Raw genomic sequence first — 72,089 nt, forward strand, 5'->3', positions numbered from 1 at the left:
GCATTTCAAAGAGTCTATTAATGCTATGCAATATCGAGTCAATATTCAAAACTAAAAATTTAAATGATAACTTGGAATTAGATAAAGAACTTATGGGTTCGATTAATAACGTGAGTTATCCATCTAAATGGCTTTGAACATTGACCTCACTATATATACACATATAAACAGTTTGGATTATGTTGTAGGTGCAGGGTTAATTAAGTTCCCTGAGTAATCCGCTTCCATTACAAAAACAGCTTATATGGGTAATGAAATCAGATTTATTGCAGACTGTCACAGAGACATGGGCTCTTCAGAAGATCTTGACTATCCCAAGAAACTACTTGAGTACAAGGATGGTTTTCTAGTTTCTAAGGTAAGAATAGCAAAAATGTGAAGCATACATCTCTGATTATGAAGATTGGTCATAGTAATTCTTCTCTATTGTTTGTTACTCTTTAAGGTTCTTAGAGGATGAACTGTTGTGGTTAAATGAGGAGAAGCACTGGAAAGGGAAGTAACTGTCTGGTTGCAGTTAGAATACAGTGATGGAGAGTAACTCAACAATTATTTAAATAACCAAACATTACATAAGACTGAAGATAAGACTAAAACTAGGAGTTGCCTATTTATCTTTTCTACAATGTCTTAGAAGTCTAGCACAATGTTAATAAATCAAGATTGGAAATCTTGGTGGGCTAAATATCATAATAGTAGAGCACAGAGCTACAAATTTACACAGATATTTGGCTATTATATGTCTCAGGAATTGTGAAGGCTTGAAGAGTGGGTGTTAGAGGCTCTGTTATACCTTACTTGTATATACTATATAAAAGAGAAGTAGGATAGATCTGTACAATCAAGAGCTAAAGAATGTTAATCTGGCAAGGGCTACATGATTTTGGGCAAATTTTTGGGGTTAAGTTTTTGCCCCATGCTGAAAAGAAAAAATTATAAAAAAATACATGAGCAAGTGAGCATGACAAAGAAAATACTTAGACTGCGGGCCCAATTAAAACAATCGCAGTGAGAAAACATTTCCTGGATACTGTAGAAAGTGTTCATATGCTATCATTGCCCTGCATGGTTTCCTCTTCTAGACTATGTTTACCGCCTGTGAGCTGGGAGTGTTTGATCTGTTACTGGAGTCGGAGGTGCCTCTTTCTTCAGCTGTCATTGCTCAGCATTTGGGCAGCAGCATTGATGGAATGAAAAGATTACTTAGTGCCTGTGAGAGCCTGAAATTACTGGAGGCCGAACTGAAAAATGAAGAAGGTAATGCATAAGGATCTAGGTTACTCTTTACGAAGATTCCTAGTGTATTAATTTGTTTTCTCTGAATGTGGGTTTAATGGCCTCACTGCCTCTCCTTATATTCTCAAACCATATTTTCATGTTAAAAATAATAATAATAAAGCGGCATGGTGAAAGCTCAGTTCACCAATTGAAACCTACTGTTGCATGATGTGAAGAAATCATCAGCTGTTAGCATGCCAGAAAAAATAATAGCAAAAGAAAAAAAAATTAACTATGACCTTGTGAGCTGTAGTATTAGAATTTAGCTCACAAAAACAAATTTAAACTAATATCAGGCCGATACAGTACAGTGCACTCCAGCGGAGCGCACTGTTAACCCGCAATTGGACGTGTGTTTTCAACGCACTAGCGTTACCCCTTATTCAGTAAGGGGTCGAAAACGTGCGTCCAACCCCCTCGAACCTAATAGCACTCGCAACATGCAAATGCATGTTGATGGCCCTATTAGGTATTCCCGCGCGATTCAGAAAGGAAAATGTGCAGCCAAAGGTAGGCGCTAATTTCTCCGGGCACCGGGAAAGTGCACAGAAAAGCAGTAAAAACTGCTTTTATATCATGGCGATATTAAGTAGTAGGTCCCGAAAGTTATAAAAAGTTTAAAAAAAAAAAATTTGAAGTCAGCCCGCGGTTCGTGGGTTGAAAACCGGACGCTCAATTTTGCTGGCGTCCTGTTTCCGAACCTGTGGCTTTCAGCGGGTTTGAAAACCGACGCCGGCAAAATTGAGCGTCGGCTGTCAAACCCGCTGACAGCCGCCGCTCCTGTCCAAATTTGAATAAATCGCGCGCACAGGAGAATGGCCTGTGCACACACTGGGAGAGTGGGCGTTCGCCCGCTCTCCCACGGACTTTACTGTATCGGCCCGTATGTGAGGTAATTATTGATTTATAGATACACTAAAAATAATAACCAGGCAACTATTGTTGGAGACTACAAGCTACATGTTTAAGGCTGTTAGGAATTGTGGACCTTTGACCCAAGGTGGGATTGGCACTACATGTAGGGGTTGAGCCCCGCAGGTTCCCACCATCGGGAGGCGAGGCCAGGCGGGAAGCTGAGGCCAACAGGGACTTCACCAGTACTAGCCCACGTTCCCCGCAGGTTGACCCTTGGGTGCTGGGGCCATCTGGTCTTAGGTGGGCCTCTGCGCGGCTGGTCCCGGAGAGGCGGCCATATGACACAGGGAAAATCAGGGAGGTCCGGTCCGGTCCGAAGTTAAGGGCAGGGGCAAGAAGCGAGGGTCAAGTCCAGTCCGAGCTTGGGGTGCCTTCACGGAGAGAGTAGAGTGGGCATCGTGGAGCAGGAGCACTGTAGCAGGATCTCGTGATGTAGAAGCACTGAGGCAGGCCCCGTGGAGCGAGAGTGCAGTAGCAGGATCCCATAGAGTAGGAGCGCTGAGACAGGCTCCGTGGAGCAGGAGGGCTGAAGCAGGGTCCCACAGAGTAAGAGCGCAGAAGCAGGATTCCGTGGAGCAGGACGCTGAAGCAGGAATCCGTTGAGCAGGAACAGCAGGTCAGGAGCGCTAAGGAAGAACCACCAAAGCAGAAACCAGGGAACTCATTGCCAAATCAACTAGTGGGGGAGAGATGCCGTCCTTAAATATCCCAGGGGTCTGATGTAATCTACTGGGGATAGTCCTGAGGTTCCCGCCGTTGGCCCTTTAAAAGGGCCCTAGGCACGCATGCCTAGGGCCCTCCTTAGGCATGCGTGCCTAGGGAGGGCCCAAGTCAGAGCACTGGTCACCGGCATCCCGGCTGTCATGTGAAGTCCTGGAGCCGCCATGGGGCATGGCAGCAGTGGCTGGCTGCAGCCGCGAGAGCACTAGGAGCAAGGAACAAAATGAGACACAGGGTGAGTTGTGCTGGCCGCAGGTTGTCGAGGCCAGTAGGTATAACAGTACCCACCCTTCTAGGCCCCCGCCCAGGGGGTTTTGGTTTTTGAGGATGGATGGCGTGGAACTGTGCAATGAGGTTCTTATCTAAAATGTTGGACATTGGCTCTCAACTATTTTCCTCCATGCCGAAGCCTTATCAGGCGAGCAAGTACTCCCATCTTCATCCACGCTTTCGCACATCCAAAATGTCGTGTACTTGATATACAACATCCGCCTCTGATGAGAGTGGCTGTGGCTCAGGTGATTTCTTTGAAGGACAGGACAGTATCAGGGGTTTCATCAAGGAAACGTGGAAGGAGTTATAGATCCTTAGTGAGGGCGGAAAGCGGAGCTTGTAAGTGACTGGGCCCAGGCGGCGGAGCACCAGGAAGGACCCGATGTACTGAGGTGCGAAGTGCACTGAGGGGAGCTTGAGACAGATACACCGGGTGCTGAGTCAAACCTTATCGCCCGGTTCGAACTGAGGGCTTGCTCGGCAATGGGTGTCAGGGAATTTTCTGGCTCTTTGTGCTGCCTTAAGCAGTAACTGCTGCGTGAGGACCCAGAGCCGATGTAGCTCCTGGGCGGTCAATTGGGCCACTGGTGATGGTACCAACAGAGGTAGTGGTAGCAGAGGAAGTGGCTGTCAACCATAGACCACCTGGAAGGGTGAGGAACCACTGGCCGATGACGGATGCGAGTTAAGGGTGAATTCTGCCCAAGAGAGAAGCTCTACCCAGTCATTTTGCCTGATGTTCACATAGGCATGGAGGAATTGCTTGAGGGTCCTGTTGGTCCTCTCTGCCTGTTCATTGGCCTGGGATAGTAAGCAAAGGTAAAGTCTAGGGTAACATAGAATTCTTTGCAGAGAGACCTCCAATAACGGGCAGTGAACTGGACTCCGCGTTCAGACAGAATGTGCTTAGGCAGTCCATGGAGCCTGAAAACATGGCGGACAAAGAGCTGGGCCAGTTGAGGGGCCGATGGAAGGCCAGGTAGAGTGACAAAGTGGGCCATTTTAGAGAACTGATCCACTATGACCCAGATGGTAATATTGCCGCCGGAGGGCAGGAGGTCGACAATGAAGTCGGTTGCAATGTGGGTCCAAGGCTCGCTAGGGATAGGTAAAGGTAGGGCAGGACTCCACATAGGCCTGCACATTCTTCTTCATATTTGGCCACCAGTAAAAATGCTGGAGGTGGCAAGGGTCCTGGATTGTCCAGGGTGACCTGTGACAAGGGAGTCGTGGGCCCAAAGTAATACCTTCTTGCGTAGCCTGCGCGGGACCACAGTCTTCCCTGGCGGGACCAGGAAAGTGGCAGCCAGCAAGACCCTGGCGGGGTCGATGATGTGTCGCGGTGGTTCCGATGCATCCTACGGATTGAAGGATCTAGAAAGGGCATCAGCTCGGAGATTGTTGTTGGCGGGCTGGTAATGCAGCAGGAAGTCAAACTGTGTGAAGTAAAGGGTCCAATGAGCCTGGCGATGGTTCAGGCATTCTGCTTGATGCAGATAGTCAAGATTCTTGTGGTCTGTGTACACAGTGATTTGATGCTGGGCCCCTTCTAGCCAAGGATGACACTCCTCAAAGGCTAGTTTGATGGCCAGAAGCTCTTTATCCTCTATAGCATGGTTCCATTCTGCCAGGAAAAAATGCTTGGAAAAGAAAAAGCAGGGATGCAACGTGTCATTAGCGGAGTACTGGTTCAAGACTGCTCCAACTCCTATAAGTGGACGCCGAGGGTCGGGATGCCAGAGACAGGGCTCGTGGAGAAAGGCGGCCTTGAGAATCTGGAACTTGGTGATGGCCTCAGCTGGCCACTGTGAAGGGTTTGCCCCTTTGCAGGTTAGAGCCATAAGGAGTGCTGCCAGGGTAGAATAGTGGTGGATAAAGGACCGATAATAATTAGCAAAGCTGAGAAACCTCTGCAGGGAACAAAGACCAGTAGGTTGAGGCCAGTCTCGAATGCTTTTGAGCTTCTCCGGGTCTATCCTGAAGTCCTGGCTGGACATGATGTAGCCCAGGAAAGGGACAGTCTCCTTCTTAAAGGAACATTTTTCTAATTTTGCAAACAGCTGGGTTTCTCGGCGACGCTGGAGGACGTGGGAGACGTCACAGCAATGGCTTTGTAAATCCTTCGAGAACACCAAGATGTCATCGAGAAACACCACAACACATCGATATAGCATGTCCCTGAAAACTTTGTTCATTAAGTTCTGGAAGACAGCTGAGGCGATACACAGGCCGAACAGCATAACGAAGTATTCATAGTGGCCATCCCTGGTATTAAAAGCCATTACTTTGTAAACCATTGAAACATTTTATGCTTATGTTTCGGTATATTATTAAGGACCTGTAGACAAGCGGGGGGGGGGGGGGGGGGGGGGGGGGGATCACCAGGTGTATGGCCTTGTCAAGGACATGGAAAGTAATGGACTCCACATGCAGGGACCCCAAGCGGAGGTGGTGTGGGTGACCCTTGCTGGCATGGGTTTTCCATGGATAGACGAAAGGAGCAAAGGCACCTGGGAGCAGATGGTGGGAATCCGAAGGTGTTCTGCCAATTGCCTTAAGATGAAGTTGCCCTCGGCTCCCAAATCTACGAGGACCAGGGTATGGAGTTCCCGATCTTCCATAATGATTGTCACTGGAAGAGTTAGTGGAGGAGATGGAGAATTCAGGCCTAGGAGCAGTCCTCCCACTGAACCTAGCCCCGGGAGTTTACCGGACGCACTGGACAGACTGCCAGGATGTAACCCAACTTGCCACAGTATAGACAGAGGCTGGATTGCTGGCATCAGAGACGTTCTTCAGGGGTAAGCTTGCCCCGGCCCAATTGCATGGGTTCTTCTCCAGTCATGGCTGGTGGAGCTAGGTCCGATCTGGGTGAGGGAGAGCGCCGGACACGTCGGGAGGCCATGGCTGTTTTTTTTTGAAGATTGTAATTCATAGGAACGCTCCTGGAGCTGCTGGTCGATGCGCCCGGCGAGATCAATGAGGGAGTCCAGCGAGGTAGGTAGTTCGTGGGCCGCAAGCTCATCCTTGAATTGGGGACTCAGTCCCTCGAGGAAGATGGATCGAAGACAGTCTGGTCCCCAGTGCAGCTCAGAGGCCAGGGTTCAGAATTCAATGATGTAATCCACGAGGGATCGGGAGCCCTGACAAAGGGCTCCCAATGCTGACTGCCAACCCGGGTCATCAAAGACAGAGCAGAAGAGGGCAAGGAAGCCGGGCAGATCATGAAGAATGGGTCCGTGCACTCCCACAGAGGTGAGGCCCAGGCCAAGGCCTTCCCATCCAGGAGGGAAAGGATGTAAGTAGTCTTCGTCATTATGTCTGGCAAGAAGGCCGGCTGGAGGCAGAAGTGCATATTGCATAGGTTTAAAAAGCCTCGTAACATTAGCGGATCTCTAGAAAAGCTCGGGGGCGCTGGAAGCGGGACAGTTGGCCGTAACATCGGCATGGGAGCAGAGGAGCTAGGGGCTGAGGGCGGCTGACTTACCACAACGGCGGCATCAAGGAGAGTGTCAGAATCTGCTATGATCTTCATGAGGAGATAACAATCTGATGTGTTCTCCGTGCAGAGTTAGCAATCTGTTGTCAAAGCTCTGAAGAGAAACCTAGGAGTTAGCAATCTGTCAGAAAGCTCTGTTATTAAAGCTGGTATTTAGAATAGTTGTGAGTGGATCCTTGGACCAGTGGCAGGTGACTATGCCCTCGGGGGAAATCTCGAGAGGGACCACTGGTCAGGCTTAGTGTAGGAGACAGACACACACTAGTTCTTTTATTAGACAATATGGTAAACCATCAAAGGTGGCAGTAGTGAGCTGGAAACGCCCGGCTGGGCTGTAGTCCCTCAGGTATTGGAACAGCGATCCCAGGGTGGCTGAGCTGTAGAAAAACTAAGACAGTGAGTAGGCAGGGTATGCAGAGTTCTGGAACAAGTCCTTGATGGTAACACTCACACATTAGTCTCTTAAGGCAGCCCAGGAGATGGTATACATTAGGCCCTCAAGGAATGAGTACCTGGACCCAGGGAAAGCTCTGAGAGATAGATGGAAACTCACAATGTAAGCAACGATGACTTCTTAGCAGAAGTGGTATTCAGGAGCAAGTCTGGGACGTGGGCCCTCGAGGAGCAAGTACCGGTTCCAGACTGCGACCTGCAAAGAAAAAGAGAAAGTGAGGCCCCCGAGGAGCAGGTACTCTAGTGAAGTTCGAGGAGGCAGAGTAGCTAGGGTTGCGGAGAGTGAATCCCATCCGCAGCGAGTCTTGTTAGCGAAAACTGAGACCTTAAATATCTGGAGCTGGTGACATCATCTCAGGGGACGCCCCTGAGGTTCGCTCCAACACTGGTGCATCAGTTGGACCACGTGGGCACATGCACGCCCTTAGGCATCTGGTCAATATGGTGGCTTGCAGTGTTGAGCCGGTCCGGGAACACTGGAGGAAGACAGCCTGGAGACACCGCAGCAGCTAGCTTTCCATCAACCCCGAAGGGAGTCGCCAACGAGGTAAGGTGGGCGGAGCAGAGACATTGGACAGCGATGGACACAACAGCTAGTGCTGAGGTTTTCCTCTGCTGCTGCGAGGGTCTCCAGGATCTTTTGTTGTTTGATGATTTTTTGAGCCAGGCCTGAAATGGCCTGTAATGCGGAGACCTCCGCCATGTCCATGGACTTGGCAATCTCTTAGGAATTGTGGACCCTTGGCCCGAGGTGGGATTGATGCTACCTGTAGGAGTTTAGCCCTGCAGGTCCCCACCGTTGGGAGGCGAGGCAGGCCGGGAATCAGAGGCAAACAGGGACTTCGCCAGTACCAGCCCACATTCCCTGCAGGTTGAGCCCTTGGGTGCCGGGGCCGGCTGGTCTTAGGTGGGCCTCTGCATAGCTGGTTCCAGAGAGACGGCCAGATGAGACAGGGAGAATCAGGGAGGTCAGATCCAGTCCGAGGTCGAGGGCAGGTGGCAAGAAGCGAGGGTCAAGTCCAGTCTGAGGTCAGGATGCCTTCGAGGAGACAGTGGAGCAGGGCCCATGGAGCAGGAGCACTTTAGCAGGATCTCGTGATGTAAGCACTGAGGCAGGCTCTGTGGAGCAGGAGCGCAGTAGCAGGATCCTGTAGAGTAGAAGCTCTAAGACAGGCTCCGTGGAGCAGGAGCGCTGAAGCAGGGTCCCGTGGAGTAAGAGTGCAGAAGCAGGATTCTGTGGAGCAGGAAGCTGAAACAGGAATCTGTAGAACAGGAACAGCAGGTCAGGAACGCTAAGGCAGAACCACTGAAGCAGGAACCAGGGAACCCGTTGCCAAGTCAGCTAGTGGGGGGAGAGGCCGCCCTTAAATATCCCGGGGGTCTGATGTCATCAACTGGGGATGGCCCCGAGATTCCCGCCGTTGGCCCTTTAAAAGGAGGGCTGGCGGCGCCCGCGCGCATACTTGCCTAGGGAGAATCCAAGTCGGAGCACTGGTCGGCAGCGTCCTGGCCATCACATGGAGTCCCGGAGCTGCGGCGGGGCATGGCGGCAGTGGTTGGCTGCAGCTGCGAGAGCACCAGGAGCAAGGAACAAAGTGAGGCACCGTGTGAGTTGTGCCAGCCAAGGGTTGCCGTGGCCAGTGGGTTTAACAAAGGCAGTCAGCTCAAGTCCTTTTTAGTATGATGATGACTGAGAAGTGGTGCCTACTGGATATTCCTGAATGCCAATTAGCTAGTAGTCTGGCAATTACTATTAGGCACTTTAAATGTGATGTGTGTTTGCAAGAGATTAGTACTGTTTCAAAAAATATAGATCTGGCCAGTGTGTTTTATAGGTTACTTTGTAGCTTTGTGTGCTTTTATGAAGACAGAGATTGAAAATTGAGTGGAAGAAATGGAAGCAATTAATTTTTCTTGGTTGTGGTCAATTTTCAAAATACTTTACATAATTACATGTTATCATACATCAAATAACCTATTCTGGATGCCAGGAAGCTCAGGTGTATGCATATTTCCTCAATGCCCCAGAAGTGTGCATGTATGAGAATGTAACTGAGTGGTTAGTCTACATGTCATCACCTCTTATTATATTGTGAGCCATTATCACTAATGTAGCTGTTAGTGTAATGCTGACTAAATACTCACGGTCAATTTTCACAGTGTGATCAACATGCCAATTATCTCTTTTCAGCTTTTTACAGAAATACAGAGCTTTCCAGTTTGTATCTCACAAAATCTAGTCCCAAATCCTTGTATCATACAATGATGTACTACTCTCAGACCATGTATTTGTGCTGGCATTACCTAACAGATGCTGTGAGGTAAGAACCATTAACGTGGCAACCTAGAACTGTTGTATCTAATTAAAATAGGGTTAATCCTTTCTGTTTTTTGTTGCATTAAAGAAAAGCAAACTGTAATTAGGAAAAAACAAAGAGAGAGAGAGATTGATTTACAGGTTAGTAGGAAATAAAAGATATGTAAGTAGAATTACATTTCCTAGAACAGTGAATAAGCCTGGCACATATTGGATCAAACATCCATCTAGTTCACCAAACTTTTCAGATCCCAATGCAAATAATTGTAATCCATACTTGGGTGTTTAGTCCCAAGGACACACAATTGTATTTACAACCTTCGGGACTGCTCCAGCTAGCTGTCTCCTTCCCAAGCTTGACTCTTGATCCCTGGGAGGATATTCTTTCTATGGGGAGATTCTCGTCTATGGCCCAGACAATGGTGTGTGCTTCTGAATAGGGGTGTGAATCGTGTGATCGATCGTCTTAACGATCGATTTTGGCTGGGGGGGGGAGGGAAATCTGATCGTCATGTTTTGTTTTTTGTTTTTTAAATCGTTAAAAATCGTAAATCGGGGGAGGGCGGGAAAACCAGCACACCAAAACAACCCTAAAACCCCACCCCGACCCTTTAAAACAAATCCCCCACCCTCCCGAACCCCCCCCCCAAAATGTTTTAAATTACCTGGGGTCCAGTGGGGGGGGGGTCCCGGCGCGATCTCCCGCGATCTCCCGCTCTCGGGCCACGGCTGCGTTAATAGAAATGGTGCCGGTGGCCCTTTGCCCTTACCATATGACAGGGCAAAGGTAACGCCAGCGCCATTTTGGTTCCTGACACCCGACGTCACGAGTTCAGGAGATCGCTCCCGGACCCCCGCTGGACCCCCAGGGACTTTTGGCCAGCTTGGGGGGGCCTCCTGATCCCCACAAGACTTGCCAAAAGTCCAGCAGGGGTCCGGGAGCGACCTCCTGCACTCACACCGTATTGCCAATATTCAAAATGGCGCCGGCGCTACCTTTGCCCTCACTATGTCATACGACCCGCTGAAAGAGCTTCGAGTGCACAGTTTACATCGCCACAGGAAGCTCAACCAGTTTGCTGAAATAAAAAGACACCTTCCAACAGTGAAACTACATAACTGTAACAAACTCAGCTGTAACTGCACAAGTATTTAAAGGTGGACTTTATGTTGACTTTAAACCAATCAGTAGATTATTGTTTAACTCCCAGTTCCTGGTCCCTGCCTGTTCTTTCACACCATCTCCCTCCCGGGGATGCCACAGCTACCAATACATTCAGAAGTAGGGATGTGAATCGTTTTTTGACGATTTAAAACAATCATCAGATATATTTTAAATCATCAAAAATCGTTAGAGCCGCGATACAACGCCGCATACGACCCGTATGACATAGTGAGCCATACCTTATCCCCAGGTTGGAACTAGGGTGCTTCGCGATGGTGTGCGTCAAAGGCCTTCTTCGATCTCTGAGCAGCCTGCTTGAGCAGCTGTTGGGTGTTACACCACAACTGGTGCAATTCTTGAGTAGTTGCTTGAGCTGCTGGTGATGCCACGGACAGCGGAAGCTGAAGTGGTGGCAAAGGCTGGTGTCCATAGACCACCTGCAACGGAGACGAACTGGTGGAGGCAGACTGAAGGGGGTTTAGTGTGAACTCCACCCATGGAAAGAGGTCAGCCCAATCGTCCTGCCGCAGGCTCACATAGGCTCGCAAGAATTGCTTTAGGGTTCTGTTAGTCCTCTCCATTTGGCCATTGGCTTGAGGATGGTAAGCCGAGGTGAAATCTAAAGAAATATAGAATATTTTGCAGAGAGATTTCCAAAAGTGCGCAGTGAACTGAACTACATGGTCCGAAGGGATGTGCTTGGGGAGGCCATGGAGCTGGACCACATGCCGAAAGAACAGTTTGGCAAGCTGAGGCACTGAAGGAAAGCCGAGTAGAGCCATGAAGTGAGCCATTTTGGAGAAAGGGTCGACCGTGGCCCATATGGTATTATTACCATTGGAAACAAGCAAATTCCCAATAAAGTCCGTGGCGATATGGGTCCAAGGCTCGCTCGGAATGGGGAGCAGTTGCAAGATTCCCCAGGGCCTTCCTGCTGGAGGTTTATGTCGGGCGCACGTAGAGTAGGACTTCATGTAAGCTTGTGTATCTTTTCGTATAGTAGACCACCAATAGTATCGCTGAAGAGTGGCGAGTGTTCTGGACTGGCCCGGATGTCCTGAGGTCAAGGAGTCGTGACCCCATTGCAAAACCCTCCGTCGTAACTGGCGAGGAACCACCGTCTTCCCCAGTGGTACTGGAAAGTGGTGGACAGAATGACCTTGGCAGGGTCTATTATATGCCGTGAGGTATCGGGTACATCCTCTGAGACAAACGATCTGGAGAGCGCATCAGCGCAACCATTTTTATTGTCTGGGTGGTAGCGCAGTATGAAATTGAATCAGGTAAAGAAGAGGGACCACCGGATCTGGCGATAGTTTAGACGTTGAGCATAATGTAGATACTCAAGGTTTTTATGATGCGTGTATACGGTGATCTGGTGTCGGACTCCTTGAGCCAAGGTCGCCATTCTTCAAAGGCTAGCTTGATGGCCAGCAATCCTTTATCCCCAATGGCGTAATTACGTTCCACTGGCAAGAAGTGCCAGGAAGAAAATAACAAGGGTGTAGTGTATGAGTAGTTGAGTATTGACTCAGTACGGCTCCTACTCCACAATCGGAGGCATCGACTTCACCGACAAACAGCCGCGTCAGGTTCGGGTGGAAGAGACATGGTTCCTCGAGGAAGGCAGACTTGAGAACCTGAAAGGCGGTCATGGCTTTGGCCGTGAGTGGTGCAGTCAGGGTTGAATATTGGTGAATAAAGGAGCGATAGTAATTGGCGAAGCCAAGGAATCTCCAAAGTGCCTTGAGGCCCGTAGGTTGTGGCCAATCACGGATGCTCTTTAATTTCTGAGGATCCATTCGAAACCCCTGGCTGGACACTACATAGCCAAAGAAAGGAATGGTCTCTTGCTCGAAGGAGCACTTCTCAAGCTTGGCAAAAATTTGGTTATCTCGCAGACGCTGGAGGACACGGAAGACATTCTGGCGATGACTTTGGAGGTCTTGCGAGAAGACTAGAATGTCGTCGAGGTACACAACTATGCTCTGGTAAAGCATATTTCTAAAAACCTCGATCAGGTTTTGAAATACTGTGGGCATGTTGCAAAGCCCGAATGGCATTACAAGGTATTCAAAGTGGTCATCACGAGTGTTAAAGGTGGTTTTCCACTCGTCGCCCTCGCGGATCCGTATCACATTATAGGCTCTGCGGAGATCCAATTTTGAGAAAATGTTTGCTCCTAGAAGCCTGTCAAAAAGCTCTGAGATAAAAGGCAGCAGGTAGCGGTCCTTGAGAGTGATTTCAATTAAGCCTCAGTAATCAATGCAGAGCCGGAGAGAGCCATCCTTTTTCCCTACAAAGAAAAATACTGCACCATCAGGAGATTTAGAGGGCCGAATGAACCCTTTGTTCAGGTTCTCCTGGATGTACTCAGATATGGCTTGGGTCTCTGTCTGCGAGAGGGGATAGATCCTACCCTGAAGAGGCTCTGTGTTAGGCAGAAAATTTATTGCGCGGTCGTAGGAGCGGTAAGGAGGTAGAGTATCCGTGGCCTTCTTAGAGAACACATCAGCAAAAGAGGCATACTGCGGTGGAAGGCAGGGAAGAGAGGTAGTCATACAAGGTAGTCATACAAGGCAGAGGAGAGACAGACTCTAGGCAGCTTTTTTAGCAGGAGGGCCCCCAATGAGAGAGCTGTAGGGAGGCCCAGTCGAACTGCAGAGTGTGCTGCTGTAGCCAGGGCAATCCCAAAACTACAGGATGAATGGCCTTGTCCAATATATAGAAGGAAATGGTCTCCATGTGCAGGGTCCCAGTACGTAACTGAATGGGAGCCATGGTGTGGGTGACCTCACCAGGGAGAGGTTCTCCATGGATAGAGGAGAGTAGCAAGGGCACTGGAGAATGGATGGTGGGGATCAGCAAGTGTTCCATGAGTTGTTTCAATATGAAATTCCCACCAGCCTGGGAGTCCACCAATGCCAAGGTGTGAAACTCCTGTTGGTCCATCTTAATTGACACAGGGACAGTCAATGGAGGAGATGGTGAAGTTAGACCTAGGAGAAGTCCTCCAGTAGAACCTAGGCCCGGGAGTTTCCTGGACAGATGGGACACGAAGCAATGGCATGCACTGGTTGGCCGCAGTACAGGCAGAGGCCGGATTGCTGGTGCCGCCATCGTTCCTTAGGGGAAAGTCTGCTCTGACCCATCTGCATGGGTTCTTCCTCTACTGTATTCTGTGAGGTGTGCATTCTGGGAGAAGAAGAACGTCGTGCATGGGACGAGCCTGGGGTAGTCTTTCGGGATGCTATGGACTCTTGAGCGTGTTCTTGTAGACAACAGTCAATACTCCCAGTGAGGTCTATCAAGGAGTCCAGGGACGAGGGCAATTCTCGAGCTGCCAATTCATCCTTAATCTGAGGGCTCAATCCTTCCAGGAAGATGGAATATAGACAGTCGGAGTCCCAGTGAAGTTCCGAAGCAAGAGTTCCAAATTCAATAACGTAGTCCGTTAATGAGCAAGAGCCTTGTTGGGGATGAAGAAGTGATGACCCGGAAACGGCTCTATGGCCAGGATCTTTGAAGATGGGCCAAAACAGGGCCGGAAATCCTGGGAGATCCCAAAGAATTGGGTCTACTCGTTCCCAGAGGGGTGATGCCCAGGCCAAGGCCTTACCATCCAAAAGGGAAAGAATGCATTTGGTCTTGGTGATCACGTCTCGGAAGTAGGCAGGTTGCAAACAGAAGTGCATGTTGCACTGATTCAAGAAACCCCTGTACATAAGAGGGTTTCCTGAGAAGCGTGGAGGTGCCGGCAAGGGCACAGTCGGTCGAGGAACCGGCGTAAAGGTAGAGGAATTGAGCTTGACAGACATCATGGTGGCAGTCACGGTAGCATCTAGACGAGTGCTCAGGTTGTCTATGGCAGCAGCCAGAGACTCCAAGAATTTTTGCTGTTCGGTGATCCTTTGGGCTAGGCCAGGAATGGCCTGGAAGGCCGAGACCTCTGCCGGGTCCATTGACTTGACAATCTGTAATGGTCTGTGGGTTTGTGGGCCCTTGGCCCGAGGTGTGAGTTGTTGCTACCTGTGGGGAGGAGCCCCACAGGACCACATCATCGGGGGAAGAGATCATGCAGAGTGGAGAGCTCTGGGTGAAACTGTGGAGGGGTCCCGAGGAGCGGGGTAAGCGCAAATAACTAGGAGGGATCCCCACAGTAAGTTAGACAGGCTGGAGATCAGTACCTGGGCAAAGACCCCCGAAGGGGATAGCGCTAGGCAGGCACATGGACCGGGAAGCACAAGACAGGACGTGCAGGAGGTATTCCAGAGAGGCAATCTCGAGGGGCAGAGCTTGCGAAGTGAAGGAGGTACTGATGCGATGACATAGGCCAACCCACGGAGCGGGGAAGCCCAAGTCAGGTCTCCAGATAATGACGAAGTTCAGCCCGAGGAGCGGGAGGTATCGGCAGTGACCGGTGGTGGAATCAAGGGTACTTTCCTGAGGAGCAGGGAAGCACCAACAGTCCCAAGAGGAGCAGGGAAGTGCTGACAGTCTGTGTATGAATATAGGCAATACCCCGAGGAGCGGGGAAGCACGGACTGTCTCGATATAGAACATAGGTGCTGCCCCAAGGAGCGGGAAAGCACAGAAGTAGAACTCCCAAGTGGTGAAGGCGTTCTCAGAGGTGGCCCCGAGGAGCGGGGAGCCAGGTAGACAGGACTTCTGGAGGGCGCAGGGCTAGCCTGAGGAGTGGAGGAAACCAGGAGACCAAGTCCCTGTGGAATGCACACATTGGCCCCCGAGGAGCGGGTACCAGGCAGGGTCCAGAGTCCAAGAAGGTCCAGTAGCATCACCACAGGAACGAAGAGAACAGGAGCTCGTAGAGTAGTAATGGAACTCGTAGAGTAGTTAGCTAGCTGAGGGCGAAGGTGGAGCTTAAGTAGTCTGATCCAATGATGTCATCAATCAGGGACGCCCCCGAGTTTCCCGCCGAAAAGGCTTTAAAAGAGGGTCCGGTGATGCGCGCGTGCCTAGGAAGGCCCGGAGTCAGCGTGGGTGGCGGCGGCATCTCGACCGCCATGAGGAGCCATAGGAAGCGCGGTGGTAGAGGCTGGCCCGCGCTGCGAGCAGGCCTGAAGAGGGAAGCAGGACGGTGCAGGACGTGAGTAAGCATGGTTGCAGCCGTCTGCGACCTCCGGTCATAACACTCTCTGGTGTATGCTCTGCACTGACTCTAGCCACACCTCTCATACAAAATTGCTGGTTATAAAGGGCATGAGCAACAAATCAGAGCTTTCCTAGATGGGAGGAGGGTAAAAGTGGATGGATAGCTCAAGATATTTAAGAAAAGGGAAATGGAACTAAGGCATATTGGGGCAGATTTTCAAAAGGTTATGCGCGTAAGATACATGTGTAACCCCCGAAAAGCTGCCCCTGCCTGTCCCTGTGCGTGCCGAGCCTATCTTGCATAGGCTCGGCGGCACGCGTAAGCCCCGGGACGCGCGTATGTCCCGGGGCTTGCAAAAAGGGGCGGGGCATGGGAGGTCCGGGGCAGTTCGGGGGAGGGGTGGGGCATGGCCTGAGCCTCCAGGCACAGCAGCTATTTGCCGCTGTGTCCGGATCGCAGCCCGGACGTTGGCTGGCGCGCGTAACCTCTTCAACAAAGGTAAGGGGGGGGGGGGGGTTCTAGGTAGGGCTGAGGGGCGGGTTAGGTAGGGAAAGTTGTTAGGGAACGGAGGCAGGTTACGCGGCTCGGCATGCGCATGTTATAAAATCGGGCGTAGATTTGTTCACGCTGGGTTGCGCGAACAAATCTGTGCCCGCGCGCAGGTTTTAAAATTTGCCCCATAGTGATGGACTGGGGATCCGGTCACATAATAAAATTCATAGTGATTTCATTTGATTCTCACATCTACAGAGATGAAACTGTCAAAACTTTGACCTAGAACCACAAGAAATGTCACCAGGGCTATAAACATATCACCGGTTTATACAGGCTTTGATAATGTTTTGCATGCAAGCAGGGCCAGTTTTTGGGGTGAGCAAGCTGGTTGGTCACTCAGAGTGCTGTCAGCTGAGGGGCGCAATGGGTGAATCCCATCCCGCTGCAGCGAAAGAGAGGAGCCTCTTGATTGTGGTGACTCCTATGCAGCCACAGCTGAAGACTGACCTGGGTGGTCACAGTGGATACCATCCTGCCACAGCCAACTGGAATGGGGGGGGGAGGTGGCATCATCAGTTGGGGACTGTGCACTTTCCATCCAGGGTGCCAATTGCCTTAAATCTGGCCCTGCATGCAAGGTCAACAAGACTCAATACTGACAATAATCCATAATGAGAATTAGTTTAATATACCACCAAACAAGTTTAATTCAAATTTGCATGCTGATCCCAGGAGGAAATTGAAGTATCTAGGTAAGGAAAATCCACCTCTGCTCCTAGGAGTGCATTTAAGAGGGATTCTATGAGGGAAATTTCCTGCTTCCTTTTGCATGGGATTATATAAATACAGGCCATTGATTTCATAATTAGCATTGTTGTAAATTAAACCATTTCAAATCACTTGGCTTCCAAAAGCTAATAACTAGGGATGTGCATGCATTTGAAATGACATAGACATTATCAACTACATTGTTTCTCCCAAAACTGAATTTTTATTTTTTTTAAAAACCTAGTCGCAAGCCCTGCCCCAACCTCCAACTCCTTGTCTTTGTTAAAACATAGCCCCCACCTTGTAGCAGGCCCCTACCACCCTCCAGGCCCCTTCCTAGACTCACCAAAATGTCCTTCCCAGATCCACACTAGACCACCAGGGACTCTTCCACTCCCAGACCTGTCGGCCACTATATTTCAAAATTGTGCTGACCACCCTTTGCTCCTATCATGTGACAGGGGCTGGATAGCCCCTGCTACAGGATAGAGGGAAAGGGCCTCTGACACCATTGAGAAAAATTCCATCCGCCAGGTCCAGGAGCGAAGTGGGGGTCACTCCCGGGCACCCAGTACACCACATTTAGTGACTCCAGGGGGAGAGGGTCGAGAGGATGGGCTAGAGTTGGTGGTGGGGGAGCCTGTGACCAGGGGTTTATTTTAACAAATATTTCTTTTTCTGGGGAAACAGCTGCCTCAAGAGGCAGTGGGGGATGGGACAGGGGCTCTCCGGAGACCCCCAGGGTCTGTGAGACTTGTTTTTTTCTTGTTTTTGGTTTTGGAGAATAACGCATGCTATTTTCAAACAGTTCATACTCAATGCAAGTAGTGTGTGACTGTTTGCAAATCGCATGTGCTATTTTCCAAAACCAAAATGTAAATAAAGAAAAACTATACACATGAAACACCCCTACAAATAACATGTTTTTCTTAAGCACAAATTAACACCTATCTTCAACAAAAAAATCTAACAAGCTTCATTCAAATAATTTTGTTTTCTAGAGAGGGTAAAAACCAGTATGGAAGAGCTTTTGGAGTACCTTCAAAAAGTATATTTGAGGCTCTCTACAGGTAACATTAAGTATTGTACCTTTTCTGGGACATGAACGCTAATTTTCAAAGGTTGCTGAGTTCCTAATCCTAGGCACTTTTGTTTTAGGTATTTAAAGTTCAATGAAATTTCAGCTGAAATTGGGTAACTAAATTTTAGGTTGAAAATTTGTGTAACTTAAAAGCCTAAAACTGAGTATCTCATTTTATGTCTGCTATTCACATCCCTAAATGCGGACACTTAAGTTAGGCACCTAACTTATTTTCTCCACTTCTGGCAGTGCCCACTTTCTAGGCACCTAAATTTAGGAGCTCAGGTCTAGTCAATTTTCAAAGGAACAAAGTTAAGGACCTATATCCTTTGAAAATTGACCTTGTAAGATGAGTGATATGCATTTGAAATGTTTGCGTGCATGTTCTGAAATATAAAGATGGCTGAAGAAACTTGTCATAGTGAGAATACTGAATATTTGAAAAACTGTAATACTCTGACTCTCCCCCACCTAAAGAAACTTGGCAGTTGGAGAAGTGAATACTGCGTATAGTCTTTCGGGAAGGGCAGTGCACTGAAAAGCTATGTGATTCTCTGACCTGATGACCAAAGCCAGCTCTAACCAAGGAATATCAATTGGAGCTGATTATGACTGCAGACAAAGACCAGATAAAAACTGGTCTTACCCCTCCCACTGTTTTCATCTACATCAAGACCCATTCAATTGAATATGCAAATGAAAGATAGACAGGGACCACCCCAAAAGCCAGCAAAGGCCAGCATTTTCACCCCCTTATTGCTGACCATCTAAAGAACTGTTAACATTTTGTCTTACCTCTCCTGCCCCCTCCCCATCTATAAATAATCTCAACAAATGGGCTGCTATGTAATGAGGTTATTGTATAATATGTGATCAACGTATTAAATAATGTAAGCAGATTCCCAAAAGCAGACACACAAACTAGCACATGAGATGAAAATTCACCCCCACAGGCCAGCATGTTAGTTTCACATACACAGATCATCCCAAGAGACTAGAGGCAAGCAGATATACACACACATGTGCACAAGAAGATTAAGAAAATTACATTCTGTACAACCACAGCACAGATGAGTTCCTACTGCGAAATCCCTGGAATAGGTAAATCATATTATTTTAGACTCAGAGATATTTTAACTTAAAATATCACTCTCTGGATCACATTTTTCTGAATGTTCCAACAGAAAATGTTCAAGCATATAAGTAGTATTTTCCTTGCTATAAAACAGAAACCATGATAATTTTGTTATTGTGATTGTTATATTAAATTGCTAATGAAATATATAACTTATGATCTTCTATAAATAAAACCTTAGTTTAAACATAACCTGCACCTTTAAATTTTAATCTGTTGCCATCTAGTGTTCACCAAAGCACATTTAGAATCAGGGCAGACTGCAGGAAAATATCAGCCCCCGGGGATTTTTTCAAAACCAGCTCAAGGGGTATTTGACTTCCTCGTGCATTTTCACTGCAGCACGTGTCCAACAGCTCCCTAAAGCTGTTGCGCTCGCTGCTCGTAGACCCGACTGCGAGCAGCCTCACTCACCGCCGGGCCCGATGCCGGCCCTGCTGCTTCTCCGCAGCTGTGGGTAATTTATAATAACAGATTTTACATGAAAAAGAACATTCAAAATATGGTCTTCTAAGGTAAAAATATCATGTACAACATGCATATTATTTACATGCACTACTATAGCACCAACCAGAAAACACTGCAAAAAAGCCACTTGCACCCATTTGGTATTACAGCTTATTGTAATGGGTGCTGGGTGTGGGCTCGGCCTTCAGAAAGATTTGAGTAAACTGAATTGCAATATAGTAAACCTCCCATACAAAAACAACACTAAGTGCCAGCACTCAAACAGTAATAACTCTACCTATGCCAATGTTACATCGGACCCTAAAACACCAATATTCTTGTCATTAGGAAATCAGAAAAAGCCAAGCTGTTATAGATCCCTGCACAGAAACTACATGCTATAGTTCCCTCTAAGCTGAGCACATGAGTCATTGCTTATACATTATAGAGCATTGCTCATAGGTTTTACAGGTTTTTCTTTGTGCTGTATACAGAAATGGAACACTAATGCTGGTGCTCAAAAAATGGTTTAAAAATTAGTTGCTCACATGAAAAAAAATGGGGTAGATTTTATAAATTTACGCACGCGCATACTTTTGTTCGTGCACCAGGCGCAAACAAAAGTACGCTGGATTTTATAAGATACGCGCGTAGCCGAGCCCGGCGCGCGCTGCCTGTTCCCTCCAAGGCCGCTCCGAAATCGGAGTGGCCTCGGAGGGAACTTTCCTTCCGCCTCCCCTCACTTTCCCCTCCCTTCCCCTACCTAACCCACCCCCCAGCCCTATCTAACCCCCCCCCCCCCTACCTTTGTTGGCAGATTTTTGCCTGCCGAAAGCAGGTGTAAATCTGTGCGCGCCAGCGGGCTGCTGGCGCGCCATCACTCGACCCGGGAGCTGGTCCAGAGGCCTCGACCATGCCCCCGGGCCGGCGTCATGCCCCAACATGCCTCCCGCCCCGCCCCACCCTGAAATTAATGCCGCCTACCCGACACGCCCCCAACACACCCCCTTTGCCAAGCTCCGGGACTTACGCGCGTCCCGGGGCTTTCGCGCGCCGCCGAGCCTATGCAAAATAGGCTCGGCGCACGCAGGTGGGGTTTGGGGTAGGTTTTCGGGGGGTACAGAAAAGCAGTAAAAACTTTTTTTCTGTGCACCCTCGACTTAATATCATGGCGATATTAAGTCGGAGGTCCCAAAAGTTAAAAAAAAGTAAAAAAAATAGAAAAAAAACCATTTGAAATAGGCCCGCGGCTCGAAAACTGGACACTCAATTTTGCCGGCATCCGGTTTCCGAACCCATGGCTGTCAGTGGGCTCGAGAACTGATGCCGGCAAAATTGAGCGTTGGCTGTCAAACCCGCTGACAGACGCCACTCCTGTCAAAAAAGAGGCCTAGGGACGCGCTAGTGTCCCTAGCGCCTCTTTTTACCACCGGCCCTAACTAAAATAAATTAAAATACTGAATCGCACGCACAGGAGAGTGGCCTGTGTGCACGCTGGGAGAGTGCCTGGATATGTAGGAGCTCGGTGTTGGCCTGGGTCTGCCGACTGGGGCTCTTGAAGATAGCCAGAAACTGATCCAGGACAACGGGAGGTCCAGCAAAAGTGGATCTGAGTGCTCCCATGGGGGTGATGCCCATGCCAGAGCCTTACCCTCAAGTAAAGACAAGATGTATGTAGTCTTGGTGATGTCATCCGGGAAGAGCGTGAATTGCAGGCAAACGTGCATGTTGCACTGGTTAACAAACTCACGGCACTACTGAGGATTGCCCGCGTAGCGGGGCAGAGCCGGTAGAGGGATCACTGGGCAAAGAACCGGAGCTGCCGCCGTGGATCCCGGTACAGGAGGAACGGTAGTAGTGGTGGAAACTACCAAATCCAAGCGGGCGTTGAGGCACTCCATAGACGCTGCCAATGATTCCAGGACCTTCTGCTGCTCGAGTATCTTCTATGCCAGTCCCGGAATTGCCTGAAACGCGGAAGCCTCTGCTGCATCCATGGCCTTTGCTAGTTGTTACGGACATGGATCCCTAGGCCAAGGGGGAGTTGTTACCACCAGTGGGGAGGAGCCCCAAGGGTTCCCGCCATCGGCAGGCAAGGCTGGGGAAGGCCTGAGACCCCGCTGGGGCTTCACCAATACCAGCCTTCGTTCCCCTCAGGTTGAGCCCTTGGGTACTGGGGCCTGCTGGACTTATGTGGGGTCTCAAGGATCGAGCTGGAGGATACTGTAGACCTGCGTCCGGGGCTGGAGCAGGATGAACAGGCGGTGGTTCTTGAGGCCAGGTACCGGCAAGGTTCTTGACAGGCGGCAAATCTCGTAGCTGGGCAAGCAAGGGTCTTGGCAGGCGGCGAATCCCATAGTCGGGCAGGCAAGGGCCTTTGGCAGGATCCAAAAGCAGAACAAAGTGCCCCTCCCACAGTGATCCCTTTAAATAAAGGTCATGTGGTGCATGTGCGTAGGAGCCCGGGGGTCAGCTGGCAGGCCCAAGTGGGGACCGGCTGTGTCCAGGCCACAATGTGGCATCGACGAGGGAGGGCCAGCGGCAAGGCAGTGCAGTGGGGTGTGCCGGTGGCGGTTTCCTGCTTCTGCGAGGCTCCCGGGTCCAGCGAAGGAGGGACAGTGACGCTGGTAGGTGCAGGGAGCTGATCATGGCCAGCTCCCTTAACAACATGCTCACACAAACATGCTCCCTTTTACAAATATGCATGCTTCCTCTCTCTCATACACACATGCATTGTTTCTCATACATACATACTGTCTCATACACATGCTTTCTCTCAACCCCACACACACATGCTCACCCAGGCATACATTCCCTCTGTTTCACACAAACATGCTCCTACACCTACAAACATTCCCTCTCTCTTATACACACATGCTCTCTCTCTCATTCACATGCTTCCTCTTTCATATACACACACATGCTCATAACAACACATACACTCCTCTCTCACACAAAATGCTCCCTTTCTCATATACACATGGTCTCACACATAAAAGGTCCCTCTCTTCATGCACACATGCTCTCACACACACATGCTCCCTCTCTCATACATATTCACACACAAACACTCCCTCTTTCTCAAACACACATATGCTCTCTCTCATTCACACACATACAAGCTCCCTCTCTCATTCATATAGGCTCTCTCTCACACACACATGCTCATATACACTCTCTCTCACCCAGGCCTCTCCTTATCTATTTCTTGGAGTCTGCAAGGGGAAATAGAGTTCTGCAGCCTACTCCTCACTCAGGCTGCTGGTGCTCCGCAACCTCCTTCACACGTTGGCCAGGGCCAGTGGCCCCGCAAAATTCTTCACTCTTCAGCCACCGACGAGATGGGGGTGTGCTGGTGGACCGCAGCCTCCTTCACTCTTAAGCCACCTGTGAGATAGAGTGTGGCAGCAGCCCATGTTCTCCTTCATACTGGCTGCCATTAAGATGTGGTATGCCGGCAGCCTATGGCCTTCATTCTTCAGCCATCAGCAAGATGAGGTGCGCCAGCAGCTTCTCAGGCCTCCTCTTCATCTGCCGCCATGGGATGGGATCCGGTGGCAGCCTTTTGAGTCACGCCTTTGTGGGGGCTTTTTCTTTCTTGATGCACAGCTTGTGGACCCCCTGTTATGGTCTTGCGGATCCCTAGAGGTCTGCAGACTACAAACGAGGAAACACTGCATTTGCATTATAAGAACATAAGAACATGCCATACTGGGTCAGACCAAGGGTCCATCAAGCCCAGCATCCTGTTTCCTACAGTGGCCAATCCAGGCCATAAGAACCTGGCAAGTACCCAAAAACTAAGTCTATTTCATGTTACTGTTGCTAGTAAAGCAGTGGCTATTTTCTAAGTCAACTTAATTAATAGCAGGTAATGGACTTCTCCTCCAAGCACTTCCAATCCTTTTTTAAACACAGCTATACTAATTGAACTAACCACATCTTCTGGGAACAAATTCCAGAGTTTAATTATGCGTTGAGTGAAGAAGAACTTTCTCCGATTAGTTTTAAATGTGCCACATGTTAACTTCATGGAGTGCTCCCTAGTCTTTCTATTATCTGAAAGACTAAATAACCAATTTACATCTACCCGTTCTAGACCTCTCATGATGTTAAAACCTCTATCATATCCCCCCTCAACCGTCTCTTCTCCAAGCTGAAAAGTCCTAACCTCTTTAGTCTTTCCTCATAGGGGAGCTGTTCCATTCCTCTTATCATTTTGGTCACCCTTCTCTGTACCTTCTCCATCGCAATTATATCTTTTTTGAGATGCTGCAACCAGAATTGGACACAGTATTCAAGGTGGGGTCTCACCATGGAGCGATACAGAGGCATTATGACATTTTCGTTTTATTCACTATTCCCTTCCTAATAATTCCCAACATTCTGTTTGCTTTTTTGACTGCCACAGCACACTGAACCGACAATTTCAATGTGTTATCAACTATGACGCCTAGATCTCTTTCTTGGGTTGTAGCACCTAATATGGAACCCAACATTGTGTAATTATAGCATGGGTTATTTTTCCCTATATGCATCACCTTGCACTTATCCACATTAAATTTCATCTGCCATTTCGATGCCCAATTTTCCAGTTTCACAAGGTCTTCATGCAATTTATCACAATCTGCTTGTGATTTAATTACTCTGAACAATTTTGTATCATCTGCAAATTTGATTACCTCACTCGTTGTATTTCTTTCCAGATCATTTATAAATATATTGAAAAGTAAGGGTCCCAATACAGATCCCTGAGGCACTCCACTGTCCACTCCCTTCCACTGAGAAAATTGCCCATTTAATCCTACTCTGTGTTTCCTGTCTTTTAGCCAGTTTGTAATCCACGAAAGGACATCGCCACCTATACCATGACTTTTTACTTTTCCTAGAAGCCTCTCATGAGGAACTTTGTCAAACGCCTTCTGAAAATCCAAGTATACTACATTTACCGGTTCACCTTTATCCACATGTTTATTAACTCCTTCAAAAAAGTGCAGTGGCCAAAATTAAGCCATTGGACTGACCTAATACTCCAATTTTTAAAGGAAAAAGAGAAAATGTTTCGTAGGTAAACCAGTTTCACCTTCTAGCTCTGTGGAACTTTCAAAACAGAGAAAACTACAAACTGAGATTAAATGAAAACTTTCCTCTGGGGAAAAATGTCAAACTCCGCTTTCCTGAAATGCATGTTTACGCCCATAGAGGAAACAGGAAAAGTAGGTGAGAGAGCAGATTTTCTGTAGTATGTGAAGTACTCTCCAGTTTACATATTCTTAGCATAGAGTATAGTAATCAATTCAGCATAAAAAACATGCACGGGTTAGCAACTGTTTTGGGCTGAATGCTATTTGGGGGGCGGGGGGGGGGGGGTGCGGATTCTCCCTGACAAGAACTAGCCATGCTGCCACGTTTCCAATAGCATTCTCTTCTGCATCGCAAAATTAGTACAACCGGCCTGCAAGTCTCAAGTCGCTCCCTTGCAGCACAGGAAGGGAGCAGCCTGCCAACCAGGAATTATTTGGTGGCACATATGCCAAGAAGTAATGACCCCAGCTGTAGAGTAATGCAGTTAGCTCATTGTGTAATGGATGCAAATGTAACCCTGAACTAGGCTTTGTTTTCAATCACTAGATCCGAGGAAGAAATGATCAAATTCATGCACTTTATGAATTCCGGGTGGACTTTATGCGGCAAAGATGTGCTGACACTCTTTGACCTCTCCCTTTTCCCCAATGTGTGTGACCTGGGAGGTAAGTGACCGCAGAGCACACAGTGTTTTACAAACCTGTATTGAGATTGCATCAGATATAGAGGAAGAGAAAAGCTATACGGATGTGCTATATATCATTTCCCTATGATAACAGAGGACTGATTGAAAAGAACCCTTTTACCTATAATAACACCAAGGAGTCCAGGACCATTAGTAATTCAGAAACTATACATCTGGTACCATAAACGTTACGTGCAGTGAAGTAGTTTGGGTTTTTGATTTATACTCACGCATTCATGCAGCATTTTGTTTGCATTCTGTGCAAGGATGTTCAGGGGCTCTGGCAAAGGAGTGCATTTCTCTGTACCCAGCGTCTACGGTGACAATCTACGACCTGCCTAAAGTTGTGCAAACTGCAAAGAAGCACTTTATATCCCCAGATGAAGACCGGATCCGTTTCCAGGAAGGTGGGTTTGAGTCGCATTATTCCATTTTTGTTCTCATTGCAATTCATGTGTCAGATTCATGAAATACAACATGTCAGCAGCAAGCGTGAATACTGAAATGACCCCAGAGCCAAGATCTACAGCTGCTGTGAACTGATATTCTAGAGTGGATATTACACTATTAATTAACAGGATTTTGGCCAATGGCTGGAAGCTTATATGCCATATGTATGCTTTTTCTATGTTCTAAGCCAGTGTTTCTCAAGCTGGTCCTAGAGTACCCATTAGCTAGTCTGGTTTGCAGGCTACCCACAATGAATATGCCTGAGATAGATTTAGTTGCACTGCTTCCATTGCATGCAAATCTCTCTCATTGTTGTGGGTGTCCTGAAAGCCAGACCGGCTAGGGGGCTGCTCCTGTATCATTTTGAGAAACACTGCTCTAAGGGCATAGAAATGCTATGACAATTACTTTCTCGCGTCCTACTCAATGTGCCTGTGTGTGACCAGATTTGAAAACAGAGCCCAGAGAGTCTTGAAAGTTCATCTTTGAATGGTTCTTATGTTAGCCCAATCAGATGTATTATATACCCTGCAAAATCTCCATTTTAATCTGCAGGACCAAATGGGTCACTAGAACCCTTCTCTACCATATAATATAAAAATGGAAGATTTAAAAAAATGTAGGAAATGTATGAATTTTATTTTGATCTTTTCTCTAAAGCATTTAATGTAATCTAAGCACTCATTAAAGATTATATATCAACTATAAAGCCAAATGTACTCAATTTGTTTCCTCCATAGCCACCAAATGGAAAAAACCCTTTATTACATCTGGCTCACTTGTTCCAATGAACCGGTACAGTGCCAGTTAGGGAATGTACATCATAAGAACATAAGAACATAAGAACATGCCATACTGGGTCAGACCAAGGGTCCATCAAGCCCAGCATCCTGTTTCCAACAGTGGCCAATCCAGGTCATAGGAACCTGGCAAGTACCCAAAAACTAAGTCATCCCTCTTCACAAAAGTGCTTTCAAACATTAAAGTGTAAAAATGCATATTATTTACTTCAAGTCCCGCTATTTTTAAGGAGCCTAGTCACTAAAACCATGCGTTTTCGCACATTAACATAAGATAAATTGTCAAAACTTATGTGTGTAAAAATTGGCAGTTACACATTTAAATAGCAGTGGGGACCTGCAGGGCTCCTACCTACCTCCTACCTGCAGGTCCCCACTGTTGGCTGGTGGAGCTGACTGTGGCAGAGGCCCTACTGGAGCTTTACCTATACCAGCCCTCATTTCCCTTAGGTTGAGCCCTCAGGTACTAGGGCCTGCAGGTCTTAGGTGTGGGCTTCTGCAGTAGAGATGAAGATCTGACAGACATCGGGTCACAGACCAGGGTCCGGGGCAGGCTCAACCAGCAGAATCAGAGACAGGAAGCAGTCAGGGCAGGCGGCATTCAATCAGGGTCCAGGTCCAAGCAGAGGTCAATGGCAAGCGAAGTTCAGTCAGAGTCAAAGTTCCAAGCTGAAGTCAAACCAGAGATTCATCCAAGGGAGATAAGAGTTGGATAGCAGGGAAGGAGGCAAGGAACGCACAGGGGGACAGAGAAGACACTGAAGACTGAAGACGAGGAGCTGAAGACTGACAACAGAGAAGATGAATAACTGAAGACTGTCCACTGGGTGTGCATATGGCAGGAGGAGGAGAAAGGCTGCAGGCCTCCGAGCTCCTCGCCGGCGGCTGAAGAAGGAGAGGCCTGTCTTCCTTGTATGTGTGTGTGGGCACGTGCACCTGTTCACAGCTTCTGCTCCCCCTATCTCCCCAAGCAGGAATATCATTGGGCTGTGGTAGAGCTCATCCCACCACAGCCCAAAGACAGCAGGAGGCCTGCAGGGCCATGGTGGGGGTTATCCCACCATGGCTCGAAGATAGCGGGAGGCCCGTGGGGCCGTGGTGGAGTTCATCCGACCACTGCCTGAAGACAGTAAGAGGTTCGCGGGGCTAAGATGGAGCTCATCCACCACTGCCTGAAAACAATAGGACAGGAGGCCCGCAGGGCTGTGGTGAAGCTCATCCCACCATGGCCCGACAACAGGAGGTCCATGGGGCCGTGGTGGAGCTTATCCCACCATGGCTTGATGACATTAGGAGACCATGTATGTGTGTGTCTGAGCTTGTATGTATATGTGAGTGAGAGCCTGAATGTGTCTGAGAGCCTGTATGTGTATGCATGTGTCTGTGTAAGATCGTATATGTGTGTGTGTGTGTGTGTGTGTGTGTGAGAGCCTGTGTACCTGTGACTGTGTCTTTGTGCCTCTGAGAGCCTATGTGTCACATATAGGCTCTCACAGGCACACACACACACACATATAAAATGTATCTGTGAGGGTGAGGGAGAGGCGGCCTGTATATATTAGAGAGAGGGCGCGTGTGAGATAATGATGTATTATTTTGCATGTGTGTGAGACAGAAGATAACATTTGTGCGACAAACTCAGGGTGACTGAAAATCAGATTCCAGGAATGGAGAGCAAGAGATTTTTTAATCCTTATTAATTTTAATTATTGAGTGTAATTTGATGATTCTGCGCTTTTGAAATATTACATTTATTTGGGGGGGGAATAGAACATTTTCTAATTATTGGATTTTTTATTCATCAGATGTTTTGAAATATTTTATTGGTGTTTGGGAAATTTTCAATATTTTATACGTTAACTGGTTTAAACTATTCTTTTTATGAATATGATTTTACTATTATGATTGATGTTTTATATTTCTTGATTTTATTATTTAATGTTTTTATGAAGAATGGTAATGTTTCTATTTTTCCATTGTTGCTCTCTTTATTCTGTATTTGGTCAGGATCGCTCTGTGTTCTACATATGTGACCGAGGTGAGGTATTTTGCTGGCATGTAATTTCTGTGAAGGGATCTATAGCAGCCTGGTTTTCTAATAAGAGCTTTTATTGGTGTTCTAGGGCCTGGTGTAATATGTGCAGGGTTGCATTTTCATAGATAAGGTTGTTAGGGTTGTTTTGGTATGGGAGGTTTACTATATCGCAATGGTAATTCCATTTATTCATGGCTTTCTGAGGGCCAAGTCCATACCCAGCACGCATTACAAAAAGTCTAATTCCATAGGAGTTCCAAGTTTCTTTTTTGCAGAGTTTTCTGGTTGGCACCACAGGAGTGCATGTATACATAATATGTATGTTGTAAGTGATATTTTTGCCTCAGAAGACTGTACTCTTGAATGTTATTTTTCATGTAAAATTTCTTATAAATGCATAATTTAATTGTGTGTGTCTGTAAAGGGTGTGGGAGTGTGTGAGTGTGTTGGGGGGGGGGGGGAGGAGGGGTGGCGGCATGTGTGCAAAGCTGTGGGGTTTGCCTACATTACCTAATACCCTTCCCTATCCATGGGTTCTGTGTCAGTTTTTTTAAAATATAGATTGCAGGATGGAGCTGGGCTTTATTTAATGGGCCTGGGACAGCCATTGAATGAATCGGGGGGGGGGGGGGGGGGGGGGGGGGAAGCACAGCTCTTTTTTGCACAGTGCAGCAAAAAAGCTAGCACTGGCCCTGACCACAGGGAAGGCAAGGGCGAGGGACTCAGGAACACAGACCAAGACTGCCACAACAGGAACCAGGGAGACGAGAACCGGACGCCAGGAATTCAGGAACGAAGATCAGGAACAACAATCAGGAACACGCAGAGTCAAAGCACTTCTAGCGGAGTAGTCGACCTATTGCCGAGGTGTGGAGGACACAGGGCAGGACCCCTTTAAGGGCCAGGGGGAGTGATGTTATCCAGGAGGGCCATGGGGCTTTTCCCACCACAGTCCCTTTAAATTCAGAGAAGGGGGGGCATGTGCCTAAGGAGGATGCGCCGTGTCCAAACCCGTTGGCGGCGTCTCAGCCACGAGTCCAGGCAGCATGCTTTTGCTCTCGCCACAGCGGTCAGCCTGACTCATCAAAGAGGGCTCCCCATTCTGGGACATGGCACCTATAATCAGATCGGGCTCTCGGTGAGAGCGGCGGTCTGCAGGACTACCGAGCGTAACATAGCATACACCTGTAAGTAAACATGCGCGAGCAAACTGGTGCGTATAAAAAAGGGGCATTATGTGGGCATTCCCAGACATGGCCAACAGTTACTCCTATAAGTTTACTATTTTAGATCCTGAGAAAGCGATGCCCCTAAGTCTGTTACTTGCATATAATTACACCTGCTAATTATCTGGTGTAAGTGAGAATAAAAAGCTTTTATTTTCAAATATGGACTGGTAACTGGTTTGGGTAAACTGGGAGAGATTCAGGCACAAGAACCAGAAGAGTCTCAATGAGCTGCCGCTGGCCTGGGCCAAGTGGTAGACTAATTGGTAAAACTGGTCATTTCCTTGACGTGCGCAAGGTTAGAAAATCCCCAACTTAATGGATGTAAAAGCTGATTTACGTGGGGTAAATGCGTCTAAATAATGCGAATAAAATCTATTCACATATCCATTTAAAATCTGAAGTACAAACGTAACCCCATCCCTGGGTGCGGGCTGCTTCCTGATATGACAAAAAAAAGAATTTGTTGTACTCTTTGGGGAGGAACGTTTCCAGGCTAACTTTACACGGTTTCTTGATTTCAGGGCCTGGATCCTTTGTCGAGTGTGGGGGGAGGGGGGGGGGGAAGAGATTATTCCCAAAGCCCCGAGTGCTAAGGGTGGCTCCTTGTGTCTGTCCCATTGTCCCTGGGGTAACCAGTGAAAGTCTATCCCAATATGTGCTGGGTGTGCCAAATAAATGCCTGGAGTCACTGTGCTAGTGTCCAAAACAATTCTTTACTGATGAACATTATGTGAAAATCGTGCAACTCTTGACCCACAGCAGCACATGGTACTGGTTTATTACAAAATACTTCTTGTTCTGAGAAGGAATGTCTAAGGCCAGCCAGAGGAATTCCTACCCTCCAAGGCTTGGAAAAATAGGGTCCCCGGGTGGTCAAGATGTCCTTTTGCTGGACAGAACCACCCCTTCCAACTGGCTAAGGTTACAAAGTTACTGTCTCTGTACAGAAAGATAAAGCTATCTCTCCCTGGAGTCTTGGGAATCACAGATGGGGTCCCTTTTGCTGGTAGGCTTTGCCTTTACTCACTGTTAGTTGACTCAAACCTTCTGTGCTCTAATGCAGTCCTTCGTTCTTTTCTTTGAATCCCTTAAGGGAGGGATTCCCCTCAGAGTAGGACTCTTGGTGCTCCAGTTAGTAGAAAGGGCAGTCAAAACTCTCTCCTGGCTCTTGAAAATAATCTTCTAAAAACTGAAGATTACACTGGATTGTACACTTATAGTAGGTCACTGACACCCCCCTTGCTCATTGAAGGTATAGAAGGTAGGTCTTCCCTAATATGCCCAGGCCCAGACCCAGGGTTTCCCCTTCTGGGCCCAGGAGCTGAACAGTAAAGCTCCGACCACTTAAAAGGTTAAATTCCAAACAACATACCCATGTTGTGTACTAGGGATGTGAATCGTTTTCCATATCGTCTTAACGATAGAAATCGTGTGGCAGGGCAAGAAAATCGTCTTAGGCACGATTTTTTAGTTAAAAAATCGTTAAAAATCGTTTTTTCCGATTAGTGCGCACTAACTCGAGTTAGTGCGCACTAACGGGAGTTAGTGCGCACTAACTGGGAGTTAGTGCGCACTAACTGAAAATGATACAATTTGACACTTTTCAGGTCAGTTAAGGTCAGTTTAGGAATGAATATGTATTCCTATTGGCTGCCCTCTTATTTATTCATGTTACCAAGTTTCCTACTGACAGTATATGGGGGATGGGAAATGGAAACAGTTGGTAGCTTGACAAAACAAGTAATGTGATCAGTCAATGTGACTAGAACTTGTGCCCTAACCCTGATACCAGGGGTATTGTGATCTTCCTGCACACAGTGCCCTATCCCTATTAATACCAGGAGTGTTGTGATCTTCCTGCACACAGTGCCCTATCCCTAATACCAGGGGTGTTGTGATCTTCCTGCACACAGTGCCCTATTCCTGATACTGGGGGTGTTGTGATCTTCTTGCACACATCCCGGTATCAGGGATAGGGCACTGCATGCAGGAAGATCACAACACTCCTGGTATTAATAGGGATAGGGCACTGCATGCAGGAAGATCACAACACTCCTGGTATTAATAGGGATAGGGCACTGCATGCAGGAAGATCACAACACCCCTGGTATCAGGGATAGGGCACTGTGTGCAGGAAGATCACAATACCCCGGAGGAGTGAGGGTCAGGCAGCTCCCCCCTGTCTGTGAAGCCAGCCTCCCACTAGTAATGCAGGGAGGGAGCTGTCTCAGACTTCACCATCCTCCCCCCCCCCCCCCCCCTCACCCACACACCATTCACTAGCTGGGACATGGGGGAAGTCAGGAGTGAGGGTCAGGCAGCTCCCCCCTGTCTGTGAAGCCAGCCTCTCACTAGTAATGCAGGGAGGGAGCTGTCTCAGACTTCACCATCCTCCCCCCCCCCCCCTCACCCACACACCATTCACTAGTTGGGACATGGGGGAAGTCAGGAGTGAGGGTCAGGCAGCTCCCCCCTGTCTGTGAAGCCAGCCTCTCACTAGTAATGCAGGGAGGGAGCTGTCTCAGACTTCACCATCCTCCCCCCCCCCCTCACCCACACACCATTCACTAGCTGGGACATGGGGGAAGTCAGGAGTGAGGGTCAGGCAGCTCCTCCCTGTCTGTGAAGCCAGCCTCTCACTAGTAATGCAGGGAGGGAGCTGTCTCAGACTGGTATCAGGGTTAGGGCACTGTGTGCAGGAAGATCACAACACTCCTGGTATTAATAGGGATAGGGCACTGTAAGAGATGACTGTAGTAGATTGAATAAAGATCTGATGTTTCTGCTCTCCTCACACCAAACAAAAACAACACACAAGCAGAGAAGCCCTTCTTACAAAGCTGAGCTAGTGAGTTAAGTAGGAGGAAAAGTAAACATACTTGTGCCAGTGTGGCTACTTAAAAAATACACTTACCAACAATCAATTACATATATTTGAACTGTGTACAGTTCCAGCCAGGACCACCTTTCTAAAATGCACAGTGATTGGCAAATTCAACATGCACTAGCATTTCAGGTGCCTGCTAACAAAAATAATAAACAAACAAGTTCTAGTCACGTGAGTGCTGATCATTACATTACTTTTTTTGTCAAGCTTCCAACTGTTTCCATTTCACATCCCCCCAACCATTACCTCAGTATTAGCCTTGGTAACATCAATAGATAAGAGCACAGCCAGCCAATAGGAATACATACATACATATTCATTCCTAAGTGACCTTTACTGACCTGGGAAGTGTGAACATTTTGTTTCATTTTCTGTTGGTGTTCGTTAGTTTCCAGTTCCATTTCCCATCCCCCCAACCATCACCTCAGTGGTAACCTTGGTAACATCAATAGATAAGAGGGCAGCCAGCCAATAGGAACACATATTCATTCCTAACTGACCTTCAGTGACCTGGAAAGTGTTTATTTGTATCATTTTCAGTTAGTGCGCACTAAATCGAGTTAGTGCGCACTAACTGGGAGTTAGTGCGCACTAACTGGGAGTTAGTGCGCACTAACTCGAGTTAGTGCGCACTAACACGATTTAACGATTTTTAACGATAAATCGTTAGAATTTCTATTGTATCGTGTTCTATAACGATTTAAGACGATATAAACATTATCGGACGATAATTTTAATCGTTGAAAAACGATTCACATCCCTATTGTGTACTGGAAAGGAAAGATCCCTCCCGACCCTGGTCAGGACCACCAAGCAGGGCTTGCTTGGCTCCTCTGACTGGGCCTGCAAAAAAAAAAAAGATAATCTCCTCTCTTCCTCTGAACTCTGTTCCAGACTCAAAGGACTGTCTCTCTAGCAGTGGCCAGGGCCCTGCTTTTAAAAGCTCACTAGAGGGATGGGCATTCCAGACTCAGCAAAGGGTGGGGCTGCATTTGAATGAATCCTCTTCTACTTTAATCCTGCCCTAGCCAGCTGACATCTGACACCCAGGGTTTACTGGTAACAGAACGGAGCATCTGTTGCACAAATATGCAGTTATATCATTTGCGCACGCTTATCCGGCTAAATTCTGCCTTGTCTGTCTAAGTAGTGCCTTTGCTGCTACATAGACAAATTTGAATTTATCCAGATTAGTAGCACTTTTTTCAGACAGATCCGGCTATCTTACATACCCGGATAATTCCAGAAAACACTACTTAGATGGACAAGTAACACTTTTCAAACTTATCTGGCTAAGTGTAGGTACTTAGCCGGAAAAATCAGAACTTATCCGGGTGAGTGCCACTGCTTTTCTGGATAAGTCAGAACTTGCTCAGCTCGTGATTTTACATATGTGATCATTTGTGCATGTATATGTACTCATACTTTATAACCTGAGATGTGCATTGTGGCATTTACGTGCATATCAGGGCGATTTTTAAAATATGGTTGGTGCATTCAAGGCCAACTTTTTTACGCATATATTATAGCAATTTTTAAAAGCCCATTTACACACAAAGATGAAATTTCAAACAAATGAGCATGTACAAATTAGCAGCTGCGCGCACAGATAGTACATATTCACATAACTGCTATTTTGTAAACCTCAAACACATGTACGCAATGGAGCGTGAACAAATTTGACTGTGGAAAAAAGCAGGCTGGAGAATTCTGGTTCAGGGCCAATATTTACGCAGTAAATTGCTATTTTATAATCTGTGAAAATGACACATGTCCATATGTGAACCTGTGTATATATACACCTGCTAATTATCTGGTGTAAGTGAGAATAAAATTCTTTATAGCCAAAAACTGACTGGGTGAGAGGTCAGGGTAAACTGAGGGAAGATCAGGCTGAAGAATAAGGAGGGTATTGATGACTTAGAGATAGACTGGGCAAACTAGTGGACTAATTGATAAAACTGGGAATTTGCTTCAAGCAAGCATGTTATAAAATTTGGTGACTTACATGCATAAAAGCCGACAAGTGCTAAGAAAAATATGCAAGTTAATCTCCACATGTAAACAATTAAAATTAGGAGCACAAATACTTAAGTATAGGAGATTTGCGCTGCTTATCCAGATAAATTTTGACTTCTGTGGGTAACTGGTAGCTTTGCTGCCACTTAGCCAAATAAGGGGGTCATTTTCTAAAGCTAGCGCATGCGAAAAGTCCCTTTTCACGTGCGATAGCTAAAAAGGAGCGGAGTCGCAGCGGCATCTGCCCCGGAAGAGAAGGAGTCGGGGCAGACGCCGTGAAGACAGCATGGATGGCGAAAAGGTAAGGAGCCTTTTCGCTTCCAATTTCGCGCACAATAGCACCACCTTTTACGATGGCGCTATTGGGTGTGAAAGCTGCAGCGATCGCACCGCGGAGGTGCGATCGCTGCTGGCTATCGCAGGCCCACCCCCACCCCCCTGTACCGCGGTATGCTAGAAAATCTAGGCCTAAGTTTCCAAAACCGCTACTTATACAGTTAAGTAATATAACTGGTTAAGTTATCAAATGCTACTTATCCAGCTATGTTGAAAATACATGCCAGTAATCTTTTAGACACGAGAGCATGTTGTTGTGTTGATTTAAGCATATTTTGTATAGTGTGTGCACATATGTGTGCACAATACAATATTCATGGGAATACACCTGCATGCCCATCTTTGTGCGTACATCAGCACATTTGTATTAAAATTATCCGCCCTGGGGAGGTCCCAAGATGGCGGCGTGATCAGTCGCAGTGAAAGTCACTCCTCCAACGTTTTATTTTGTCTGTGAAAGATGCCTCCAAAAAGGAAGGGAAAAGTTCATGTTTACCCTCCGGACACAGCTTTACCTTCAGGGCAGAGAGCGATTACCTTGCACGCGTCTGGCTCGGCTGAAGAGAGGAGTAGACTTGTCCCTGCTGTGGCGACCGGTGAAGGAGCACTGGAGCCACCTGGGGAGATCACTCCAAGCCCCCCGGATTATCGACCACCACCGATTCCAGTGCCTACCGCACCTCCTCATGGATCCGCGCAGATTGATGATATCACCCCCGCGACGGAAGGGGAGACCAGAGCGGAGGTTCGTTGCTGTTCCCTCAGCTTTCCTCTAGCTTGCTGCAGACAGCGTTGCCAGTTGAGGCTGTGGAGTCTGCGCTACCTCCAAATCCGGTGGAGTCGCAGGAGGAGTAGAAAGAGTCTTTGCTATATCTGCGGTGGGAATTCCTGGAGCGGCTGGCTTCGTTACTAGGGTGAGATTTTTCAACCACCTCCTAAACCAGCTGTAGTAACACGAAGCATTATGGGACCTTGTGGCAAGTTTTGGGAGTTCGGTAAAGAATTGCCAAAACAAAATAGAGACTTTGACAGCAAATGTACAGTCCCTCAATACAAACTTGGGAGGTCAAATTCTGGATCTCAGGAAGCGTGTGGAATCTTTGAAGCAAGCCATAGCTCAAGCTCAGGCTTGCAACTTTAAATTGGTGAAAGACTTTGGAAATTGCTCTAATAGATTGGAATTTTTGGAAAACTATTCTAGGCATCTAAATTTACGTTTTTAAAATTTTCCTAGAGGGTGCGGATATCCACAGCACTTTAAAAAAGTTTCTCCTAGAAAATTTAAAATTTGAATTAGATAAGATTCCCTTAGTAAATAAAGTGTTTTTTTTTCCAACACTAGTAAAAAATCTAAAGAGAGTCATACTGAAGCCCTAGCCAATTTGACCCAGTTTTTAGAAGGTTCAACCACTGAGATTATTGAAAGATCAACCCTTCTTGTGTCTTTTGTGGCAGAATATGATTTAAATGAGGTAATGAGGAGATATTTAAAAAATATCTCTCATACCTTTTATGGTCAAGTTGAACGAATATTTCCTGATTTTTCTAGGGCAACTCAAATGAGACCGCAGGTTATATCTCTGGGATATACATTTGTTTTGAGGTATCCTTGTAGATGTGTCATTCATGGTAAAGTTGAGTGTTTTGTATTTTCTTTGCCAGAACAACTAAAATCCTTTAAAAATGCCAGGAGTATAAGTCCATCTCTGCCTGGAGAAACAGATCCCTAGATAATCCATTAAAAGTATATCTGTCGAGACCGTTAAGCCTGTTTCTAATGATATTTACTTCTGTTTCTCCCAATATTACGTGACCTTCCTGATTTACCTTTAAGAAAAGTGATGTAACTTATATAGTTATTTCTTATGGTATTATATTCTTTATGTTTGCCTGTTAATTGAAACATCATTTTATGTTTTGTAGTAAGAAATATTCTTGATCTATGTGTAAAATTATTAAAAAGTAAATAATAAAAAAAAAATTATCCTCCCTGGGGATAAATTTTCAAAAGGATTTACACACTTAAAACTGGTTTTACACATGTAAATGCACTTACGGGCAGATTTTAATATCTATGCGCAGGCGTAGATTTGTGCGCGCAACCTGGCACACACAAATCTACACTCAATTTTATAACATGCGACAAGGCTGGATGAGGCAAGGCTAGAAGGCAAAGCAGGACGAGGCAAGGCACAGGAACCAGGAACGCAGACAGGAATCAGGAACCAAGACACAGGAGCAACACGCACTAATTCAGGCGTAGAAGACACATTTCTGAGGCATCTGGTGCTCCACAGAAGAAGCCTTTTATCTGGAGGAGCTGGTGATGTCATCCAGGGGTGCCAAGGCTGCTTTCCCACCATGGCCCTTTAAACAACTGGGTGTCAGGTGTCAGGAGTGGGGCAGCATGGTGGCAGAGGAAGTCAGCGTTGGCGTCAACTGGCTGCAAAGAGCCATCAGCAGAACTAGTGTTAGTATGGTAGTGTCGGGGTAAGCTTGCAGGGCTGTCCTGCGAGCTGTAAATCTTAACAATTTAGTTGTCTTACTATTATACAGTTATAAATATAATAATACTATTTGTAGTAGAGCTATTGTTTATTTTGTTATAATTTTTGATATGTTGGTGTCAGTCTTTTCATTTTTGTGTATTTTTATATATTTTTTTATATATTCTTGATTGTGGATATTCAGTTTTATTATTTGTACACTCCCCCCCCCCCCCCCCCAGCTTTGAACTTGTTTACAGAAATTGTTAAAATAAAATAAATAAATATCCTATTAAGTTCCAGCTTGCCCCTTGAAAAATTGCTATCTAGTTCACATTGGGCCAGATTTTAATACCCACGCGCGGGCATAGATTAGTGCGCACAACCCGGCGCGCACAAATCTACACCCAATTTTATAACATGTGCATGCAACAAAATAGGCTCAGCACACGTAGGGCTTTTAAAATCTGCCCCATAGTGTTTACAGTACTTGAAGGCCATGCACAATTCATATTTACTTTGTTGCAGGAGACTTTTTTGAAGATTCAGTTCCAGAAGCTGACTTGTACATATTGGCTAGGATCATACATGACTGGACAGAAAAAATGTGCTTGCAGCTCCTTGAAAAAGTTTACAACGCTTGTAAACCAGGTATGCCTTTGACACTTGAAAATAGTTCCTTGTATCCAGTGAATTTTTAAAGGTGGAGCAAACAATATTGATTCACGGATAATTTTGCTCACCAATGAAACCCAGTAGGATATTGATAAATATTTATTTGAGTTACATTCCTGCATGGGTTATTGAAAGGATGCCTTCTATTGGGAGTGCATTAATCCAGAACATTTAAAGGTGAATTTTAAAAGCCTAGCACGCGCTAAAATTCGGAGATGAACATACAAGTTGGGTTTGCACACACCCACTGAATTTTAAAAGCTGCTCAGATGCATGCTTATTTCATTTGTTAATTTGTCTTCTTAGATTTCAAAAAAGGGCAAGGTGTAGGCATTGTCAGGGCAGGCCGTGGGCATTTCAGGGCTTGGTCAAGAAATGTGCACATAAGACATAAGAAAGGTGGAAGGAAGGCAAAACGATTACCAGCATGGTTAAAAGGTGAGGTGAAAGAGACTATTTTAGCCAAAATAAATCCTTCAAAAATCAGAAGGATCCATCTGAAGAAAATAGGAAAAAGCAGAGGCATTGTCAAGTTAAGTGTAAAACATTGATAAGGCAGGCTAAGAGAATTTGAAAAGAAGTTGGCCATAGAGGCAAAACCTCATAATAAAAACTTTAAATATATCCGAAGCAAGAAACTTGTGAGTCAGTTGGACCATTAGATGACTGAGGGGTTAAAGGGGCTCTTAGGGAAGATAAGGCCATTGCAGACAGACTAAATGATTCTTTGCTTCTGTGTTTACTAATGAGGATGTTGGGGAGATACCAGTTCTGGAGATGGTTTTCAAGGGTGATGAGTCAGATGAACTGAACAAAAACACTGTGAACCTGGAAGATATAGTAAGCCAGATTGACAAAATGAAGAGTAGCAAATCACCTGGACCAGATGGTATGCACCCCAGGGATCTGAAGGAACTAAAAAATGAAATTTCAGATCTATTAGTTAAATTTGTAACCTATCATTAAAATCATCCATTGTATCTGAAGACTGGAGGGTGGCCAATGTAACCTTAATATTTAAAAAGGGCTCCAGGGCACTCCAGAAAACTATAGACCAGTGAGCCTGACTTCAGTGCATGGAAAAATAGTGGAAACTATTCTAAAGATCAAAATCACAGAGCATATAGAAAGACATGGTTTAATGGAACACAATCAGCATGAATCTATCCAAGGCAAGTCTTGCCTCACAAATCTGCTTCATTTTTTTTGAAGGGGTTAATTAAAATTTGGATACATGTGAACTGGTAAATGTAGTGTATTTGGATTTTCAGAAGGTGTTTGACAAAGTCCCTCATGAAAGACTTCTAAGAAAAGTAAAAAGTCATGGGATAGGTGGCGGTGTCCTTTCACGGATTACAAACTGGTTAAAAGACAGGAAACATAGACTAGGATTAAATGGTCAATTTTCTCATTATAAAAGGGTAAACACTGAAGTACCTCAGGGATCTGTACTTGGACCGATGCTTTTCAATATATTTATAAATGACCTGGAAAGAAATATGATGAGTGAGGTAATCAAATTTGCAGATGATACAAAATTATTCAGAGTAGTTAAATCACAAGCACATTGTGATAAATTGCAGGAGGACCTTGCAAGACTGGAAGATTGGGCATTCAAATGGCAGATTAAATTTAATGTGGACAAGTGCAAGGTGTTGCATATAGGGAAAAATAACACATGCTGTAGTTACATGATGTTATGTTCCATAGTAGGAGCTACCAACCAGGAAAGAGATCTAGGCGTCATAGTGGATAATACATTGAAATTGTCAGCTCAGCGTGCTGTGGCAGTCAACAAAGCAAACAGATTGTTAGGAATTATTAGAAAGGGAATGGTGAATAAAATGGAAAATGTCATAATGCCTCTGATTCGCTCCATAGTGAGACTAAACCTTGAGTACTGTGTACAATTCTGGTCAACGCATCTCAAAAAAGATATAGTTGTGATAGAGAAGGGCAACCAAAATGATAAAGAAGATGGAACAGCTTCCCTATGAGGAAAGGCTAAAGAAGTTAGGGCTGTTCAGCTTGGAGAAGAGACAGCAGAGGGGGGATATGATAGAGGTCTTTAAAACCATGAGAGGTCTAGAATGGGTAAATTTGAATCCATTATTTACTCTTTCAGAAAACGGAAGGTCTAGGGGGCACTCCATGAAGTTAGCAATTAGCACATTTAAAACTAATAGAAAATTCTTTTTCATTCAACACACAATTAAGCTGTGGAATTTGTTGCTAGAGAATGTGGTTAGTGCAGTTAGTGTAGCTGGGTTTAAAAAAGGTTTGGATAAGTTCTTGGAGGAGAAGTCCATTAACTTAGGGATTGATTTTAAGAACCCCACGCATGCGCACATGGACGCAGCAATTTTATAACATATGCCCTCATGTTATAAAATCTGATGGCTGCGCACACATGTGCATTAGATTTTTAAAAACGTGCATGCATGTGCAGGCAGCCCAAGACTCGCGTTCAAGTGGAGAATTTTAGCAAAATACCTGAGAAGACACAATCGGGTCTCTGCCAGTTCCCTCCCAGTCCGCTCCAATTAAGGAGAGAACTGGGAGGGAAATTTCCTGTTCCTAACCCTACCTTTCCTACCTCTTCCCCTCTCCTCCCCAACCCCTAACCTAAGCCTACCTTTCCCCAATTTTTTTTTTTAATATTTACTGCTCCTCGGGAGCAGAAGAAATCTCCATGCACCGGCAGCCAACCAGTGCGTGCTTCCCTTGAACAGTGGCTAATGGCACTGTCCCAGCCCACCCCTTGCCCCGCTCCTCCCCGCCCAGACCATGCCCCCCTGGCCTGTCCCTTTTGCAGAGCCTGGCAGTTTGACAAATAACGGGGGTTATGCGCATGGCCGGGCCTGTTCTTATAAATTGGGCCTAGAAGTCCAATTTAGTCTTAAGATTAAACTTGACATACTTTTTTACTTTTAACCTACATTCTAGCATTTCAGCATATTTTGTCATGTCAGCAATTTTCAATAATTCTACAAGTCTAATCAATGAAAATTCACAGTGCAGTAATGATAACTTTTTAGGAAAAACCTTTTCAAAGCACCTTAACATTAGCTGACATGTATCCTCAGGGACGCATGTAAAAGTTTGGAGCCCATAGGTAGGACTGGAGAGAAAGAAGAGAAGGGATGTCCAGGACCATAAATGCTCAAGCAGTGGTGGCTTATGGCTCCAAAACAAACATGAGTTGGCTTCTCTTTGGCTGAGCTATTTGCTATCCTAGGTAGTTGGCTTTCCCTAAATCCAGGCTTGTTTATCCTTATTTTCCAGGAGTGTCTTTTGGAAAATAATGATTCCTTCCTTTTATTTTTATTTACTGCTTTACATTTTTTTTATAAAAAGGAATCATAAATGAAATATACATTTTGTTCCAGTTTAACTCTGTATAATCCATCACAATTAGATATGAAATCATGCCCATGAAAAGTACATTTATGTGGTGACTCAGAAGTAGTAAATCACTAATTTGTTTTCTACAAAAATGAACATAATAGTGCAAAAATATAAAAAGGGATTCAAAATTTGTAAAAACATTCCAAAACTAATACTGTCATAACTAAAGCACTGAAAAATTTAAATTTTTTAAAAGTATTTAAATATTCATAAAATTTCAACAATAAAATAATAAACGTGTTGTAAAGAAAATATTCAAAAAAGCTCATATTAACTTGTAAAACTCTGTCAATGAAGCATTACCTGTAATCCAAGCAAATATTTTATCCAAGATGGAAGTAGAAATGGATCTGCCACTGAATGCAGGTATGGTGCAGATGGTTTTAGCTTGTGGGTTCTTTAACACAGGAGATGGCATAGCTCAGGGCTGCCTTGTTAAGTTCTAATGTCTACTAAAGGCCTCCTGATGCATATAACCTTTATTCCCTGGAGTTCAAAGTGAGATGGCAATCATAACTTGGTGCACAAATGACACACAAAAGGTGAATTTTAAGACCTGCTAGCAGGATCACATGTATGAGCATTTGCCGGCGTATGCACATGGACGCAGTGATTTTATAACATCCACGTGTATATGCGCGCATGTTATAAAATCATCTATTTGCATATACATGTGCACACAATTTTACATGCTGCCTTGTTCGCGTAAGTGGAGGTGATTTAAGTAGCTACGCATGCTGAAGTAATCATCTGTTTCCCCAGTTTGTTCCCAGTTCGCCCCAATAAAGGAGAGGACTTCCTAAACCTCCTAGCTAACTTGACTCCCTTTTACCCAGTTAACCCCGACCCTTAAAACCCCGCTGACTAGCCTAGTTTTTTTTGTTTCATGACCTATATTCCATCCATAGCAGAAGTGAAGTTACGTGGCTAGGGACCCTGGCGCATGTTAGTGCATGTAAATACTTACACGCTATTTTCATTCATATTTCCTGGAACACTATGCCCCGCCCATGCCTGCCCAGACCTTACCCATGCCCCGCCCCTTTTATGAAAAATAAATTTTGCTCGCAAATTAGAAGATACATGCGTGCCCGAGGTCTCTTAAAATACACTTGGCATGCACTGGTTAAATATATGCGTGTATCTTCCAGCTTTGGCGCACATAGGGCTTATAAAATTCACCTGAAATGGTTTAGGGTGATGTCATCTCATAGTTAGAAATTAATTCTAAAGAAAATCAGTATAAAAGAGTGCTTAGTTATGATTGGCTTGTGGTCAATACGCTGATCTTAATAACTTTTAATAATATTAGAAGCACAATAGTTCTTGAACACAGTTTTTGTAAATGCGTAAGTGATCAAACACATAACTGAAAAGCAAAACCTGGCATCATGTAATCTAAAGTAAATATATTTTCTGTGTCATAATCAAATGAGGTGGTACTGTCCTTTTGGTCGAAATCCTTTTGAATGAAGACAGAAGTGAGCCTGTGATGTCCCAGCTACAATCTCTGAACATGTTGCTACAGACAGAAGGGAAGGAACGGACTTCGGCTGAGTACAGCAAACTCCTTACAACAGTGGGGTTTAAGGAGATTCAAGTTAAGACAACTGGGAAGATCTATGATGCAATATTAGGAAAAAAATAGATCTCTGTTATTCATCTACTCTTCTGTCGAGTATATAAGAGAACATTAATTAGCTAAGTCAATTAAAATAATGCCTATCACTTAGAACTTCTTAACAACAATACAGAAAACGTACTGTCTGTACAAATTATATATTATTGAAATGCATTTCTTAATATTATGCGAGGCAGGTATTTATGAATTATAAAAATGTCATTATCTAACTAGAATTTTTTGTACGAGTTATGTTAAAATCCAATGTAACCAAATCAAATACACCCCCACTTGTCTTTTCAAAAAAATTTTGAGATTTTAATTTTTTATCTTCAAATATTTCTTTACATATTACACATAACTGAAACCAATCATCTAGCTCCTTTATTTACTTTTAAATCAAAATATCTTCTTCTGACTGAAATGTAAACTCTGTGGGGCGGATTTTAAAAGCCCTGCTCGCGTAAATCCGCCCGGATTTACGCGAGCAGGACCTTGCGCACTGGTGCGCCTATGTTCCATAGGCCTACTGGCGCGCGCAGAGCCCCGGGACTCGCGTAAGTCCCGGGGTTTTTCGAGGGGGGAGTGTCGGGGGTGTGTCGGATCGGCGTGGCATTTTGGGGGTGGGACGCGGCGTTTCGGGGGCGTTTCTCTAGACTCCCTGCCAGGGGTGAGAAGGTTCAGAAATGTAGCAGCCACAATCAAGGAGTTGGAGGGCTCTTCAGACCTTAAACAGGAGCCTATGTACCTGGTCCCCAATGGGTGAGTTCCATCGTGGACCAGTCAAAATGTGGTTGGGGTCTCCACACCCATAGCAGGCCCAGGATGACTGGACTCATGGCTCTTGGAAGAGCATGGAAGGTGATGAGTTCCTTGTGTGCAGGTCCTACTCTTAACATGAGTGATACAGTGGTATGAGTCACCAAACCGGGAAGGGGTCTCCATGGATGGAAGATAGCGTCAACAGTGGTGTCAAAGCAATCGAGGAGATTCGATACTGATCGATGAGCTCCTGTTGCAGAAAATTCCTCCCTGTGCTGGAATCCACCAAGTCCTGGGTGGTGAAGCACATAGGGGTTTGTTCCAGTGAAAGAGGCAAGAGGAACTGGGGAAAAGAGGTAGCCAGACCGAGAGTCACTTGCTCCAGTGCTCCTCGGCACAGGATAGTTCCCCTTCTCTCCGGGCATAAAGTTAATAGGTGATTAGAGGTTCCTCAATAAAGGTAGAGTCCTGATTGACGTCGTTGAGCCCTCTCTTCAGATGTGAGGTGAGATCAACCTAATTTCAGGGGTTCATCTGGTAAAGGACCCAGTGGTGTGATGGGATCAAGCATAGATGGAGATGGTGTCCTGGTGACCCCCTTTTGTGCCGAGCATACTTCGTGGGTACGCTCTTGGTGGTGCCTATCAATTTTTCCTGTGAGTTGATGAACCTTTCGAGAGAGGTGGGTAGTTCCCACACAGCAAGCTCATCCTTTATTTTGGGAGCCAAAACTTCCAAAAATTTAGCATGTAAGCTATCTCCCTGCCAGTTCAGTTCTGTGGCCAGGGTTCAGAACTCGATGGCATAATCTATCAAAGGGAAGAGCTCAGTAATCCACATTCCAGTGGGAGCACTGAGAGGAGAGAATCACCTTGCTGGTGGCTGAAAGGAATCAGTATGTTTTTGCTTGTGACAATGTCTTTTTTAAAAGTATTGGGGCAAAGTTAACTATTTGGGAATATTATTTAGTGTGTTTGTGTGTTTGTGCTTTTAATAGTCAGTAAGGCAACGAATAAACAAGTTAGACTGTTTGTATTTTTAAATAGTCAGTCAGTAAGGCAGCTAGAAAGCAGTAGTTAGTGTGTTTATTTTTAAAAAGCTGTAAGGCAGCTAGTAAGCAGAATGAGTGTTTGTATTAAAAAAAAAAAGTAGCCAGAAGCTAGAAATAAGCTAGGAGCAGTGCATACCTAAGTAAAAAGGTTGAAAAGTTCAGTTCAGTTACTCACCTTGGAAAGGTGTTGAGGTAGTGTGATTTGGTTTGATTAGGTACCAACATTTGTTATTCAAGAGAACAGTGAGTCATTCTGGCTGACTAACTGAAGTTAGACTGTTGACAAACTGAAGAGTAGTAAAACACCTGGACTGGATGGTATACACCCCAGAGTTCTGAAGGAACTAAAAAATGAAATTTCAGACCTATTAGTAAAAATGTGTAACCTATCATTAAAATCATCCATTGTACCTGAAGACTGGAGGATAGCTAATGTAACCCCAATATTTAAAAAGGGCTCCAGGGGCGATCCGGGAAACTACAGACCGGTTAGCCTGACTTCAGTGCCAGGAAAAATAGTGGAAAGTGTTCTAGACACAGAACATATAGAAAGACATGGTGTAATGGAACAAAGTCAGCATGGCTTTACCCAAGGCAAGACTTGCCTCACAAATCTGCTTCACTTTTTTGAAGGAGTTAATAAACATGTGGATAAAGGTGAACCGTTAGATGTAGTGTACTTGGATTTTCAGAAGGCGTTTGACAAAGTTCCTCATGAGAGGCTTCTAGGAAAAGTAAAAAGTCATGGGATAGGTGGCGATGTCCTTTCATGGATTACAAACTGGCTAAAAGACAGAAAACAGAGAGTAGGATTAAATGGACAATTTTCTCAGTGGAAGGGAGTGGGCAGTGGAGTGCCTCAGGGATCTGTATTGGGACCCTTACTTTTCAATATATTTATAAATGATCTGGAAAGAAATATGATGAGTGAGGTAATCAAATTTGCAGATGATACAAAATTATTCAAAGTAGTTAAATCACAAGCAGATTGTGATAAATTGCAGGAAGACCTTGTGAGACTGGAAAATTGGACAAAGGAGTGGCAGATGAAATTTAATGTGGATAAGTGCAAGTTGATGCATATAGGGAAAAATAACCCATGCTATAATTACACAATGTTAGGTTCCATATTAGATGCAACCACCCAAAAAACAGATCTAGGCGTCACAGTGGATAACACACTGAAATCGTCGGTTCAGTGTGCTGCAGCAGTCAAAAAAGCAAACAGAATGTTGGGAATTATTAGAAAGGGAATGGTGAATAAAACGGAAAATGTCATAATGCCTCTGTATCGCTCCATGGTGAGACCGCACTTTGAATACTGTGTACAATTCTGGTCGCCACATCTCAAAAAAGATATAATTGCGATGGAGAAGGTACAGAGAAGGGCTACCAAAATGATAAGAGGAATGGAACAGCTCCCCTATGAGGAAAGACTAAAGAGGTTAGGACTTTTCAGCTTGGAGAAGAGACAGCTGAGGGGGGATATGATAGAGGTGTTTAAAATCATGAGAGGTCTAGAACGGGTAGATGTGAATCGGTTATTTACTCTTTCAGATAATAGAAAGACTAGGGGGCACTCCATGAAGTTAGCATGGGGCACATTTAAAACTAATCGGAGAAAGTTCTTTTTTACTCAACGCACAATTAAACTCTGGAATTTTTTGCCAGAGGATGTGGTTAGTGCAGTTAGTGTAGCTGGGTTTAAAAAAGGATTGGATGAGTTCTTGGAGAAGTCCATTACCTGCTATTAATTAAGTTGACTTAGAAAATAGCCACTGCTATTACTAGCAACAATAACATGGAATAGACTTAGTTTTTGGGTACTTGCCAGGTTCTTATGGCCTGGTTTGGCCTCTGTTGGAAACAGGATGCTGGGCTCGATGGACCCTTGGTCTGACCCAGTATGGCATGTTCTTATGTTCTTATGTAATTTCCTAGGAGCTAGGGCAGGAGGTCAGAGACCATCATGAGCTGCTGGCCAATCTCGTCAAAGACTTGTTTGAAGGCTAATATGAAGTGCTGGAAATTCGTCAGAAGGGGATCTGAGTGCTCCCACAGGGGAAGCCCAGGCCGGGGCCTTACCATCGAGAAGGGAGAGAATGGATGTCATCTTAACAGAGTCATCTGGGAAGTTTGCTGACTGGAGTGAAAAATGCATATATCATTGATTAAGAAATCTCCGGCACTACTTAGGATCCCCTGCATTCCAGGACATAGTTGGTAATGGAATTGTTGACTTACAGGTTCCTGAAACCAGTGTCAGAACTGCAGCAGGTGGCAGTAGGTCGGTGGGTCAGTGGGAAGGGTCATGGAGATCAGGCATGCAGTGAGGCAGTTCATATCTGCAGCCAGGACTTTTAAAGCTAAATGGAGGGCCTGCAATTTCTGGACTAAGCTGGGAATAGCCTTCAATGCAGCTAGATCTGCTGGGTCCATGGCCTCGGCAATATTTTGCAGGAGTGGACTCTTGGGCCAAGGTGGAGTTGGCGCAACTTTGCAGGGTTGAGCTGTGCAGGTCTCCACCAAAAGCAGGCGGAGCTGGCTGAGACAGAGACCCAACTGGAGCTTTACCAATACCAGCCCTTAGGTTGAGCCTTCGGTTGCTGGGGCCAGCTGGCTTAGGTGCAGACATCTGTGGAGGTAAAGATTTGTGGCATAGTTAGATGTTGCAGTCCAGCATGGAAAGGCAGTGTAAACAGGATACGTAGTGGTCAGGACAGGGATGGACAAAGCAGGATTAGAGGCAGGCAGAGTTCTCTCGGAGTTGTGGTTCAGGCAGTGGTCGGGGGAGGCAGAGATCAGTCAATAATGATACACAGGCAGTGACAGGACAAGCAGCATCATTTTCCAATCCAAGGTCAAGCCAGGAGTACAATCCAAGATCAAAGCCAGAAGTCCGAGCTGAGGTTAAGGCCAGAAGATCAATCCAAGACAAGGAACAAGAGGAGGATGAGGGACCACAGATTCAGTATGGGCTCTGAAGACAGACAAGGAGAACAGAGCAGGAAGACAAGAACTCAAGATGATCCAGACCACCAGTGGAGCCAGGAATAAGACATGGGAACTCAGGAGCACACAGCAGGATTCAGGAACAGGAGTCAGGAACCAGAAATGTAAGGAGATAGGGACAAAGTTGAGAGTGCAAATGGAAAAGTGCTCCCAGTCATACATGCACACATCCTCCTCACCCCCTTCCCCCACACAACGTACATATCAATCCTATACCCCTTCTATATAGTCCCCCCTCTGGCGGTGTGGGTGAGCAAAGTGAGCAGAGGTGCAGTCCCTAGTAATATTATAAAAGTAGAGAAAGTATGCATTTTCTTGCATTGGAAATATTATGCATACTGAAACACAGGCATGTACTTTCGGAGCAGAAATATATGGTATTTTATAAACTGGGGCTCCCGCTGCACAGTTTATAAAATAATAACTTTAATCTCTGCATGTGTACTAATGCATGCAAATTCAGTACCACAGATAGTTTTGAAAGTTAAGATCCCTGTGAATTGGAAGTGGTAACAGAGGGAGAAAAAAAAGGAAGGAAGAGTGTTCACTAGAAGCATTCTACTACTGAGCTTTGGATGTTGCATACTTGAAGGCACTGCTCCTTTGTAGGCAAATATAGGTGTAACCCTACCTAGGGTCACTAACAAGCTTCATGTGTTCTAAAATTCTGTCCAGGGTTCAGCCAAAGTTCAGGGAGTTTTATGTAAAGTGCATAACTCTTGCCCTCTGCAAGCATCCTCTGTAAGGAGGGGTACTAAAGGGGATGAGGTAATGCTTGTTTGACGAGTGAAAGATGGATGGAGGAGATCAGGATGATGTCAGGGGGAGGCACTTTTCCTCCACAGGGAAAGAGTTGGGAAGAAATTATTTCAGATGCTGTGAAAGGCATCTTAGAAAAAAAGAGTGAAGGAGTACTCTGGGGTGTAAGGGCTCCTCAGCTTTAAGAATTCTGAAGTTCCTGAAATGATTGAAGATTCCAGATCGTCATCCAGAGGGAAGAAACCCTAAGGGAAAAGGTGACGTTCCTGCCGGAGAAGCTCCAGGAAAAAGACCTGTACAGGTGTTCTCACAGGACATCATCAGGATGGAGCCCAATCACGGAATACTTCTGTCAAAGTTTCCAGAACTTTGACTGGCACCTATTGGGCATGCCCAGCATAACACCAACCCTGCAGCCAGCAGGGGTCCCCCTTCAGTCTCGTCTTATAGTAAAAGTACATGCGAAAATGAAAATAAGAAAACGTAGCGAACCCAACACTGCGGGGTGGCGGGCGGGTTTCGTGAGGACTAACATCCTGCTGTCCTGTGAGAACACCTGTTACAGGTAAGCAACTTTGCTTTCTCACAGGACAAGCAGGATGGTAGTCCTCACATATGGGTGAGTACCGAGCTGAGGATGCCTGAGCAATGCACCAAATGTACCCAAAGACGTGCAACTGGCACAACAACTGGGGTGGAATTTGGTAGAGGGCATCCTGAACCCAAACGGGTTGGAGGAAGGATGTTGGTACTTCAGTTCACAAAAAAGTTGCGTAGCACAGACTGGCCGAAGATGGAATCTTGTCTGCCAGCCTTGTCTAAACAGTAATGGGCTGCGAAGGTGTGGCGAGAGCTCCAGGTAGCAGCCTTACAGATGTCAGCAAGCGGCACCAAGCATAGGTGCGCTACTGATGTTGCCATGGCCCTGATAGAGTGTGCCTTGACACAGTCTTGAAGCAGAATGCCTGCCTGTTGGTAACAGAGGGAAATACAGTCCGCTAACCAGGAGGAGAGAGTCTGCTTACACACAGGTTTGCCCAATTTGATGGGATCAAAGGAGACAAATAATTGAGTAGATTTTCTGTGGGCAGATGTACGGTCTAGATAGAATGCTAGAGCACGTTTACAGTCAAGGGTATGCAGAGCCCATTCTCCTGGATTTGAATGGGGCCTGGGAAAGAAGGTGGGTAGTATGATGGACTGATTAATATGAAACTCCGATACTACCTTAGGCAGAAACCTAGGGTGAGTGCGGAGCACTACCCTATAATGCAGAAGTTTAGTGTAATGCGGGTAGGTGACTAAGGCCTGTAATTCACTAACTCTGCGAGCGGATGTGATCGCCAAAAGAAAAATCCCTTTCCAGGCGAGATAACGGAGATCACAGGATTGGAGAGGCTCAAATGGAGGTTTCATGAGCCACCCCAAAACCAAGTTGAGGTCCCAGGAAGGGGCCGGAGGGTGCAGTGGAGGTTTAAGGTAGAGCAAGCCCTTCAAAAAGTGTGTTACTAAGGGTTGTACTGAAATGGGTACATCCCCAAAACCTTAATGGAAGGTGGCTACGGTACTGACATGTACCCTGATAGAAGAAGTTTTGAGGCCTGACTCTGACAGGTGCCAGAAATAGTCCAGAAACTTTGGTGTGGAACAAGTGAAGGGATCGATGACATGGAAGTACACCATACTGTAAACCTGTTCCACTTGTAATGATAAGACTGCCTAGTGGAAGGCTTTCGTGAAGCCACTAGGACACGGGAAACCGGCTCAGAAAGGTTAAGAGGTTGAAGTATTAACTTTTCAACATCCAGGCTGTCAGAGACAGGACCTGGAGGTTGGGGTGGCGAAGGCAGTTGTCGTTCTGAGTGATCAGAAGTGGGTCCTTCCCCAGAGGAATGTGCCGGTGTACTGACAGGTCATGGAGAATTGGAAACCAGACCTGGCGTGGCCAATGAGGGGCTATAAGAATCATGAGCCCCTTGTCCTTTCGTAACTTCACGAGAGTCTTTGAAATGAGTGGAAATGGAGGGTACGCATAAAGGAGACCGCTGGCACACGAGAGGGAGAAAGCGTCTCTTGGATGAAAGTGTTGGCTGCGAGTGAGGGAGCAGAAGTTCCTTACTTTGCGGTTGTGAATCGACGCAAAGAGGTCTATGTGAGGGTAACCCCAATGCCGGACCACTCGTGTGGTTGAAAAGTGTGACTCAGCTTGTCCGCCAACACATTTTGCACTTCCGGCAAGTAGGTGGTCCTGAGGTACATCGAGTGGGAAAGGGCTTCCGCCCATATCTGTGCAGCTTCCTGACACAGGAGGTAGGAGCCTGTTCCCCCTTGCTTGTTGATGTACCACATGGCCACCTGGTTGTCTGTTTGAATCAGAATGACCTGGTTGGAAAGGTGATCCTGAAAAGTCCTGAGAGCATATCTGATTGCACAAAGCTCCAGGAAATTTATCTGATGTTTGGCTTCCTCTGGAGACCAAATGCCCTGAGTTTGCAAGTTTGCAACATGTGCACCCCAGCCGAGGTTGGAGGCATCTGTTGTCAAGGTTATTTGAGGTTCTGGAACCTGAAACGGCAGGCCTTGCACCAGAATGGATTGGATTATCCACCAAGCTAGCGACAATCGGAGCTGTTTGGTGATGTGGACCGTGGAGGACATAGGCTGAGAAAACTGAGTCCACTGTGATCTTAGAGTCCACTGCATGACCCTCATGGCAAGGTGAGCCATGGGAGTAACATGCACTGTGGAGGCCATATGACCCAGTAATATGAGGAAATAACGTGCAGTTGAGTGGTTTAGAGACTGTAGTCGATGGGCCAGAGAAGCGAGAGTGAGAGCTCGATCCTGAGGTAGGAAGGCTTTCGCTTTCAGAGTGTCCAAGTCTGCCCCTATGAAGGATAGGGTTTGAGAGGGAACTAGCCTGGATTTTGGATAGTTTATGAGAAACCCTAGGGAGGTCAGGGTATGCAAAGTGAGACGTAAGAACTTCAGAGTAGTTTGCTGAGTGGGAGCCCTGATCAACCAATCATCAAGACAGGGATAGATGTGGACACTTTGGCTCCTGAGATAGGCGACTACCATTATGAGGCACTTGGTGAAGACTCGAGGGGCAGATGCTAGGCCGAATGGTAACACTCGGTATTGAAAGTGTTTTGGGCCTACTAGGAATCGCAGGAATTTGCGATGTGACGGAGCAATTGAAATGTGCGTGTAAGCGTCCTGTAGGTCTAGAGAGCAGAACCAGTCTTCCCTTTGAAGAAGGGGAAGTAGAGAACCCAAGGTCACCATCTTGAACTTTTCTCTATGAAGGTATTTGTTTAGGGTGTAAAGATCCAGTATTGGACGCACCCCACCTAACTTTTTTGGGATTAGGAAATACCTGGAATAGAATCCCTGCCCTTGTTGGGAGAGGGGCACCGGTTCTATTGCATGCGACTGGAGGAGGAGGGAGATCTCCTGTTCCAGAAAAGGTGAGTGATCGGAGTTTCCCCACGTCAGCCGAGGTGGGGAATCCAGTGGAACTGAGAGAAAGTTGAGATGGTAACCTTGAGTTACTATCGTTAGTACCCACTAGTCTGTGGTGACTGTGTGCCACACTGCGGAGAAGTGGCACAATCGGCCCCCGACTGGTATAGTCGGAAGTGGAGGCTGGGTACTGCTCTCTAGAAAGGAGTCAAAAGCCAGACACTGGACCTGGTTGAGGGGCTGGCTGTGACTTTTGTACTCTAGTTTGTCTGGATTGGCCTTTTTGATAAGGTTTAGAAGGCCGACCTCTGGACGCCGGGGGATAGTATCTCCTCTGCCGATAGACTTGTCTTTTAGAATATCTCCTAAATGGTCTTTTGGAGGAGGGATTAGAAGGCAGCAAGGAGAGCTGGCGCAGTCTCTTGGTGGTCCTTGAGCTGCGCCACTGCTTCTTGAATCTTTTCCCCGAAAAGATTATTCCCCCATAGGGTAAGTTGGCTAATCTGCTTGTACCTCTGGTCTGAGGTCAGAAGACTTTAGCCAGGCCCATCTCCTCACACTGATTCCGGCCACCAACACCCTGGAGGCGGTGTCGAAGATGTCATACGTTGATTGCACTTCATGTTTGCCAGCATTTAAGCCCTTTTGTGTTAGGGCATGAAGTTGGTCCTGGAACTGGAGAGGTAAGGCTTCAGCAAAGTCCTGGATTTTTGTAAACAAGGCCCTATTGTATTGGGTCATGTAGAGTTGGTAGGATGCAATGCGAGAAATGAGCATCGATCCATGGAATACTCGTCTTCCAAAGGCATCCAGGAATTTTTGTTCCTTTCCTTGGGGAATGGAAGAATGAGGTTTGGAGTGACGGCCCCTCTTCTGGGCAGACTCCACAACCACTGAGTGATGATCCAATTGAGTTCTTTGAAAGCCAGGAGCTGACTGAACTAAATACGTGGCATCTACTTTGCGGTTAACAGGTGCCACAGAGCCAGGGTGCTCCCAGTTTCTCTTTAACAGGTCCAGTAGGATGTTATGAATAGGGATGGACATGATTTCCTTTGGAGCATCGAGAAATTGTAGAAGTTCTAGCATCTGATGTCTAGAGTCCTCTTCAGTCTGAAGCTGGAATGGGACCGTCTCAGACATCTCCTTTACAAAATTAATAAAGGACAGGTCCTCTGGAGGAGAATGCTTCCTTTTGTCAGGAGGAGAGAGCTGTGAAGGCAGATCATCAGAATCCTGGGATGAATCATCGGTCCAGGGATCATACGAGTCATCACCGGCTGCCAAATATTCTTCAGAAGGAAGTAACAGAGTTATTCCTGAAGGCCCTGGCCTAAGCATCAGTGGCCTTGAAGGAGGAACCGAAGGCATCGATGGAGGTGCTGAGGGCCTCGCTGGCGGCATCGATGGCATCAAGGGAGGCATCGAAGGCATCGATTGAGGCACCGATGGAATCGGTGACATTGATGGCAGTGTCAGTAGTGGCACTCCCGATGGTGGAATGAAGAGCGATGTTTCTTCGTCTTCCTCCGATGACAATGGAATCAGTGAGGAAGGAATCGGGTCCATCGGTTCCCTCGGATCCACCGGTGGAAAGGCACCGACTATCCTCTCCATTCTAGCCAAGAGCGGTGCAAGTGCCATGGGTATCAGATCGGTGGCCGGAGGTGGAACAGGCACCGATGGAGGCTGGAAGCCTTGGAGTGCTTTGCCGATGGCCTCTTGGATCATCCGATCCAATTCCTCACAGAAACCTGGGACATGGATACCCAGTTCCGGAGTAGGAGGCAGCACTGGCATAGCTGGAGGGTCCACCAGTGAAGGTGGAATCGCGGATCCCGGCACCTGTCCAGGTGGGTAATGCCTCGGTGATCCAGAGACAGAAGAGGATGAGGCCTTTTTTGTATGGGACTTCTTTGTCGGTGGCTCTAATGATGTCGATGTTGAGGGCTTGCCTGCATTGGTGGCCTGAGCTTTTCGATGGCGGTGTCAATGCTTTTCTCGATGTTCACCTCAGTGCTTTTCCTGAGGAGGAACAGAGGGGGTCGACACCCATGGAGTGATCGAGGGCGGGCGGATAGCAGTGGTTTCCCAGTGCTGGCGCGACGTGGACGGCCCTGGTTCAGACGACGTTGAGGCTATCGATAGAGTCAGGGTTTTTGGCCAAAAGAGAAGGCCCATCTTATCAAGCTGAGCCTCGTGACCCTTTGGTGTCATTTGGGCACATTTGGTGCAAGTAAGGACATCATGGCTGGACCCCAAGCACTTCACACAGACCGTGTGAGGGTCGGTGATGGACACTGAGTGCAGTCGTAGAACGGACGAAAACCCGACGCCATGGCTTCGAGAAAATTTAGGCGCAGTGCGGTCGATGGCCGGTAGGCCGTGAGGTGAAAACTCGATGGGAATCAACCACAAACGGGTAAAAAACTTACCATTCGACTGCGGAGTAAAGATATCGATAAGGGGACCCCTGTGGGATAGAAATTTTTGTAATTTTTAACAGAGTTCCATGAGGAAAATTCCTATCAGGAATCACTGAAGAGCTCCTTAATCCATGTGGCTACTGCTGTGCGGAAAAAAGAAGACTGAAGGGTGACCCCTGCTGGCTGCAGGGTTGGTGCTATGCTGGGCATGCCCAGTAGGTGCCAGTCAAAGTTCTGGAAACTTTGACAGAAGTATTCCATGACTGGGCTCCATCCTGATGATGTCACCCATATGTGAGGACTACCATCCTGCTTGTCCTGTGAGAATAGAGTTTATTGCTGTTGGTGAACTGCTACCCTGAAGGCCACGGAGCTGAAGCTTGACTGCTTAGATTTATTCTACAAAGAAAGAGTAGAAGTGTTGCCTTTAATTGATTTTTGCTGAACTGTCATCTACAACTATCATTTGAGGAACCTTCTTATCTGAAACTCTGCCTGTTTTCCTTTGGAATTACAAAATAAATTCTTCTGTTTTGAAACCAACTCAAAGTGTGGACAGTGGACTTTGTGCTTTTGGGTAAGTCTTTCCTTGGGCTTACCAGAGAGAGCCTGGTCCCCAACTGGCGATGCCTGGTGGACTTTACCTGTTCTGGGATTGCAGCAGTAGCAGTCACATCCCTCTGCAGTTCTGAAGGTGATCCCCAAGGAAAAGGGGGTTACACAGGCCTTCTGTAGTGTAATTAAAGAAATAAGCATCCTGTGTTTCAAAGGATAAATTGGGAGCATGCTCTATTGGATTGGCAAAGTAGGCACTAGGCAGTTGTGTAAGATGGCAGGCTTGGGCACTGACTGATTTCCCTGCAAATTTGGCAGTGCCAATGAGAAGAGGGCCAGCAGCAGCACTCTCTTGCCTTATCTGCTACAGCCTCAACTCCTTGGCAGGACTCTGCACCACCAGCTCCTGCCCCCAATTCCCTGCCTGCTTGCAGCCTTTCTCCAGAAACCGGAGGCGTATCACTTCCTGTCTTACAAAGGAAACCTCAGCAGAGATGGCAGGGGAAGGAATACAGGGCAGAGATGATCACGGGATAGATTCTAGAGCCCTTGCACCTGAGGCAGCAAAACTGAAAACTGGCCTAGGGCAGCAAAAGTGTTAAGGTCAGTACAGGGTTAAATCACAACCATATCAGAGGTCACAAGGAAAATGGAATCATTCCACTGAAATACTGCTCAGAACTGAAGGAATAAAACAGAATAAAGATACATTTTATTTGTTCATTGGCTTGATTTTTCTTGCTCTACCAACAGAGTTTTAGCAGTGCATTTCACCTTTAGATAGAGAATAAATAGTACAAGTCAATTACCATTAGGTGTAGCTGTTGTATTATACTTAACTGAGAAGCAGTCTCTGTTTATATTGGTTCTGTTTGATACAGTTTTTGCTTTGATCATTTTTGTGACTTTTAAAACTGTTTATCATGAGTTTACCTGCAGAACCAAATGTTAATAGCGCCTGTTTTTGATTAGGGTAGACAACAGCTAAAAATGGGGAGGGCAATTTGTAAAGCAATTCTAGCCTTGCTAAAATGGGTTAATGTACTCAGACTGCCCTTCTCAGCCTGGCTAAATGTTCATGCAGTCTTCCGCAATGCTAGGAGGCCTGTTTAGGTTGAAATTAGAAAATAGCACACGTATATGACATTTCCAAAAGCAGACTTGCTATTTTATCCCTCTCAACTGCCTACCCAAAATAGCAGGTGCAAAGTGTACTTGGTTACGTTTAATGACTGCATGCTTTACAACAATTTTCAAAGAGAACCTAAACCACTGTGCAATGTTAATAAATCTGTTTTAATTTACGATAAATTGCAGTTAAAAAGTATAAGACCAATATTCCCTGCCATTTGTCTGTTTGGACTTAGCTGGACAAGAGTAGAGCAGAGCAGTTAAATCTCAAGCGGTGTTATGTCCGGGAGGAGTGGTGGACCCTTGGGCCAGCCTGGAGAAAGGGGGTATCCTTTCGGTAGGCCGGGAGGCGGTTAGCCAGATGGCCTGGTGATGTCTTCACCCAGGGAACCCGGGATCCCCCCAGGAGGAGCCCGTAGGGATCGGGACCGCTGGGACTTACAAGGCTGGAACGGGAGAAGCAAGGACCGGTCCGAAGTCAAGGCAGGCGGCAACCAGGAGAGTCAGAAGCAAGCCGGAGTCTGGAACCAGGAATCAGCCGAACAGTGGGCGGTAGAAGCGGAGGAAGACTAGAGCAGATCCGAGGTCAGGGCAGGCAGCGGGCAGGAGAGTCAGAAGCAAACCAGAGTCAGGAACCAGGAGTCGGCAGCAGAGTGGATGGTTGAAGCAGGAGAGGTCCGAAGCAAGTCCGAGGTCAAGGCAGGCAGCAAGCAGGAACGTCTAAGGCAAACCAAAGTCAGGAACCAGGAATCAGCAGTAAACTGGAACTAGAAGGCAACTCGAGTCTCAGAAGAGGAACCTCGTTGCAAGGCGAAGTGCTGGAGTCGGATGCCGGCCTATATACTCTGCCGGCGTCTGACATCATCTCGGGGGCTGTCCAGCACTTCCGGGTGCTGGACCTTTAAATGCCATGCGCGCGCGCATAGTTCACGCTGTGGGCGGCGCCATTTTGCAATACGGCAATACGATTCGAGTGCAGGAGGTCGCTTCCGGACCCCCGCTGGACTTTTGGCAAGTCTTGTGGGGGTCAGGAGGCCCCCCCAAGCTAGCCAAAAGTCCCTGGGGGTCCAGCGGGGGTCCGGGAGCGATCTCCTGCGCTCGTGACGTCGGGGGACAGGAACCAAAATGGCGCCAGCACTACCTTTGCCCTGCCATATGACAGGGCAAAGGTAGCGCCGGCACCATTTCTATTAGCGCACCCGTGGCCCGAGAGTGGAAGATCACACCGGGACCCCCCCACTGGACCCCAGGTAATTTAAGACATTTTGGGGGGGTTCGGGAGGGTGGGAGATTTATTTTAAAGGGTCAGGGTGGGTTTTAGGGTTGTTTTAGTGTGCCGGTTTTCCCGCCCTCCCCCTTCCCCTCCCCCTTCTCCCGATTTACGATTTTTGACGATAAATCGGGGAATTCCTATTGTATATCGCCTCTAACGATTTTTGACGATTTAAAATATATCGGACGATATTTTAAATCGTCAAAAAACGATTCAGATCCCTACTCGGCACCTTATGCTGTTGCCCCTGCTCTCGATCCTTCTTCCGCCTACCACCTTTCTTACATCTCCGACGACCTTCTGAAAGCTGGAAAATATATATGTATTTCCTCTTCCTAATTTTCTTCCGCAAGGAGTGTGAAACATCCTCTCATAATTCCGACAGTGTTACCAGCGCCGGGGCCCCTCTATCTACACTTTGCAAACACCGTTCCTCTGCCACTGCTGCTGTCCCTGTGCATTCCGTAGATTTCGAACTTGAAGATGACATAGAGGTGTCCGAGGAGTTCAACAAACGTGAACGCTCTCTCCTACGTCTGTGTTTCAATCTGCCTTGCTTCCTCCCGCCTGCAATACTTGCCACCCCAGCTGCTTGACCCTCAGTTTCGCTGTCCTCTTCCCTATCCCGTGTCCTTCCGCAGCATCTTGCTTTTCTGCATCCCCCTCCCTAGTTTCTTCACTGTCCTCACCCCTTACCAAACCGGACTCACTTCTTGGCAGTGGGAGCGCAATCCCACCTGAGGTTGTTGCCTCCGGCTCCTCTGTCTCCCCTTCTGCCGTTCCTGCTGTACTCAGTCCTTGACTTGCCTGTGCCATTTACGCAGTCACTTCAAGCGCACGCCGTCCACTCCACTGCCCCGGCGCATCACTCTGCAAAATAGAGAGAGACACCACAGAACCAAGGACGACACCGGAATATCTTCTGTGTGGGTAACCCCAGTAGATTGGCCACTGTTGGAAAGAGGATGCTGGGCTTGATGGACCCTTGGCCTGACCCAGTATGGCATTTTCTTATGTTCTTATGTTCTTAGTATGGGTCCCCACGAGGAATCCTCCTCTACAGGGGCTCCTGCTTGACCCGGCCCACTCGCTGCCACCCAGTGGAAGGATGTGACCCATGCCTCCCTCCCATCCCCCAAATCCCCAGGTCAGGAATCTTCCAAGTCTTAACATTGAGACGTTGCCTTACTTTTTCCACAAACTTGGAAGATGATAAATCTTCAGGTGGAGACACAAGCTCTGGTGGCACTTCCACAGGGTCAGAGGGATACTCTGTGGAGGATCCCGGTGAAGTGGAAGGTTGGGGGGAAGCATCCCCAGGAGGAGAGGTCGATAGAGGTGGGCCAAGAGGAGAAGGATCTGGACTGAGGCTCTCATGTGGTGATGGAGAGGCTTCCAGGAGTAGCTCTGCTGGATGTTTTCCCTGTTGTTCAATGATAGTAAGGAATTGAGAAAGTATGAGGGAAATCTGGGACATTGCCTGAGAGGCCAAGGTATCCTGAGGAACCGGCATAGGCTGTTGATGTGCATCTTCGGGTACTGGTCTGGGCTCCCTGTGAGCACCGCTGGGTGGTACTGCAGCCAATAGGATGTCTGTGTCGGGACCTCTTAGTTGAAGTGGGTCCAGAGGAGGCCGCTTGTGTCTCTTTTGCAAGGGTTCCTGGAGGCCAGACTTCTTCCTGTGCTGAGAGGCAGTGGACAGGCCAGAGTAGACCCTGGATGAGGCCGAGGAACTGTGCGAGGTGGCTGGAGAAGAAGGCACCACGTCTGAGTTTACCACTAAGAGTGGGGAAAGTTCCCTGGGCCATTTGTGCCCTGAAGAGTGCTTTTTTGATGTTTTTGTGGCACTGTGAGTCAAAGGCGTCGGCATCGATTTGCTTCGGTGCATCAATGTTTTGTGTTGTGCGTCAGTATTGAGTCATGCGGTTGGCTCCCGAAGTCAGACACGTCGGTGCGTCGGTGATGCATTGGGGGCTCGATGCTGCTCGGCGCAGATGTCTTCTTTGGCACTGTCGATGTCATTGAAGCATCTCCTGCGTCGTGCGTCTGCGCCATTGGAGCTTGCTTCGGCACCGGCCTGGACAAACCAGGAGGCCCAACCAAGGAGGCTCGATGATGTGACAACGCCTTGGAGGTCCGGAGGGGGGGGGGGGGTCCTGGAGAAGACTTTGTCGAGTCTTCGGAAGGGGCATATGAGCCCAATGCCACTTCCCGAAGTTTGGTGATCCTGGCAGCATTTTGGCGCTGGGCACAGGGGAAATGGGTCCTCAGTCCCTGCCGGTCATCTGGTCATGTTCTGGTCTGAGGCAGATATAACATCTGGCGTGTCCATCGGTTACCGACATAATTTTTCCACATTGGCAAAACTTGAATCTGGGTGGCCGCGGCATCGCGAACTCGGTTTTAAGTTGTTGGGTTTTTTTCCTTGAGGAGAAGAGGAGCTCTGCATGCTGTCAGTAGTATGGAAAAAAACGAACTGAGGAGACCAGGGCAGCGCAGGAAGATCCACGCAGGCGCACCACACTGAAAAAACTCAGTGTTCTAAGAGACCTCCGCCACCTAGCCGCCCGGAGGACGTCCCAGACAGCATGGCTAATTCATGCAGCTTATCTACGGGAAAATACATCTAATTACTGCTCTGAAAGCAGTTGAAATATAATATCAGTTTTAAATTTTAAATGTTCAATAGGCCAATGAGTAGGTTTGAGCTTGCTCTTGAACAATATGATTTATCTGTAAGGAGCAGCAAGGAGGAGAAATTAGTACTCACAGACGAGAAGCGGTTTAAAATTGGTAACCTTCAACAGTGGTACTATAATAGCCATAGCCACTGACAACAGGAATACTTTGCACAACAGAGAACCTAATAGGCAAGTTAGGCAAAGGTATCAATACCCTTGGCCTTAGAATACTTTAAAGGAGTGTTATAGCAACCAAAGCCATTAATAGCAATAATACCTTGAACAATAATTCCTTTCATCGGCCCATTGGCCCACTGCCGCTGAAATCACAGGGGTGGGAAAAGCTGCCCAGCTTCAACTCCTGGCGGTGAAAGCAGCAGTCAAATACCAGGAAGGAGTAAAATAAAATGTACTGTGCAATCTACTATTCAGGAATTATGCAGTCAGACTCCTTTTATTGGCTTGATTTACAGTATGTTGCCCAATATAGTCTTATCACGGCAATATTGTGTGATTTTTGTGACATTACACAATTTTTAGGCCAGAAATCCAAGCATGGCATTTGCATGCATGAATTTTATAAATCCATGTAAAGCAGCTCCTTAATATCTATTCCTGTGTAAATAAAATAATGTGGCTTATTTAGAAATTTGTCAACCACGTTATTTTATCTACACCCTTTTAAGAAAACAAATTTTACCGATATTCTAACGAGGGTCTCGATGCTCCTGGGATAAAATTATAGAGCCCAGCAGCCCAACACGGCTTGCCCCTAAAAGTAAAAAAACGTTACTAGGGGTCTTATTGGAATCCCCAGGGCCACCAATTGAGGCAGCCCAGCCAAAAAAAATAAATGTAAATGTTACAGTTGCCATGCACTGACACCCCCTCCCAGCCGAGCCCCCCAAAGAGTGAGCCCCCCACCCCTCTCCTTTCCATAAAAAATCGGGCCCATAGTGGACCCCCCACTCCCAAGGCCCAGTCAATGCCATAATGACGCTGACCACACCAGGGCTGTTTTTTAAATAATGGGGTGTGGGAGGGTCTGGGGTGGGGGGTCCACTAGGCCACCAATGGAATTTTTGAAAAGTTAGGGGGGGGTTGCCATATAAATGTCAAAACAGGCACATTCAGCCACTTACTTGGCTAAATTCTAGCTAGATACTTAGTTATTCGGCTAGAATTTACCCAGATAACTGGGGGAGCATTCTGAGAGGAGCGGCGTTAGCCAGAAGAGCTATCCAACTAACGTTGATATTCAGCTTTAGCCGGATAACTTATCCTGCTAACTCTGGTCGGGTCACAGACCTGTTCTAAAGACAGCCAGAAATATATCCTGCAAGTTTGCTGAATGAATGTATCCTGATAACTAGCCAAGCTGTTCAGCAGCTGAAAATGCACCCCTATATTTATTTATTGAAAGGATTTAGTATTCACTTCCCTGCCAAAGTAGTCAGAGCAGAGCCCAGGATTACTGACTGGATTACACATAACTGAAGGAAGCAGAAGAAGGGGGTCAGGGGGCTTGAAATATAAATTATGGAGACAATGCAGGCTATGACACAGAGAGAAATTGTAGTGCCAGTCATACAGTATAGTATATATCGCTCAAAGAGACAATGTGGTAGATATCATAGAAGACAATATCCTCCAAGAGAGGGAATAGTTAGCACAAGTATGTAGCATTGATGGGAGAGAAAGACTGGGGGAGGAGAAGTATATGTGAGTGTGAGTCAGCTAGGAGGGGTAGGCCTGGTAAAAAGGTCAGGTTTTAACCGTGCGATGGAATGACAGAATATTAGTGGCTAGTGTGGCCTCTGTTGGAAGAAAGTTACAGTCCTTGGACATGAACTGAGAGAAGGCACATTTAGGGAAGGCAGACCAGTTTGGAGTCTTTTGGAGCGATGGGGCATAGGAGAGCTCCTGTCTCATTTCTTAGCACTGACATGGGAGTTTGTAAGGGGAGAGGAAGCCTCTCAGATAAGTTGGCCCTTGTCCTGTCAGAATGCCTAAGCAAATCGTGCTTTTTATGCACATACTCACATTTATGTGTTTAAATACAAAAATCACTGGCCCCTAATTTTTCAGTTCTTTCTTCTCTGGTGTATAAGCAACCTCTAAGTGAGAAATGCATGCCAACTTGAAAAGGATGAATTATATGCTTTATGAAAAGCAGTCTCTGTTATCAGGCAAAAAAAAAAACCAGATCCAATTATGTGCTTCAGTGATTCCTTTTTTCCTGTTAATTTCTATTACAGCTATCAGATGCATCAAAAAGAAATGAATTGAATATAGCTTCCTATGAGCCTTGCTTGCAATGCCTTTCGCATAGCTAGCTACCTGTCTGTAGTTTCTTCTTTCAGTCAGCATGTGAAAACATTGTCAGATGGTGGAACAGATTGCTTTCCCTGGAATTCTCTGAGTCATCCTCTCAGACAAACAAGAAACACCCTGCAGGTTTCTTCCTCTGGAGTAATACACAGAAGCTATCTAAGTTAGCACTTTTCGATTTGCCTCTGAGAAATGTCAGCTCTAAAAGTTCACTGAGTTCCTTCAAGAGTTATGACTCTGTTAAATTCCATCTGAGCCATAACGATGTACGATACACGTGGTCATTGCTCCATTGCCCCTGCAGGCCTTGGAAAGAAAATGCTCTCCACTCCCCCAGCCCTAGAGGCAGAGCTGGATTTATTTAGACAATGGGAGTTTAAGTTGCCAATCAAAGACGTCAAGGCACAAGGGGATGGATGCAACACTCTTCACCCCTCCCCCAACCAACCCAATGACATCTAGATAATCCAGAATAGACGGCAGTTGGGTTTGTTTAATGGATTAAAAAATTTAGGCTGCTGAGCCTAATTAAAGAAATCTGATTTAGCAATTTGAAAACCAATTAATTTGAAATGCAAATTATAAACTAGTGAAAAGCAGCTTTGTCACTGATGGTGACTGTGTGCATGTGTGTGTATACCTTGAGGAATAATCTAGATTTTTCCCTAGGAAAGAAAAAAAAACATATTTTGCCCAAAACTTTCAAAAACATAAAAGAACAATCCAGATTAAATCTTTATATGTAAAAAAAATGTCTACTAAACCCTGCTACACTTTCAGCTAGCATAATATATGTAGCCAGATAACTTTAGGCAAGTATATTCAGAGGGACGTTTATCCTACTGAATATACGAGACAAGTTATCCAGCTACCTTTAGCCTGATAACTTGTTCACTAACCGGCTTACGCAACATTGGGATCCATGTAGATAGGGGCCACAGTGAATACGGTCTTGAAAGTAATGGGCCGGATTTTAAGAATTATGCACGGGTATAGATTTGTGCGCGCAACCCGACGCACACAAATCTACGCCCGATTTTATAACATGCGTGCGCAGCCGTGCGCATGGTATAAAATCCAGGGTCGGCGCGCATGGGGGTGCACAATTGTGCAACTTGCGCACTCCGAGCCGCGCAGCCTTCCTCCATTCCTTCCAAGGCCGCTCCAAAATTGAAGCTGCCTCAGAGGGAACTTTCCTCCCACCCAGCCCCAACTTCCCCTCCCTTCCCCTACCTAACCCGCCATCCCCAGCCCTACCTAAAACTCTCCCTTACCTTGTTAACTTATAAGTTGCGTCTGCCACTGGGCAGGCATAGATTGCGCGTGCTGGCCAACGGCCAGCCCGCGATCCCAGGCACAGCGGCAAATGGCCGCTGTGCCTGGAGGCTCTGGCCACGCCCCAGACCACCACGCCCATGCCCCACCCACTCCCCACCCCTTTTTTCCAAGTCCCGGGGCATACGCGCGTCCCGAGGCTTGCGCACGTTGCCAGGCCTATGCAAAATAGGCTTGGTGCATACAGGAGCGGGTTTTCGGGATTATGTGCATAATATACGCGCGTAACCCTTTGAAAATCCGCCCCAATATAAGCTTGGAGCATGCATTGCCAGAGCTTTTGGATACCCAATGGCATAGATGCGTACTGGTGTTATATTTAATACCAGTGTGTTGGGTAATGCATCATATGATTATAATCATGTTTATTGTCAATAATCACCTTTATAGGCATCTATAAACCAACACATAGCATTATGGTCAGCTGCTGTTGCTGGAGTGTTTAATGGAATTATTGTGAATAAGTAAATATCTTCACTCTCTAGGGCACCAACTTGAAGCTCATTTACTTGGTCTCTTCTGTGTTGATATCTAGAAGATCAATCAGGATGGAATCTATCTGGAAGAGTGACAAACCATCTGAAAATGGTTCTGTCTTCCACAACCAAACAGGTGGAACTTTTAGCCGGGCAAGTATTTTGGTGAGGGAAACTCTTATCATAACTGACATCTGGCTCTGCCAGACTGATGGGTTTCTAGAGTGTGTCAAAGAGTTACAAAGGTAAGAGGAAACATGAATAGAGGAAGCATTTTCAGTTCAATTACAAACGTCCTCTTGAAAATGGACTTCCATGCCTTTATTTGCACTCATGCTTTCCAGGATTTTGGAGAGTGTGATATTGGGTCCTTCAGAATGATTTGCCTATTTCCTGATCTATATTTGCAAAGTTGCAAGAGAATGTCTGCATAAGTGAGAAAGAAATGCAGCTGTGTTTCCATTTTCTTGTTGATGAGCTTGAGAGAGCAGGTATTGCTCAATATCTGCATTCTGAAGAAGTCTGAAGTACTTTGTAAGAGCTGCCTCACTTTTAGTGTAATTAGCATTGTCCCCTGTATCTGCTAAGGTTTTGAGGATTTGATATACATGCTAATTAAAGGAGTCTGACCTGTTGGGTTTTTTCAGAGACATAGCCAGGCTATTTGGAACCTATGGCCGAGTGAAAAAGTAGAAAACACGTGACAATGTGAGCTGGGATACTCTGTTAAATGTTTTTATGTTCTTATAAAAAATACATCAATGAAATAATAAATACTCCTTATCAGAAAGCCATCTCTCCAGCTAACCTACATCCACATTGAATTTAGGGACACAGGATGAGTTATTGAAATATTCTTCATTAATGACCAGAAACAATTAATTTCTAAAAGAGAATTCTACATCAACAACAACTTTAAAATTTTCTAAAAAATATTACTAATTATTTTCTCTGTCAAAATGGCTATCAAGTCTAATCAAGAATTGTATGTTACACAGCAAGTAAAATGCTATTTGATTATTGCCCAATCTCTATGTGGATAAAAGTAGACATATATGGAATACATATTCAAAAGCCATTTAGACAGATAACAGGAAAGATATCCATCTAAATGGCTTAGCTGTCTATTTAAAAGACTTATCCAACTAAATTCTAATGAGATAACGAATTATCCCGCTAGAATTTAGCTGGGTAAGTCAGGGGCATTCCTGGGGAAGAAGGGAGGCGTTCCGGGGAGGGACCATAGGGCACATTTCCAGCGCAGCTGAGTATCCCAGATAAGTTAGCCAGATATCTTTATCAGCTCAGTGGCTGAATATTTACCTCATAAATCAACATTGCATGTACTTTTAGCTACATATTTTTGTAGAAGTTGAGACCGCACCTTGAATAATGTGTGCAATTCTGGTTGCCATATCTCAGAAAACATATAGTTGCACTGGAGAAAGTACAGAGAAGGGTGACCAAAACGATAAAGGGTATGGAACAGCTCCCTTATGAGGAAAGGTTAAAGAGGTTAGGGCTGTTCAACTTGAAGAAGAGATGTCTGAGGGGGGCTATGATAGAGGTGTTTAAAATCATGAAAGGTCTAGAACGGGAAAATGTTAAATGGTTATTTATTCTTTTGGATAAGAAGTAGGGAGCACTCCATAAAGTTAGGAAGTAACACATGTAAAAAGAATCGGAGAAAATGCTTTTTCACTCAATGCACAAGCTCTGGAATTCATTGCCAGAGAATGTAATTAAGGCAGTTAGTGCAGCCAAATATAAAAAAGGTTTGGATAAGATCCTGGAGGAGAAGTCCATAAACTGCTATTAATCAATAGGGAATAGCCACTACTTGTTGCTGACACTAATAGCATGGGATCTATTTAATGTGGATACTTGCCAGGTACTTGTGACTTGGATTGGCCACTGCTGGAGTGAGGATATTGAGTTTAATGGACCTTTGGTCTGATCCAGTATAACATATTTAAAATTACTGTTAAAATTGTTGAAACTTGTTTTACTGTATCGCTTTATGGCGAAATTGAAGTTATATGTAAACCGGTATGATTTGTATCTCTACAAGAATATCGGTATAGAAAAATTAAACATAAATAAATAAATAAATATGTTATGTTCTTCTCTAAATGTTGGGGTGAATGTTAGTGAAGGTGCTCAAATTCTTAGGTTTCCTTTTCCATCTGTGTTATCCTCTACTAATATTCAAGAGAACCCAGAAATATTTCCTTGGTGGATATGTGGTATTTAGTACTTAGCCAATTTTAAGTATAGTTAAGCTGGGCCCTCAGTATCTTAGCTGTTAGAAAGCCTTCCATCACCATTGTGTTCCCAAAGATACAGCTTCCCTAGTTACCGTCTCCCTGCTGTATCAAAGTGACGGATCTTATTTTCTCCTATGGCAAGCATCAAAACAAAATAAAAATGAATAAGTGAATAATTCACTCAAATAAAGTATAAATTCTTTTTAAAAACATAAAAATCACTTCAAAATCACTCTTCCTGTTACGTGTGCCATCCGCGGCAGACCCGCAGCATGGCCCCCTCACCTTTCTACAGTGACTCCAGCCTCTGGTTCCTCCTTGCTGGCGGCGGTGGGCCGTCAGCTTTGTCCTTGGGCCTCCCCCAGTGCCTCTGGCTCTGCCACAGTCCCGGGCATACCAGGTCCTGTTTCCACTTCTCGTCGGGCCTCTCCGCGTGGCCCGCGGAAAGATGCTGCTACTTGCGCCGCCCCCTCCCAAAACGCGCGTGTGCGCATCATTGACTCTTAAGTAGGGACCGCGGCGGGAATCTAGCCACGGCCCTGGATGATGACGTCAACTTAACCTTAGTATTTAAGCTCAGTCTCCACTCCTTAGTGTTGCCTTTGCAACAGGTCTCCTCACTGGTAGAGTACTTGTTGCTTCCTAGAGATTCGTCTCAACCCTGCATTCCTGTTCCTCATTGTTCCTTGTTCTTGTCTCGTCGTTCCTACCCTGCTTATGCTTCAGATTGACTTTGCTTTGCCTGACATTGCCTCCAGACCCAGACCTCCGCTTCGCCTGACTATGCTACTGCCTATCTCCAGACCCAGACCTCTGCTTCGTCCGACTACGCATTGCTTATCTCCAGACCCAGAACTCCACCTTGCCTGACTACACTATTGACTATCTCCGTGATCAGACCTCAGCTTTGCTTGACTATGCTATTGACCATCTCTGTGATCAGACCTCAGCTTTGTTGACTACGCTATTGACTATCTCCGTGATCAGATCTCAGCTTTGCTTCACTACGCTATTGACTATCTCCAAGAACAGACCTCAACCTTGCTTGCCACTGCCTTCAAATCACCGCCAGCCCTGACTCAAGCCTACCATTGGATGCCTCTTCTGCTTACTTCCCGGACATGGTTTCTTCAGGCTTCGGCCTACTTTTGCTCGAGCGCTCCCGTCTGCCTTCATTCCATTGGCACCCAAGTTCCCAGGACATTACCCAGTCCGGAGAAAGACTGTACCATCTCTCATCTGCTGTCTCTGGGCTGAAGCAACTCCTACTGCAACTATATACAGAGGTCCACCTAAGTCCTGCCGGCCCCGGCACCCAAAGGCTCAACTTGCTGGGAATGAGGGCTGGTATAGGTAAAGCTCCAGCGGCCTCCGCCTATCAGCCCACTCCACCTGCCGACATTGTGTCCTTACCTACGGGTTGCGTCAACCCCCACCTTGGCCCAAGGGTCCACCTCCAACGCAACACTTCCATTCTCACACACCTCCTATGAATACCTAAATTCCACCAAAACGCTTCTCAGAAATACCCTCAGAACCTTCAAAACTAATAATTCAAAAATTAAAATATTTTATGTCAAACAATCCACTCATCAAGGGTCTCTGCCACCTTCTCAGATGTCCACTACCAACAAATACATTTTTCTGAAGTAACTGTACCATTTTTATGCTGTACAGGGACCTCTCTGCCAAACGGGATAAATATATATGAAAATAAACAACTTTAGGGATAAATTCTGGTGCTGTGGTGAAGTCCTCTCACTTGACCACCATCAGTAAATTATTTTTATTATATTTAATGAATTTTACCCCTTCCCCTCATGGTGCACGTACACCAATATGCATCCCAGAGTACCAGAATAAGGTGGGAGCCTCTCTTAGGTTTCCTAACCAAAAACATTGTGTTTTTAAATGTTAAAATTACTTATTTACCTTTTTTCACTTAAAACAACGTCTTTAGGCACTATCCCGTCTGTCTGCTGACGTCATCAATGGTGTCACGCAGGCCCCTTAGCTTGTGCCTCATGATCGTGCCGGGAGCTTGCCTAAGGCTCCCAACACCGAGCTCTCCCCCTTCATTGCAGCGTCAGCCTTCCCAGGCTGTCGCTGCCTCATTTGCGCAGCGGCACAAGTTTTTGTTTCTTAGCTTTTATGTGGCTGGCCCCAGCAGATATTGGGATCCCTGGAGCAGTCATAAATTCCGCCAGCTCTGGGTCCCATCCACATGGCCTTCCTCCACTCCCTCCACTGGGAACTACCCAGACTCCCGCGGCACTCGTGCGGCCTCTCAGCATTAGTCACACGTCGGGGAAGGCCTAGAGTGGCAACGATAGCTAATCAGCTGTTCACTCGGATCCCCAATGCACAGCCTGCCTCTTCTCACTACCGCTGGAAGCTTCCAGACTCCCATGGCACTCTTACCCCGACACGGCTGCGTGCCGCTTTCACTTTTAAATCACGGCATGAAGCCGCCAGAGCCAGACACTGCTGCTGACCCTCTGGGCCTTCAGAAATGCAACTCAGGCCTCCCTCAGCCCCACCAACACCTCGAACTCTTAAATTTTTTACAAAATAAAATCCAGCCAATCCTCCTCCTGCTGGGTCTCCACTGGCCCCAACAACCACCAGTAACCACCCCCCAGGACAGGAACAGGATACTGCTCACGCAAGTAAATGTACGTTTTTACCCTTCCCTACCAACAGCTGCCAAAACAGTTTTGTAACTGTTTTGGCAGCTGTTTACTCTGTCATCCTTCTTTTACATTTGTTTCCATTTTATTAAAATTTATAACTGGCCTAGCACAATAAAGGCCAAGGTGACATACAAAATAATATTCATAAAAACAAATATATAATGAAAAATAAACATGAACAAAGGCATAAGAAAGGTAAGTTACTGAGCAACCAGTAATAGTGAGGAAGGTTTAGATACTAACCTAGCCCCATTCAGTAACAAGCGTTTTTAAACAGAAAGCTTTTCCTATAATAGCATATTTTCATTCGCCCACAAATTTTTCCCTCTCCAGTGACTCACTTACCTTACCCTACACACTGGGATTCTGAATGTTCATGGCCTGTGGACTGATGGTTTTCAGTAAGCAAATACTGCATGACTCACTAACAGTGCCTGGGGACACAAATAAACAATTGTCCCTGCCTACCTCATTCTTAGTCAGGAAATTAAAAAATAAAATAGGGAACTGAACTCAGTACACAAATGTGGGCACACAATTTTGCTTTCAGAAAGCTATAAATATATATTCTTTGGATTAATTTCACTAGAATGCTGGACTTAGAAAAATGCTCTTGCATTGCGACCTTTTGGCTACTATCAAATGTAGAAACATTTCTAGCAGAAAGCTATCTGATCTTTGTAAAAAAAAAATGCAGTTTTTAGCCTGCTGGTGGCTCAATGCGAGTTTACGCATTGCATGCTGCCATGCAGTGGGCCTGGGTTTGATTCTTACACCAGTGCTCTACTCCCTGGACTGGTGAGCACTGGGGATTTTGCGGAGGTAGCACTCACAGCTCCTGAGGGGGGCAGTGGAGGCTGGAAAAAAAGCATAAGTACATAAGAAGTTGCCATACTTGGTCAGGCCGAGGGTTCATCAAGCCCAGCATCCTGTTTCCAATAGTGACCAATCCAAGATACAAGTACCTGGCAAGTAACCAAACATTAATTAAATCCCATACTACTAATGCCAGTAATAGCAGTGGCTATTCTCTAAGTCAACTTGTTTAATAGCAGTTTATGCATTTCTTCTGGAACTTATTCAAACCTTTTTTAAACCCAATTACACTAACTTCCCTAACCACATCCTCCAGCAATGAATTCAAGAGCTTAATTGTGCATTGAGTAAAAAAGAATGTTCTCCAATTTGTTTTAAATGTGCTACTTGCTAACTTCATGAAGCCCCCCCCCCCCCTCCTTCTTTTATATAAAAGAGTAAATAACCAATTCACTTTTACCATTCTGGTTCTGTCATGATTTTATACCTTTTTCATCCCCCTCAGCCTTCTCCAAGCTGAACAGCCCTAACCTTTTTAGCATTTCCTCATAGAGAATTCTTCTATCCCTTTTATCATTTTGGTCACCCTTCTCTGTTCCTTCATCCTTTTTGAGATGCAGCGACCAGAATTGCACACAGTAGTACTCAAGGTGCAGTCTCATCATGAAGCGATATAGAGGAAATATAACATTTTCTGTTTTATTCACCATTCTCTTCCTAATAATTCCTAATATTTTGTTTGCTTTTTTTTTTGACTGCCACAGCGCATTGGTCATTGTACAGTAGTGACACTTAGTGGTCAGATTGAGGGTGCATAATTGCAGGGTTCAGGAGGGAAACCTGGAGCTTAGCACCCGACCAAGGATTCTCACTGGAATGACTGAGCTGACTTGAAAGTGGGCTATAAAACAGGAGGAAACCCCCACCTGAGTAACTGACAGTTATGTACTGCACTGCAAGAGCTAAATGAGTCACACTAAGTTGAAGCCAAGCTCAGACTCAGGTTCAGTCCCTGGCTCTGACAGGGCTTGGCATCCTCATAGGCAACAAATTAACCCCGAGCTGAGCCAAGGGTTGTCCTGCCCACCCACCAGTTTGGCTGCTTCCTTCACTAAAGGCCTCACTGACTGCTCTTGGCGGCTGCTCTTAAGGAGTTATGATGCAATTGTATCAACAAAATACCTTTCCTTAATGCAAGAATTAGCCCTTTACAGAGCAGTATGAGGTAGGGACTGACATTTATTTAAAAAGAAATAGGAAATGTCAAATGACACAGCCTGTTTCATTTTATTTCACTTTAGAATGGAAACAAAAGAAAAATGCAATTTTGTGTGTTTAGCTTCATTTTGTTTTGTGGCCCTGTCACCCAACGGACAAAATGCGCCATTTAAAAAATCCTAGCCACATGATTTAAAAAGCCCCTCCCCCAGATTTTTCCCTGCAAGGGAGGTTGCTGGTACAGGTAGAAGATCTGCTCTGTCTTGCCCTGACGTCCTGGACTTGCTCCCATGGGGTTCATCAGCCCTAGCCGGGCCCTCAGTCGTAACAGTCAGGAGCCTTATAGGCACCTGGTTTTCAACTCATTACAATAATAAAGAAAACAGGGAAAATTAAAGAGTTTGTATTTGTTTTCTTGCTATACTTCTGCATGGGTCTTGGCTGTGTGGTTAAGAGGAGATGG

At 46.1% G+C, this 72,089-nt stretch overlaps 1 protein-coding gene across 1 annotated transcript; it reads left to right on the forward strand.

The window, feature by feature from the left end:
- The first annotated feature begins 286 nt into the window (after nucleotides 1-286).
- On the forward strand, nucleotides 287-43,586 carry LOC115091575 (acetylserotonin O-methyltransferase-like). The gene is made up of 8 exons (XM_029601754.1): nucleotides 287-358; nucleotides 1,083-1,257; nucleotides 9,330-9,459; nucleotides 17,998-18,066; nucleotides 25,291-25,409; nucleotides 25,696-25,836; nucleotides 38,200-38,322; nucleotides 43,191-43,586. The coding sequence occupies exons 1-8, from the start codon at nucleotides 287-289 to the stop codon at nucleotides 43,400-43,402; spliced, it is 1,041 nt and encodes a 346-aa protein (XP_029457614.1). The 3' UTR covers nucleotides 43,403-43,586.
- Nucleotides 43,587-72,089: the final 28,503 nt, after the last annotated feature.

Source organism: Rhinatrema bivittatum, chromosome 5 (genome assembly GCF_901001135.1).
Source record: "Rhinatrema bivittatum chromosome 5, aRhiBiv1.1, whole genome shotgun sequence".
NCBI lineage: Eukaryota > Metazoa > Chordata > Amphibia > Gymnophiona > Rhinatrematidae > Rhinatrema > Rhinatrema bivittatum.

What these genes read in the sequence shown, in the direction of transcription:
- LOC115091575 (XM_029601754.1), top strand. Translation starts at nt 287, where the DNA reads ATGGGCTCTTCAGAAGATCTTGACTATCCCAAGAAACTACTTGAGTAC. An exon ending in TACCTAACAGATGCTGTGAG is followed by an intron (nt 9,460 to 17,997) that starts GTAAGAACCATT and finishes TTTGTTTTCTAG; the next exon opens with AGAGGGTAAAAACCAGTATG. An exon ending in CCGGATCCGTTTCCAGGAAG is followed by an intron (nt 25,837 to 38,199) that starts GTGGGTTTGAGT and finishes ACTTTGTTGCAG; the next exon opens with GAGACTTTTTTGAAGATTCA.